This window comes from Lithobates pipiens, unplaced genomic scaffold (genome assembly GCF_037356315.1).
Source record: "Lithobates pipiens isolate NorthernLeopardFrog02 unplaced genomic scaffold, aLitPip1_a1.2 Scaffold_28, whole genome shotgun sequence".
NCBI classification, from domain to species: Eukaryota; Metazoa; Chordata; class Amphibia; order Anura; family Ranidae; genus Lithobates; species Lithobates pipiens.
In genome coordinates, this window is record NW_027507789.1 from 207,795,251 (window position 1) to 207,867,339 (window position 72,089).

Genomic DNA, 72,089 nt, shown 5'->3' on the forward strand with positions numbered 1-72,089 from the left:
GCCAGTCACTGATTGCCCACCACACTATCACAGTCAATAAGTCGCTGATCCCCACCATTACTAGTATAGTGTCTGTCTGGAACAGTATCCTGATCAGTCAGAACTATATTAGTGTCCCCAAAAACACAGTGTTAGCAGGATCAGCCCCCCAGCACTTGCACATGTAGCAGAATACATTTTGGCCTAAATTTAAGAAGAAATTTGATATGTTTTAAAACGGACATCGGAGGTTTTTTTCAAAATTTGTGGTCTTTTTTCGTTTATATAATAAAAATAAATAAAAACCCAGTGGTGATAAAATACCACCAAAAGAAAGCTCTATTAATGTGAAAAAATTATCTAAATGTTATTTGGGTACAGTGCTGCGTGACCGAGCAATTACCAGTTAAAGTAGCGCAGTGCCGAATGGCAAAAAAAAATTGCCTGGTCATGAAGAGGGGTAAAACCTCCCGGAGGTCAAGTGCTTAATTTTGTTTTCGCTGCTGATCTCCTTCAGCCACTACTCAGCCACACACACACTCACTGCAGCGTTGGCGGTACATCATTGCTCTGGACTGGCTCCCCCTTCCCTCAATACTGACCGCAGTGGACCCTGGACTGGCTCCCCCCCCCCCCCCACACGATACTGACCGCAGTGGACCCTATACTGGCTCCCCCCAATACTGACTGCAGTGGACCCTGGACTGGCGCTCCCCCCCCCACGATACTGACTGCAGTGGATCCTGGACAGACCTCCCCCCCCCCCCCCCCCCCGATACTGACCGCAGTGGACCCTGGCCTGGCCCCCCCCCGATACTGACCGCAGTGGACCCTGGACTGGCCCCCCCCACGATACTGACCGCAGTGAACCCTGGACTGCCCGCCCCCCCCCCCCCCACACGATACTGACTGCAATGGACCCTGGACTGGCCCCCCCCCACGATACTGACCGCAGTGGACCCTGGACTGGCCCCCCCCCCACGATACTGACCGCAGTGAACCCTGGACTGCCCCCCCCCCCACAATACTGACTGCAATGGACCCTGGACTGGCCCCCCCCCACGATACTGACCGCAGTGGACCCTGGACTGCCCCCCCCCCCCCCCCCACGATACTGACCGCAGTGGACCCTGGACTGGCTCCCCCCCCCACCACACACTGACCACAGTGGACCATGCCTGTGCAATGTGTGTCACCATAGCTGATTGAATTGATTGGGTGACAACACAGGAGTACAACTGGGAGACAGTTGTCACCCTACAACAGGAAGTACCTGAACAAAGATTTTTGATGGCAGGATCATCAGGTATTCTTCCAATTGAATTTGCAGATTTTGAAAGTTTGGAAACCACTTTTTAAAAAATTACATTAACCTGTTCCCACTTCTATGAGATGTCAGGGGTTGGGTTTAGATCTATTTTATTACAAAACTTTGCAAACAACAAAACTGGTCATAAAATAAATCTCCATTGGCATTCTATAAAAAGCTTCATGGTTTATGGGTTCTTTCCACATACCGAACAGTCACATGTTTTAGAAGTAATGCAGACTACAGAATACCTGCCACTTATGTGATGGAGAGTGGGAGCTGCTCTGTAGTCCAGCAGGGGAGAAAGGTGTCCAATTGGTTGCTGTGATGTCAGTTTGTGCCCTTAGCCACGCCCACTTCATTCCCATGCTCTCCCAAGACTAATGGCTGCTACAGGAAGATGACATTCGTTGCAACCATGGCGCTTGATCTGAAAAGGAATGACAGGACTGCTGAGCTCTTTACTTACTTTTCATGGCTACTTTTTTTTGGACTCGGTGACACCAAATGCCAGCCAAGTACTGGTCACATGATGCAATGGCCTGTGCCAATTGCCTGTATTGCAGCTCCAATCCCAAAGCCTACCTTCTGTGTAGTACTGTTACCTAAAGCAATGCTGGTCACCTAACAGTTTGATTTGGTGTGACCCAACAATATGTACCCTCCCCCAACAAAGACATGACTAGGTGGCATCATGATAGGCTGCTTTGGCATGGAAAATGAAGGTGGGCTTTGCACTTCACTGTCCCTCTCCTCCAATAAGAAGAAGATGTAGAAAAGTGGGGGAAAAAAAAATATTGAGTTTGATTTACTAAAACTGGAGGGTGCCAAGTCTGGTGCAGCTGAGCCAATCAGCTTCTTCGATTAAGTCTTGGCAATAAAACCTGGAAGCTGATTGGTGTCTATGCAGAGCTGCTCCCGATTATGCACTCTCCAGATCTAGTAAATCACCCCCACTGTATTGGGTACACCTGTTTAATGGGTTGGTAACACAAATTGCTAATCAGCCAATCACATGGCAGAAACTCAATGCATTTAGGTATCTAGATGTGGTGAAGACAACTTGCGGAAGTTCAAACTGGGTATCAGAATGGGAAAGAAAGGGGATTTAAGTAACACTGAACATGGCATGGTTGTTGGTGCCAGACGGGCTGGTCTGAGTATTTCAAAAACTGCTGATCTACTGGAGTCTTCACACACAACCATCTTTGAGGTTTACAGAGAATGGTCCAAGAAATATAAAATATCCAGTGAGTGGTTGTGTGGAGGAAAATACCTTGCTGAGGTCAGAGGAGAATGGGCAGACTGGTTCCAGGTGATAGAAAGACAACAGTAACTCAAATAAGCACTTGTTACCTCAAAGGTGTACAGAATACCATCTCTGAACACACTACACATCCAACCTTAAAGCAGATGGGCTACAGCAGCAGAAGACCACACCGGGTGCCACTCCTGTCAGCTAAAAACTGGAAACTGAGGCTACAATTCACACAGGGTCACCAAAATTGGAAAATAGAAGATTGGAAAAACATTGCCTTGTCTGATGAGTCTGGATTTCAGCCGTGACATTCAGATGGTCGGGTCAGAATTTGGTGTAAACAACATGAAAGCATGGATCCATCCTGCCTTGTATCACCGGTTCAGGCTGGTGGTGGTGGTGTAATGGTGCGGAGGATATTTTCTTGGCACACTTTGGGCCCCTTAGTACCAATAAAACATTTTTTAACGTCACGGCCTACCTGAGTATTGTTGCTGACCATGTCCATCCCTTTATGACTAGTGTCCCCATCTTCTGATGGCTCCTTCCAGCAGGATAATGCACCATGTCACAAAGCTCCAATCATCTCACCACTGGACAATGAGGTCCCTGTCCTCCAATGGCCTCCACACTCACCACATCTCATCCAATAGAGAACCTTTGGGATGTGGTGGAAGGGAAGATTCAAAACAATGGATGTGCTGGCGCCAAATCTGAAGCAACTGTGTGATGCTATCATGGAAACATTCCTCAGAGATTTTGCTCCATGGTGACAACACCTTGTTGCGTATATGCCATGAAGCATGAAGGCAAAAGGGGGTCCAACCCGGTACTAGCAAGGTGTGCCTAATAAAGTGTCCTTTGTGTACATTTGCCTGCCCTACACTGCAGGGGGTGCCATTGCTATCCTTTTTGGCGAGATCCTGGGAATCACCAACTACTAAAGACGCTCCAAAAACGTGCAATAGCATCTTTTGGGTGCTGCCCACTCTCTGGGATCTCACTGGAAAAGGATGGCATCGTCACCCTTGCCTAGGCACTATAAACGGGAGTCAGGGGTAAGGAAATTTTTTTTTTCCTATAGCATTATCGCTCAACCCCCCCCCCCCCCCCCCCACAAAAACAGACTTATACTTTGTTGGTGCTTCAAGGTATTTCCAGTGATTTGTGTTACAATTCAAACCTATTTATTAGACTTTAAAATGATGTTGGCTTGTTTTTTGCACCTTGAGGCCATCAGAAGATCCAGAGTTATGACGAAGGGGGGTACCTCAGAGAACTTGCCGGAGACCTGTGTTTGATCACTTGGGGTATTAGCCTCTCTAATTGGTTCAATTTTATTTTTAAAATAAAAGAATGATTTCCAATGCGTTTTGAGAGGATAGTGCAAACTCATGTGACACCAGAGGGCTTATTCCCTTCAGTGACCTCTCTTTTGAATTGCAGTTCCCTTGTATCTCTTTGATAGAACAATAATCATGGTTTAATTGAGATAAGACCATCAGGTAGAGATGAAAGCTCTGACTGATGTACTGGGGACCTAATCCTTTCATTATTATTGGTGAGCACGTTGTAGTTGTTTCATAGGAACAAAATTGATGGTATCCTAGAAAAGATGGAGTGAAGACTATCAGCCTCTTAAAGGAGACCTAACATGATAAAGTAAAATACTAATGTTAAGTAGTTGGGAGTGTTGGCCCTTCCTAGTTTTGAGGGCTGTGGTTTAAATCCTGATAATGGTCTCATGTCTCCTACTGGTTCATGTTTTCATCCTAAGCACATCCAGAGTCTTGGTCTTACCATGAAATGGTTCAGAGAACTAGCGCACTCTGGTGGTTGTATTGGAGAATTGAACTCTGAACTAGTTGGGGGGTATTTTTCCTCACTGGTTCATGCCTTGTATTTCTGAAGTAGATGAACCAGCACCTCAATGTATGAGCTTAGGTGGTAGCCTGGAGGGTTAGAGCTCTGACTGGTCTGCTGGAGACCTGAGTTCAAATCCCTCTGAGGGAAAGCCTTGTGTGCCCCAGGTACTGGGCAGTGTTTGAAACCCTGGATGGTTGGTGGAAATATTTCAGGTTTCCCCCCACTGTATCTAGAGGTCTCAGGTAATAAAAAACCTTACTTTTTGAATGAAATGGGCTGCCCCAGTAAGGGCAGCCCTTTCTAATTATATATGTTGCAGTGATTTTCACAGACTGTGGACCGAAGAGAAGAGGTGTCCACAACCTAATGTGATGCCCACACATGTTACAGGCCTGTGGGGACCTGGGACTGGAGCAGACTGGTGGGTTGTCCATGACCTCCAGACTTTCACTCAGAGATTTGAGTGCAGAGTCCACAGCGCTTTTAGGTATTTGCCCTTGGGGGTCTGCAGCACTGTTATGGATTCGAACTCAGGTCTATAGTACCCTGGGTCAACACTCTTATCTGGTGAGCTATTCGCCTCTGCTCAAGAACTTGTGTGTTCGTTCTTCTATTTCAAGAGTGTAAAGTCATCACAAATGCAAAAAGATTAGCCAAGATTCGAACCCATGACTCTGAAAACACCACTGGGTCAGGAGTTGGCTGCTAAAACCCCTGAGCTACAGCACAGCTCTGGCTGATGGGTCTGGGATAAAAGTGAAACCTAGGATATTTTTTATTTATGGATCTGCTGTGAGAACGTTTAGCACAGGGATATGCGATTAGCGGACCTCCAGCAGCACAGTGGTGTAGTGGGTAGCACTCTCACCTAGCAGTAAAAAGGGTCACTGGTTCAAATCCCACCCACGACACGACCTGCCTGGAGTTTGCATGTTCTCCCTGTGCCTGCGTGGGTTTCCTCCGGGTACTCCGGTTTCTTCCCACACTCCAAAGACATGCAGGTAGGTTAATTGGCTTCTGTCCAAAATTTACTCTAGTATATGAATGGGGACCTTGAATTGTGGGCTTCTTGAGGATAGGGACCAATGTGAGTGTGTAATGTACAGGGATAGAGACAATTGTAGGCACTCACTCACTCCGGATGGACTGGTGTCTTTATTGAACCTTACTAACTATATAACTATGCAAAACTACAAGTCCCATGAGGCATAGCAAGACTCTGACTTTTTCTACCGTCCGGCACGCACACCACCCCAGTGTGAAAACACTCATTCAAATGAATGGGAGGCAGTTTTCAGGCGCTTTTCCTGCACTATTTTTAGCGATAAAACACCCGAGAACTGCCTCGGTGTGAAAGGGATCTTAATAATGAGAGGGAGATTTACTTATTCTTAGAGCCGGCCCAAAGGGTTACTAACCAGGAATGGTAGTAGATGTGGTGTTGTTGTACGTCAATATATCCAACATGGTGAAAATTATTACCACCCTACCCACACACAGGGGGAGATTTACTAAAACTGCAGCTGTGCATGGTAGCCAATCAGCTTCTAACTTCAGATTCTTCAATTAAGCTTGGACAAAAAAAAAAAAAACCTGGAAGCTGATTGGTTACTATGCATGGCTGCACCAGATTTTGCACTCTCCATTTTTAGTTCCCAAGGTGTTCCAGGCGCTGTATAGTAGCTGCACCCTCCGCTCCTGGGAAAAGGAAGTGGGGCTTGAAACCTTTCCAACGGTATTCAACCAACAAGGGGATCAGGCACTGCTCAGCACTGGGGTCACACTCTCCCTCAGAGACATATTAGAACTCAGAAGTTACACATTAACAATAATGAGGAACTCACACCACTTAAAAAAAAAAAGGTAAGGTCAAATTGATGTGCAACTTTGTCTATTGCCCACAAGGTGGCGCAATACAAACAGAGACTTTGAATCAGACCAACACTGCAGGATTCATTCCCAATAAAAGTATAACCTAAAGGCAAAGCTTCTTCCATTTATATAGAGAGATTAGAATACCTGTCAGTTTTTATTGCTGTTAGGAAGACTCACTCTCTTGCTTTGCTCTGATTACTTTTATCATTACAAAAAAAAAAAAAATTCACACATTATGGGCTGACATCAGAACACTTATAAAGGGGAAACCTTCCAATGGGGACACTGGTGACACACAGGGATTCCCCCACTTCAGAGGGATTTCCTCTCACTTTCTGTTTTGGCTATAGGGCAGGAACTAAAGGGAAATTTCCCCTATTGGGGGGGGGGGGGGGGGGGAACCTGACAGGGGTCATAACCCTCCTTTACTCTATCCAGAGAAAAAAAAAAGTCTTGCCTTTAATTACTCTTTAGTACAAGGAAAAGTGGACTGAAGGCTTTTTCATACAGTTGTCTAATGAACCTGCTCATACGGGACCAAGAACGATGTACCAGAAAATATGACCACCAGAACAGAGCTATTTCCACCATACTACTTACCAGTAATGACATAAAGACAACTTTCCTCCTTGCTGTCCTTGGCAGGAGATGCCTAGCAGAGTAAAGGACACATCACACAACCCAAGATTCCTTTCTGTCAGCGTCGCCAACATGACTCCTGGGATCCTGACATCCCTGAAGCCAGTGACTGAGATTAGCCAGCACAAAGCTGGGATTGTTTATGTTAGGGATCAACCGATTATCCCGAAGGATGATTATTGCAGGCTGATATCAGCATTTTCTGCAAAATCTGTATCGGTCACAAAATATACCGATATTACCAATATTAATCTCCGTGAGCCACGGACATCTTTTTGGGGCCTAGAAGACTGCAGACTCAGTGCGTAGGGGCATGCGCAGTCATTATGCCTCCATTGACTGGGCTTAACGTTCTGAGTCCGACAGGCCTCTCTCACCTCGACACTCGGACGGACACGCCAGCCAGCCAGCCACCCAGAGCATAGTGCCAGGCCACTGAGGCCAGCTAGCAGCCACCCACAGCAAGGTACCAGACCACTGAGGCCAGCCAGCAGCCACCCACAGCAAGGTGCCAGGCCAGGTAGCAGCCAGCCACCCAGAGCAAAGTGCCAGGCCACTGAGGCCAGCCAGCCAGCAGCCACCCACAGCAAGGTGCCAGACCACTGAGGCCAGCCAGCAGCCACCCACAGCAAGGTGCCAGACCACTGAGGCCAGCCAGCAGCCACCCACAGCAAGGTGCCAGGCCACTGAGGCCAGCCAGCAGCCACCCACAGCAAGGTGCCAGGCCACTGAGGCCAGCCAGCAGCCACCCACAGCAAGGTGCCAGGCCAGGTAGCAGCCAGCCACCCAGAGCAAAGTGCCAGGCCACTGAGGCCAGCCAGCCAGCAGCCACCCACAGCAAGGTGCCAGACCACTGAGGCCAGCCAGCAGCCACCCACAGCAAGGTGCCAGGCCACTGAGGCCAGCCAGCAGCCACCCACAGCAAGGTGCCAGGCCAGGTAGCAGCCAGCCACCCACCCACAGCAAGGTGCCAGGCCACTGAGGCCAGCCAGCAGTCACCCACCCACAGCAAGGTCATGCAAGTATGGTGTGAAGAACGAGCCCTTAAGGTTTAATTTTAATAAACATTAACATGTTCAGTTTATACCAAATTTGTGCATAAAATTGTTATTTTTGAAAAGTTTAAATGTACAAAATATCGGCACATAATATCAACCATCGGCAAAAGAGGTGGCCGAAATATCCGTATCGTGCTGGCACCGAAAAAAATCGGTATATGAATTACGCATCACTTAAAGAGAAACTTCAAGTGTTTTTTTTTTTAATACTTTAGCTGCTGACTTTTAAAAATCTGATATTTACCAGTGCTTGGGGATCAGTGATGTCGATTCCTATTACTGCTGCCCACATCTTGGGACATGGGAGCCAGTGGTGGCTTCCTGAGGAACCACAACCGAAACCCCACTGCACATGCACAAGCTGTCATGGCTCTTCATGAACGGTATTGCAGCCTCCTCGGACATGTGATGTGCCCCAGGAGGCAGCAAGAGATGAGGGGGTGGAAGTGGGACCGGGTACCATTTAAAACTAAATAATGGATACTAGCCCCCCCCCCAAAAACCCCTGTAACTCTAGGGAAAGGGAGCAAACCAACGGGGCTTTACTATTTTAATGAAGTTCTGCTTTAAAGTTCTTGTTTTCTTGGCAATAAGACTCTTGAAGGTGCGGACACTACAATGATGAAAAAGAATCTCATTGGTTGTTAGGGGCAACAAAAGCACTTTACATGAAAGTCATTTAGTTGCTATGGACTACACCTCCATATGGTACTGTAAGGCAGGCCCTCAGAGCAATCAAATCTAAATAGTACTGGAACCTATAGACATCACCCCACAGCCTTTCAATGCAGCTGAACCAAGCAATGATCTGGCAGTGGTAAGTAGGAAAAAAATTAAAGAGACCCATTAGAGAACACCTTGCCCAATTAATATTATCTCCCCACCGTGTCCTGGAATGTCACGTACATGCAAGTATTTCATAGACTGCTCTGGAAAAGTGTGCCCGCCGATCCGTTTACCTTTAACGCTGAGTACATTGGCTAACTCAAGAACCTGTACAGTTGGAACAGATGAAAACTTATAAATTTACACCAGTCACAAAGTCTACCATCTCTTTTTGGTTAGGGTGGAGTAACCCTTTAATGCAGGACATAAAAGGACTGGCAGCGTGGCAGATCTTTTCATAAAATTCCATTTTTATATTTTAACAATCAAAATCTTCTGACTCTCCTGAGGCACAGTTCACACACATGCAAATCGGATGTGTTTTTAAAGCGGGCGGTCCCCCACTGCTGCAAAAATTAAAGGAGCTGTAAAGGGTATTTAAAAAACAAAACAAAACAAGCTATACTTACCTCCACTGTGCAGCTCGTTTTGCACAGAGCGGCCCCGAACCTGCTCTTCTGGGGTCCCTAGGCGGCTGTCTCTGCTTCCTCCCGCAAGTACTTCTCACGTTAATGCGAGCTTCCTCACATGGTGAGAAGCACTTGCGGGCGCGCTCCCATGATACAGCCGGCGACTATAGCTGCTCACTGTATCACTTGGCCCCGCCCCCCAGCGCGCCGCATCATTGGATGTGATTGACAGCAGCGTGAGCCAATGGCTGCGCTGCTTTCAATCCATCCACTCCAGCCAATCAACGACCAGGCTGAGTGGCGAAGAGGATGTCAGGGACGAGCGCGGGACTTTCGAGGGGGTCAGGTAAAACAGGGGGGGGGGGGGGGGCTGGAGGTGCTGGCAATGTCAGATGTTTTTTCACCTTAATGCATAGAATGCATTAAGGTGAAAAATAGGATTTTTGTACTCACCGTAAAATCCTTTTCTCTGTAATTCACTGACCAACACAGCTCCTCTCTGTAACTAAATGGGTTTGTTAGCCTGCCACTAGGAGAACTAGGCAAAATTGTAACACGATACACAGAACTTTCAGTACCACCCGGGGGGGGGGGGGGGGGGGGGAGGGGAGACCCTGTGCTAACAACCCACCCTGCTACCTCAGCAAACTCAGTACGTCAACAAGCAGTATAACGTAGAGAAAAGGAGGGGTAGGTGCTGTGTCGGTCAGTGAATTACAAAAAAAAAAAAGGATTTAACGGTGAGTACAAAAATCCTATTTTCTCTTCTATTCACCGACCAACACAGCTCCTCTCTAACTAAATGGGACGTCCCCAAGCAGTGCCAAACGAGGGGTGGGGAAAAAACAGCATTAAAACTTCATCCACCATGGGAAGTGGGATCTAGTGAAAATAAACCCAGGAAAAACCACAATGTATGGAAAAACACACCGCCATAACCGGGCATTCTCAACAGGAGTGATCCCCAACACCGCAAACTTTATGCAGAAGTAATGCAACAGAACATTAACAAACAATAGTGCGTTCGAAAAACCAGGAAAAAAAAACTCAATTGCAACTACACGGCCGCCTGTAAAACTTTGTGGCCAAAGCAGACATCAGCCGATGCACTGATGTCTACCTTGTAGAACTTGGTAAACGTATGGGCAGACGACCAGGTCACCGCCTTACACACCTGAGCGACAGACGCTTGGTGTCGGAAGGCCCAAGACATTCCGATTGCCCTTGTAGAGTGGGCCATGACCGGAAAGGGGGGCACCTGCCCCTTCAAGGTGTAGGCTTGTACTACAATCTGTCTGATCCACCTAGAAATGGTGGCAGACGAGACCGCCATACCCTTCTTTGGACCAGCCACAGAGACAAACAGCGAGTCTGACTTTCGAAAGGGAGCTGTGGCAGACAAATACACTTTTAGAGCCCTAACCACATAGAGAGCGTGAAGGACCACCTCTTTGGGGTGCTTCGGCTTAGGACACAATGATGGTAATACAATGTCCTCATTGATATGAAAGGCCAAGACCACCTTTAGGTAGGAAGGACGGTTGCAGATGCAACACCACCTTATCCCTGTGGATGACCAGATAAGGCGACTTGCAGGACAAGGCCGCCAACTCCGAAACCCTCCTGGCCGATGTTATGGCCACTAGGAAAACCACCTTCTGTGAAAGGGTCAACAAGGGAATCTCCCTGATATTCTCAAACGGAGGCTTTTGAAGTGCCGACAACACCAGGTTCAAATCCCATGGAGGTAATGGTGGGCGCACCAGAGGGACTACATGTCGTACCCCCTAATGAATGAGATGCCAGGGGTTGCTGGAAAAAGACAGCCATAGCTGAAATTTGCCCCTTAAATGGTGCTCAACCCCAGCTTCTGGTCTACACCCTGCTGAAGAAACAGCAGCATCCTGGATATAGAAAAGGAGCGCGGATGCCACCCATTATCCTCACACATGGAGATGTAGGCCTTCCAGGTACGATGGTATATCTTCCATGAAGAAGATTTCCGCGCCCTCAACATCGTTGGAATCACTGAGTCCGACAGACTCCGGTTCCTCAGTTCCTCCGTGGACGTCCTGTCGGGCTGGGAACATTTTGTCGAAGCATCGGGCGGACAAAAAAGCCGCCTGTGAGCAGAAAAAGAGGGCCCTTGCGGCGTGGCTCCTTAAGCCCCATACACACTATCAGTTTTTCTGCTGAGTTTTTCCTTCAGGTTTACCAAAACCATGTAGTAGAAGGGCCTACCTGATTGCATACACATTGAAACTCCTAAGGTTTGACCTCATATTATATGGTTTTGGTAAATGTGAAGGAAAAACTCAGCAGAAAAACTGATCGTGTGTATGGGGCTTTAGCCTTCCTGGCCTGTGGGAGTAGCGTACTCTTACCACCAGTGGCATTTTTTAATAATGTCATCTAACGAGGCTCCAAAGAGCCGGTCACCAAGGAAGGGAAGATCCGTCAGGGCTTTCTTGGATGCCTGGTCAGCAGACCAGCATTTCAAACAAATTAGGCGCCTCAGCACCACAGCTGACACTGAAGCCCTGGATAATAGAGGGAGAGTATTCAGGGCTGCGACACCAGTGCGGATGCCAGTACAGGTCGCACGGCTGACCCCGCAACCGTAAACAAGGAACGAGCCACTGCCTCGGCCTTCCTGTCCATGGGATCCTTGAATGCAGGAGTCCCCTCTACCAGGATCGTGGTTACTTTATTTAACCTAGATACTGGGGGGTCCACGACTGGAGGAGCCGACCACTTTTTGAGAAGGCTTTCCTCAAAGGGGTAATGCACCGCCATGTTTTTGGGGGGGTTCCTAGCACCGGACTCACCGCCCTGGGGCGTTCTGTGATGGTTAATGGCCATGCCTGTAGTCCCCAGGAGGTTACCCAGTTGCAGAGTGAAGAAACTGTGTCGGCAGCAGCTGTAGAAAAGAGCGGTGAAACGATCTGCAGAGCTTGCACCAGTGTTAAGGGAATGGCCATCCAGCGTCCTGTACACACAGTGGACACAGGAAACAGCATGTGATAGCAAATGGCATGCTGCCACAAGAGAACTGCAGTGAAAAGAGCGCTCGGGCTTCAAAAAAAATGGCCGCCAGTGCAACTAATAGGAAAATCGCATTGAAAATGGCCGCTGAGGCTCACAAGGGGAACCTGCTCTGCCCTCAGCCAAAATGGCCGCCAGACAGCGCCATGCAGTGACAAGAAAAATCCAGAACACCGCTGCCTTCAACCAGCAAAAATACCTCCACAGCCAACCGTCTCCTTATGATTCTCCCACAAATAATAACCCTGGACCAAGTCGGTTTTGTCCCTGGCAGAGAGGCTAGGGACAATACTATAAAAGCACTACATATCCAACACTGGCTTGCCAATCAGACACAACAAAAAGGTTTTTTTCTATCGTTGGACACGGAGAAGGCGTTCAACAAGGTGGCCTGGGACTATTTATCCGTTACGTTACAAATGTTGGGGTTCCCACAACACTTCCGAGAGATGGTAGCGACATTATATTCCTTCCCCACAGCAAAAGTAAGGTTGCCTGTCGGACGCCTTCTTCGTGTCGAACGGAACTCGTCAGGATTGCCCACTATCGCCGCTAATTTTCATTCTTACCCTCGAACCCCTCCTACGAAAACGTAGAGAGAATGCTAATATAAAAGGCATCAATATAGGACATAAACAATATAAAATAGCGGCATATGCCAATGATATCCTTCTGTTCCTCTCAGACCCGATAATTACATTACCAAACATATTAAAAGATTTCACACTTTTCAACAAACTATCCAACCTGCAAAATTAATTTCTCAAAATCAAAAGCTCTTAACATTTCCCTTCCCTCGTCTACAGTAGATCTATGTAAGCTGAATTTTCCATTTAGCTGGGAACCCAAAGCACTCACATACCTAGGTATCCAATTACCAGCCTCTTTGGATAATCTTTACGACTTAAACTACAAACCGATCGTACAGTCCCTACAAAGTGATCTTAACAACTGGACGAATGGCAAATTCTCCTGGTTTGGTCGTATAGCCATTATAAAAATGAATATTCTACCTCGCATTTTATACCTAATGCAAACTGTGCCGATTAAACTTCCTGCATCATTCTTCATAGCATTTAAAAGGTTATGCAGGAATTTTATTTGGGCCTCGAAATCCCTGAGAATAAGCTGGGACACGTTGGTACTACCTAAAGCTCTAGGGCAGTGATGGCGAACCTTGGCACCCCAGATGTTTTTGAACTACATTTCCCATGATGCTCAACCACACTGAAGAATGCATGAGCATCATGGGAAATGTAGTTCCAAAACATCTGGGGTGCCAAGGTTCGCCATCACTGCTCTAGGGGGTCTTAGTTTACCAGACATTCGTAGATATCACTCAGCATGCCACCTCACAAGAATTATCGACTGGCACGTACACAAAGATTCGAAAGATTGGATACATTTAGAGGGCTCATTCGACTCCATGCCAGTGGCACACTTGCCATGGATCTCAGTAAGAAACGTACCAAAAACGTATTCCACGCACCCGCTGACAGGAGCATCTTTACGAGTGTTTAGAGACATAGCTACACAAATGCAGTGGAATCCATCCCCAGGCCCGATGACTCCATTGACTGACAATCCAGATTTTACACCGGGGCTATCCCTGCGAGATATGTCGGGAGATTCCTCCAGGCAGATCTTGAGAGCCTCACTACTAGTTAAAAATGGCAACATCCTCTCATTTCGAGAGATGTGTGCGTCCCTCCCTGACCATGATATTCCATTCTTTAAATTTTTGCAACTTAGACACTTCTTTCATAGTGCCGTTCACTTATCACATTGGAGTAGAAATCCGAATCCATTCGAAACTTTATGTGCGGGTACACCACCGCTCAGACATCTCATTTCAGAGGTATACTCACTACTGTTTAGAGACCACAACCCCAAAGACCTGCTAGCGGTGCGCAACTGGGAAAGAGACTTAAACATAGATCTCACGAACGGGGAGTGGGAAATAATCTTTCGTAATATCCATAAGAACTCGGTTAATGTATCTGCTCAAGAAAATTTGTATAAAATTTATGCGAGATGGTACCGAACACCGGACATTTTACATAAGTTCTTTCCCTCAGTTTCTCCACTATGTTGGCGATGCGGTTGTGAAGCGGGAACAATTCTACACATTTTGGTGGGAGTGTACGCTAATTAAATCTTTTTGGGAAAAAAATTCACAAAATAATCTCAGAAATCTCTTCTAGAACGCTCGACTTCACGCCGACACAATTTCTACTTAATTATGCTTCCACACCATACACAAGTTTCAAGAACACGATCATACCGCATCTGTTAAATGCAGCTAAACAACGTGTCCCACTTTTCTGGAGATCTACAACACCTCCAACGGTGGCAGACTGGGTTGCACGGGTAGAAAAGATTTCTGAGATGGAACAATTAATTCATCAGGCTCACGATACCCCTTCTAAGTACACCACACTATGGATGTGTTGGATACACTTTAGAACCTCACCGCAAATTCAGTGATCATATCCGAATAAGTTGAGCTTCTCCTACCCTTGGCCTCCTATTGAGGTTGTATTTTTCAGTATTTAGAAAAAAATAAAAAATTATATATTATATATATATATATATACACACACACTGGGAAATGCATTTCTGGTTATCAATCTGGGACTGCATTTTTTAGGGTCTGAATTCATATATTCGAGCATCTAAGGGAACTTCTATATCAGGCGACTGATCTGGGATGAAAATGTGCGTGACATTATCGTATAGGAGCACTTAGGAACTCTTACTATAGCTCAGACTGTAACATGTTACTCGAATGGATATATCCCTTATCCCTCTGTACAGCAAGCTCCCGTAAGGGGTGCAGAGGTCGGGTTGGGAATATCTAACTTTGCACTTTCACAGAGGAAGTCGCGCATAATATAGTTATACAATACTTTCCAAGCAGAATTCGCTCTTGTCCTCCCATATCTAAGCTATATTCAGTCCTCATCGGTAGGAAGGCTGTATTATGGGTTATTAGAACAATGTCATAGGATTTGAACTAGTTTTCTTTTCTCTTGGACTCAAGCTTCTGAACAGTGTATAAGGCTATGATGGCAATATACGGAGTGCTATTGTGATATGTTTAATGTATGTACAAAAACGTATTCTCACAATCTGTTTATTGTACTGCTGTATTGTACTGATTTTTGTTCCTGAAATTATCTATCTAATAAAAATTATATTGGAAAAAGAAATAAAAAATACCTCCACATACACCTTTTGGGACCCCCCACACTGGGACCAGGACCATCACTAGCCGCACAGACACCCTACAGGTGAGAGACCCAGCGATCCCCATACACCGCCCGCAGCACATTCAGCTTGCCCCCCCTCCGGGGGGGATAGGGACGAGAGAAGAGAAGAGAGGTGAGGTGGGTACTGAAAGTTCTGTGTATTGTGTTACAATTTTGCCTAGTTCTCCTAGTGGCAGGCTAACAAACCCATTTAGTTACAGAGAGGAGCTGTGTCGGTCGGTGAATATAAGCGAAAAACTTTTACCTTTACAACCCCTTTAAAAGCCAGCAGCATCTGACTTTTAATAATAGGACACTTACCTGTCCTGGAGTACAGAGATGTCGGCTTCCATTAGCTGTCGGGTGCTGCCGCCTCCCTTGTGGGTAAGGGAAACCAGCAGTGTAGTATTACAGCTTCATGCTGGGTCCCTACTGCGCATGAGCGAGGCACCGCTGCACTCTACTACTGGCCCCACAGTGGGGGAAGGAAGAGGGAGCCAAGCTGCTGACATAATGTGCCATGGCCCAGACTCCCAGAAGTGAGGACAGGGTACCTGTCAAAGACAGGTATCCACTCCTCCCTCTGGAGAGAAATTAGCAGAAGTTCCACTTATGGGTGAACTCCACTTTAACCACATCCGATTTGCATAACATGTGAATCGGACAGGCTTTCAATGGAGCCTGTCCACACGTGCCTGGGGCAGCCGCGGCCAGTTCCTAAAAAGGGTTTTGGGTTCGGTTTAGGTGCAAACTCAAGTAAAAATTTGCACCTGAACCGGTGAACAAAACCGCACCACACTCCAAACCGCACACGAGTGAACCCAGCCTAACTCAAAAGAGAAAAAGGAGGGTTGGTAATGACAGTCCCCCACATGACTCTTGCAAAAGGTTTGCTCCAACTTCAGGCTAGCGTTTTTCGTTTTTAATATTCTTTTTTAACCACTAGATGTCCTCAGTCTTTCACACCCAGTATAACCAAACCCATAAGAGTACAGGCATCATGGTTCCCCCTCTTCCCCAGGGGGCATTACCATTGCACCCCATACAATCATACATAGAGCCGCTCACCATTGAGGACAGCCCAAGCACCATAGAAGACGTGAAGAAGAAGTGGGTCCAGTTTGTCCTGTGAACTACAAGAATAGTAGTGAGGCACAACCATTGTGTGGAGCAGGAAGCAAAGGATTTGTATGTACAGATTAAGACAAGGTCGAGACAAAAATGTCAACTTTACTTTATACAATCAGGTAGTAATTTTACAAAGTGGCAAACCCCAGTTTGCCACAGGTCCTCTTCATGGAATGCAAACAGCAAATCAAGCCCTTCAACATAATCACGTGTTTTCTCCACCAATGGAAAAACAAGTAATAAAAAAATAAAAAGAAAAAAAAAGAAAAAAAGAAGATATATATATAGTTCTATATATAAGTATATATAACAATAATGGCAGGCTTGGTGTGGAATTGGCGTCTTTGCATGCGGCGCAGTGTAGGGAGGAAGAAGATGATGAGACAGGCCACTTGTAGAGTTCTTAACAAAACTGCAAAGGAAGAGGATGCATAAACGTTAATAGCAAAATCAAAACAAATCTATTAAAGAGATCCTGGCACTAGATTAATTATTTCAACAGCAATCTTTCCATAAGCGATATGTGTATTTAAAGGTTTTGTAAAAGCCTCCCTTGTGTAGACATCCAAAAGCCCTGAGACTGCCGCTGGGCACCGCCATCTTGGATGTGATCTCAGCATACTCCGAGCTGTCACTCAAGTCACAATTTATAGTATTCCCCTTCCCTCCTTTCCGAGAAACTACACACAGACGCTTATGTGGAAATGTGAGTGGAGGGGCGAAAGAGCTGGAAAACCAGCAGCCGTTCCGACTCCCGATCAGCGCTTTCAGTCAATGTCAGAGAGCGCTGATCTGAGTGTTCTGGCGGGTAGGCCGTCCCCCTGTCAGAACACAACAGCTCAGCGAGGGAGATTACTGAACTAACCTCACATGGTTAGTACAGCGGCCCTGACAGTTTTTTTTTAAAATTCAACCCGTGGGGTTGAACGAAAAAAAAATAATAATAGCGTGTACCCAGCTTTAGCGAGCTTATGAGTGCCTGAGCCAGCCGCTCCTGCCCCCTCCACAGCCCTCACTCCAGTGAGCCCTGAAGGGGTGGAGAGCCGGGGATTGAAAGACAGAGAAACCATGCAGTGTTTGATCGCTCAGTTCTCGGTCTTCAAGGCAGCAGGGGACAGATGTAGCTGGGATTAGTACTGCAGCAATCAAAGCGAGTAGAACGGGGATTTTTTTTTGTTTTAAAGCCATACTTTGCTTTTCATTTTTCTGTGCTTTTATGTACATTTTCTTCCGGGAGATGTAGGCATATTTTCTAGCAAATTCAGAGGCACATTACAAGCAAAGAAAACAATTTATGGAAAGGAAAAGCGCTGCAAATCAGCAATTTAAAGATTTGTTATCTACCATTTTTTAGCAAGTTAGAAAACCCGTTATGAAAATACCTGGGCACCACTGCTGACCTCCTCTTCATATAATGCTAGTGGTCTGTCTGTCATCCTGATCCTCTGCTCTCAATGCTTTCTGAGACACTTGCTAACTGCTTTTTAAACATAAAAGAGATTATATATATATATATATATATATATATATATATATATATATATAATTTGTACTCCTTGCCTATGATTCCGTCTCTTGTGAAGCCATTCTCTTGCCATCTTTACCATTTTCTTAGCCATGAGTTGCAACCCACAAACTTCAGTTGCTGAGATAATGATCCACGTTTATTTCTTCCATTCTACAGCCGTCGCCAAAAGTTTTGAGAAGGACACAAATATTAATTTTCACAAAGTCTACTGCTTCAGTTTTTAGGATGGCAATTTGCATACACTCCAAAATGTTATGAAGGGTGATCAGATGAATTGCAAAGTCCCCCTTTGCCATGAAAATTAACTTAAAAAGTCTCATTTTTTTTTTTTTTAATAACAAACATGTCATATTTACCTGCTCTGTGTATTGGTTTTGCACAGAGCAGTCCCGATCCTCCTCTTCTCAGGTCCCTCGCCGACTCTCTAGGCCGCTCCCTCCTGTTGAGTACCTCCACAGCAAGTGGCTTGCTATGTGGGCACAGCGTGTTGGGCACCTGAGCATTAGCTGCGGTTCAGCCCGGCCCCCTCTCCTAATTAGCTAACTTTGATTGACAGCAGCAGGGGCCAACGGCACCGTTGCTGTGTCTCAGCCAATCAGGAGGGAGAGTCCCAGGTGGCCGAGGCACTTGCACAACAACGCTAGTTCGAGATGGGGCTCAGGTAAATATTAGGGGGGCTGCTGCCCACAGAGTGTTTTTTTATCTTAATGCATTAAAATAAAAAACCTTCTGCCGTCACTTTAATCCCCAAAAAAAACATTTCCACTGCAGAACAGCCCTGCAAAAAAAAGGACCAGTTGACATCAGGTCAGTGATTCTCTCGTTAACACAGGTGTCAGTGTTGAGGACAAGGCTGGAAATCACTCTGTAATGCTGATTGAGTCAGAACAGACTGGAATCTTTAATAGGAGGGTGGTGCTTGAAATCAGTGTTTTTTTCTCTGTTCACTATGGTTACCTGTAAGGAAACACGTGCAGTCATCATTGCTTTGCACAAAAAGGATTGACAGGCAAGTATATTGCTGCTACTAAGATTGCACCTAAATCAACCATTTATGGGACCTTTAAGAACTTCAAGGAGAGATCCAATTGCTGTGCAGAAGGCTTCAGGGCACCCAAGAAAATCCAGCAAGTGCCAGGACCATCAGACTTTAATCCCATTGAGAACTTGTGGTCAATCCTCAAGAGGTGGGTGAACAAATCCCCCCCCCCCCTCAAATTATGACAAACTCCAAACATTTATTATGCAAGAATGGCATGCCATCAGTCAGGATGTGGTCCATAATTTGATGGACAGCATGGCAGGGAGAATTGCACAGTTCTTGAAAAAAAAAAAAAAGGGGGGGGGGTCAACACTGCAAATATTGACTCTTTGCATCAACTTAATGCAACTGTCAATAAGAGCCTTTGACACTTATGGAATGCGTGTAATTATACTTCAGTATACCATAGTAACGTTAATCTGACAAAAAAAAAAAAAGAAGATCTAAAAACAGAGGCAGCAGACTTTGTGAAAATTTAATATTTGTATCATTCTGAAAACTTCTGGCCACGACCGTACTGTAGAAAAAAATAAAAAATAAAAAAAAGGTGTGCCTTTAAACCAACCATTATCAAGCAGACATTGGAACCCTAAGGTTCTTGTAGAGGTTGCTAGGAGCTCCTTCACCTTCCATTTGATGTCTGCAGTTCTGGGGCCTACAACACTGATAATTTTAGCTGCCTGTAAGTGGCATTCTTGCCACTGGCCTCCAATGTAAGGGGCGTTCTTGCCACTGGCCTCCAATGTAAGGGGCGTTCTTGCCACTGACCCCCAATGTAAGGGGCGTTCTTGCCACTGACCCCCAATGTAAGGGGCGTTCTTGCCACTGACCCCCAATGTAAGGGGCGTTCTTGCCACTGACCCCCAATGTAAGGGGCGTTCTTGCCACTGACCCCCAATGTAAGGGGCGTTCTTGCCACTGACCCCCAATGTAAGGGGCGTTCTTGCCACTGACCCCCAATGTAAGGGGCGTTCTTGCCACTGACCCCCAATGTAAGGGGCGTTCTTGCCACTGACCCCCAATGTAAGGGGCGTTCTTGCCACTGACCCCCAATGTAAGGGGCGTTCTTGCCACTGACCCCCAATGTAAGGGGCGTTCTTGTCACTGACCCCCAATGTAAGGGGCGTTCTTGCCACTGAACCCCAATGTAAGGGGCGTTCTTGCCACTGACCCCCAATGTAGGGGGCGTTCTTGCCACTGACCCCCAATGTAAGGGGCGTTCTTGCCACTGACCCCCAATGTAAGGGGCGTTCTTGCCACTGACCCCCAATGTAAGGGGCGTTCTTGCCACTGACCTCCAATGTAAGGGGCGTTCTTGCCACTGACCTCCAATGTAAGGGGCGTTCTTGCCACTGACCCCCAATGTAAGGGTCATTCTTGCCACTGACCCCCAATGTAAGGGTCATTCTTGCCACTGACCCCCAATGTAAGGGTCATTCTTGCCACTGACCCCCAATGTAAGGGTCATTCTTGCCACTGACCCCCAATGTAAGGGTCATTCTTGCCACTGACCCCCAATGTAAGGGTCATTCTTGCCACTGACCCCCAATGTAAGGGTCATTCTTCCCACTGACCCCCAATGTAAGGGTCATTCTTCCCACTGACCCCCAATAATTTGATTTTAGAAATGGCTCCTTGAGACTGGAATACTATTTCTAGGGTTTCCCTGGGGTAAAATGGTTGAAAAAGGTGTTTTAAAGGATTCACCTTTACCTAAAAATATAACAAAAAATATATATACATAAAAAAAAAAATATATATATATATATACATAAAAATATAACAAATGCACATCTTTTTTGCAGATAAAAAATAAATAAAAAAATTGCATTTTATTCGTTTTTAAAACAGGAGCCTAGAAAGTGTTTCACCTGTGATCAGCAAATTAATTGCAGTGTGTACAGTCAGACTCTTGCACACACTGCCTACAGCTCTTTTGTCCATATGTATAGTCCATGTGTACAGGCCGTCAATGCAGTGTGCTGATCAGCATGACCACAGTTAAAATCAAACTACAAGTATGCTTGCCGCGGTGGATGACGGTATTTGTAGTTTATTTATTCACAAAAACTATGAATGAATGAATGAAATATATATATATATATAAATAAATATATATATATATATATATATATATATATATATATATATATATATATATATATAAATAAATAGGTAAAACAAGTCCAAAAGATATCCTTTAAACCAGTGGTCTCCTAACTGTGGCATTTGTTTGCTTTCATCTGGCCACTATTTCATCCACTGATACCAACAATGGGGCTTAATTCTCCCCACTGACATCAATGAAGGGGGAACACTTTCTCTCAATGACACCAATGACGGGGCCCATTTCCTCCCACTTTCACCGATAGTGAGGTGCAATTACACTCACTGAAACAAACAATGGGGCATTATTTTTTTCCCCACCAATTGGCCACAGTCCTGCCCTCCTAAAGTCTGAAGGATTGTAAACAGACCCTTTGTTCAGAAAGTTTGGACACACCTGCTTTAAACCAATCCAAAAATGAATAATCATGTAAGGCTAGACCTTATTAGAAGTAAATGACATTAAAGAGGTTGTAAAACTCAGAAGAAAAAAAACCTTGTAAGACAAAAAGGCATAATAAGCTAGTATGCATTGCATACTAGCTCATTATAAAATACTTACCTTAGAAGGAAGCTGTTCCGCTAGACGGCTGACATTTTTCCTGGAGTTTCTTCTGGGTTCGAGGGTTCCGGTGCTGTGATTGGCCAGAGTCACGATGACCTCCCTCCAGCGCATATGCACGGGAGCCGCCGTTCACAGCATGGGGGTCGGAAGGAACGGCACCCGCGGCCGTTCCTTCAGAGCAGAGCACAAGCGCCAGTGATGTCACTGACTGCAGATATTTTTACTACCTATAGGCAAGCCTTATTATAGGTAAATGTCTGCAGAGGAAGTTTACTTCCTCTTTAAGCAGCACAGAAAAGATTGCCAACTGTTCAAAGGGAGCCTATGAATATTGGCTGACAGTAGGGATGGATGGCAATCCTTCACTTTACACAAAAGCAAAAATACAAACGATTGTTAGTGCAAACATTCATACTACATTAGTTTGACAATGTTTGGTCCTCTTTAAACTGACATGGTCTATCAAGTAATACATTCCCTCCTGGCATTCTTCTCCACCTAGTTGCCTGCTAATCCTAGTCAGCAATATTCCTACTCAGCTTCCAGTCCCAGTGAAGTGAAAAGAAATCTCCCCAGCAGGGACACAGACAACAACAAAACTTTACGGAGGTTATAACCCCTCATTACTTTAGTCCCAGCTCCCTTGCTCCTAGCATCTACCATAGCTAAAGAGGGGTGGGGGGGTCACCAGTGGGGTACTTATAGTTCAGGAATGCAGAATGGATGGGGGTTTGTGTGTCTAGAGAAGTTGCTGCTATAACCCAGGAGCTGAGTTCCTGAGGCTGTGTCTCTGTAGAGGAGGCAGCCAGAATGCAGAAATGTGCATTCTTGGCGGATCAAGTGGGCGCCATCTAGGAGGAGTGATGCAGTTAGCTCACCCTTCTGAGACAAACTTCAGATAGGAGGAAAAAAAACCTCCAAAACATTCAAACCAAATGTGCCCCAAGAACTAAAATAAATAAAATAAAATAAAAATTATAGCTGGGTTTACCACCATAAAGTGAATAACTCCCAAATTCTCTGCCCACTAAACTGCAGACAGGGGAACTCTTATCCATGCTGCCAGGTATATCAAAAAAGGTCAAAATGATGGGCATATACCCCGAAAGGGTCTTTAGGGTCTCAGGATCATCTAGAATAGTGATGGAGAACCTTGGCACCCCAGATGTTTTGGAACGACATTTCCCATGATGCTCATGCACTCTGCAGTTGAGCATCATAGGAAATGGAGTTTCAAAACATCTGGGGTGCCAAGGTTCGCCATCACTGATCATATACCCTGCAGCCAACCTCACACAACGCATCTTGTGCCAAAGGGAAGGTCTATTGCAGGATCCAGTGCATAAAGCAAACATCACAGGCTGATCCCATACAGAGGGGTGGGGGTATGATCCCCAGGGTACAAAACCAAGCTGTAAACTGCTAGGCAGCATAAGGCAATACGCTGTTGGATGTTGGACGGAAGTTTTAAATGAAAAAAACATTTAAAAATATTTAGAAAAGAAAAATGATTTCTCCAGGAGGAGAACAGGTCCATCATCTAAGGACACTAGCAAAAAGATAAAAAAAAAAAAAAAACACCTTCCCAAATGGGCAGGGTTGTATGGGTACGCTCTAGGGGCATGGGCAGGTTTACATGGGTATGCTCTAGGGGCATAGGTGGGGTTATACGAGTACGTGCTAGGGGCATGGGCAGGGTTACATGGGTCCATTCTAGGGGCAAGGGCGGGGTCATATGGGTAAGCTCTAGGGGCACAGGTGGGGTAATACAGGTACATTCTAGGGGCAGGGTTATATGGGTACACTCTAGGGGCATGGGCAGGTTTACATGGGTATGCTCTAGGGGCATAGGTGGGGTTATACGAGTACGTGCTAGGGGCATGGGCAGGGTTACATGGGTCCATTCTAGGGGCATGGGCGGGGTCATATGGGTAAGCTCTAGGGGCACAGGTGGGGTAGAACAGGTACATTCTAGGGGCAGGGTTATATGGGTACGCTCTAGGGGCATGGGCAGGTTTACATGGGTATGCTCTAGGGGCATAGGTGGGGTTATAAGAGTACGCTCTAGGGGCATGGGCAGGGTTATATGGGTCCATTCTAGGGGCATGGGCGGGGTCAAATGGGTAAGCTCTAGGGGCACGGGTGGGGTTATACAGGTACATTCTAGGGGCAGGGTTATATGGGTACGCTCTAGGGGCATGGGCAGGTTTACATGGGTATGCTCTAGGGGCATAGGTGGGGTTATACGAGTACGCTCTAGGGGCATGGGCAGGGTTATATGGGTCCATTCTAGGGGCATGGGCGGGGTCATATGGGTAAGCTCTAGGGGCACGGGTGGGGTTATACAGGTACATTCTAGGGGCAGGGTTATATGGGTACGCTCTAGGGGCATGGGCAGGTTTACATGGGTATGCTCTAGGGGCATAGGTGGGGTTATACGAGTACGCTCTAGGGGCATGGGCGGGGTCATATGGGTAAGCTCTAGGGGCACGGGTGGGGTTATACAGGTACATTCTAGGAGCAGGGTTATATGGGTACGCTCTAGGGGCAGGGGTGGGGTTATATGGGTACGCTCTAGGGGGTGGCCCTGCCAGTGCCCATTACCTGAAGGTACCAGACTATGACCTGTGGTGTATAAATACAAATCCTGTTTCCTGGACTGTATGACGTGTGGGCTGGAGTCAAATTTAATCATTTGAAAGCAATGTAGAGATTAGCGATGAAGCTTACTTTCCAGCGGTTTCCGCACTCATTGCACAGAACAAATGTAGTCATCGGTTCATCAGCGCTGCGTGTCTGCACCTAAAAGAGAGACAAACATTTTTGAGCACCTAACAAAATGTTTACATTTTTTGTACATATACTAAAAGGTGGCGATTTTTTTAATTTAATTATGTTCCCCCACATTATACTAAACAGCCCCTGGTGCATGTGACTTTATCTCTAAGCACAGTCGGACATTACGACAACAAAATCCGTCGGATTTTGTCCGAAACTGGTGTTGCACACACACGGTCGGACAAAGTTGTCGGAAAATCCGATCGTTCAGAACGTGATGAGGTAATTTAGTTACGACGGGACTACGTTCAGGCTAGTAGCCAATAGCTTTGGTCTCGGAATTTGATCTGAGCATGCGTGGCACTTTGTCTGATCGGAATTCTCTACAAACGATCGGACAAAGTCCGATCGGATCATGTTCTCTGAAAATTTTATAGCCCAGCTCTCAAACTTTGTCCGTTTGTCCTTTCCTTCTACTTAACAAGGTTACAGGTGGAGTCGACCACAAGGTCGTACCGAGGCAGCAGCCCAGGCCCCCCCAGTAGGGCTCACTACTGCCTCCTTTCAAGTTGGCCACAAATCTTTGGAAGAGAATTCTTCCTACCCACCCGTACCATCACCTACCTACAAACAGTGACTGATCGAGTCAGTCCAGGGGGATCTCCATCCCTAAAGAGCCACTAGGTAGGTTGGCAGAAGACAAGAGCATCAGTAAACCAAAATCAAGTACACAATGCTTTTACACCACAGAGCAAAGTGAACCTATTATATTGGCCAATAGAGGAATAAAAATATGACAGATGAAGGTCACAACAAGCTTCCATCCACCAGGCGCTTTGTTTTGAAGTCACATCCAGCAGAGCCCTCTAGTGGTTCTCCAGGCCAGGTGCACCCAGAGCACTTACCTGGGTATAAGTGCAGTTTTTCTTCTTGCATTTGCCGCAGGTGAACAGATCAGTCGCCGTTCCTCCCGTCTTGGCCATCTGATGCTCCTGAATGGCTGCCTTAGTCATGGCTTTCCTCATCTCCTTTAGCTCATTGCTTGCCATTTCCTGAAACAAGAAAAAAAAAAAAAAGACAATGCTACTGGCAAAACCGGTAGGATGCTAGTTGTTGGGGGAACTAAAAACCCCCCATCATGTTCCCCAAAATGTCTCTACACCCCTCCATCACCTTGCAGTAGTCCCTAGATGTAAACCCAATGACTAAAACCCGATGTAAACTTTATGATGATAATATTTCAATTTCAAAAGTCAATCATTTTTAAAGGGGAGCTTCACCTGTATAATCCGGGTATTTGCTCCCACTTCCAGCCAAAGATCTCCGCAGTATCCGTGACTATCTTCGCCATGTCCGGCCCCTCCTCTGTCACCCCCCGCTGTCTTCTGGGAGATACAAAGGGTCCCAGAAGACAGCAGGGACAACTGAGAATGGGCAGTGTGACTCGTACATACACAGTAAGGAAACCAGGCTGTGAAGGCTTCACTTCCCGATTCCCTTACTGAAGATGCCGGCGCCTGCACCCGGAAGCCGAGGGACGAGTCGGCTTCAGGTGAGGACATTGCGGGCACCTTGGGCAGGTAAGTGTCTTAATTTTAAAAGTCAGCAGCTGCAGTATTTGTAGCTGCTGACTTTTATAAAAAAAAAAAAAAAAAATATATATATGTTTTCGGCGGAACTCTGCTCTAAATCTGCAGCTTTTATTAAAGTGTTACTAAAAGCACAGCAGTAAAATCAGTCTGTATATGCAGTAAAGCACGATTGTTATACTCACTAAGGGGCTAATCCTCCACATTGTATAAAAAGGCTGATTGATCTTGTCTTCTCTGATCCTCCCCTTCTTCCGCTGTCCTCAATCCATCTCCTGATAGTACAGAGCTAGGACACAAGCTGCACATGCTCAGATTGGGGTGTACTGCTAGAGAGGTTCCCCCCCCCCTTGGGAGAGTGCATGTGATCAGCACAGGGCCAATCAGCACTGTCCAGACAGAGGGCCAGGGGTCCTGCATCTTTATAGGACAATCAGAGAATTAAAACTCCTCCTACAGGTTTTAACCAGACACTGATAGAAGTCACAAGACTGCTATATACTGCTGATAGGAAAATATATTTAGCAGTTTATATTTACTAAAACTATTGCATTTCCATGTTCTGTGTACTGTGGGAGACCAGATAGTGAATGCAGAGTAATGGGTTTAGTAACACTTTAAAGTAATAGCTGGTATACCTGCTATGAGGGTCCTTCTTCAGATACTTTCTGTTATTGGGTGACATTGCTCCGCCTGGTCTGACAACTGTGCTCCTGCATTCCCACCCTGTTACATGGGCTTGTGATGGAGACTACAAGTGGCCATTTCAAGCATACATTCCACAAGCATGGTCCACTGTTGTCACCTGCACTTAGAAATTGCATGCGACCAAAAGAAGGAATGCACGTAGGACAGGAAGTGGCTGCAAAGAGGCTACAGGAGATCAGCAGTGCTGAAAAACCTACTTTCATCTTAATCCTTGGTTGCAGCCTAACCCTAAAACCTTGCCTTAACCCTAAAACTAAACCAACCCCTTTCAACCCACACTTCCCCTTCAAGTAAACTCGTGGAAAATAAATGTCACAGTACGGTCATTGTTTACCGCCAAGTCAGCACAAACCCACCTCACAGCTCATGTTGGCAATCTGCTCTGGGGTAATAGCGCCACACAGCACGTTCTTTCGTAAATCTGGATTCTTTGAGTCCTTCAAGTTGGCGATTCGGCTTCGGATCCGGTTCTTGTATTTCATGTCGGTGTTTTGCACCTCCCCATATACTAGTGAGGATAGTCAAGGGTCCAAAAACATTGATAACTTATGTAACTAACAGAGAAGTTCGGCTTTTTTTTTTGTTTTCAAAAATCATACTTCCCTAGGTGCATGCTGCATCTGTCCCCCACCAGCTCTAAGACTGAGAACCGAGCGATCAAACACCACAGATCGCTCAGTTCTCAGAGCTCCATGGAGCGAAGAGATGGTAAGTGTCAGTCACCGGCTCTCTGCTCTGCCCCACAGCTGGCACAGGCTCTCAGAGGCTGAGCCAGGTGCCGGTCCAGAGTTGAGGGCGGATCCCCACTTTATTGTCGTGATCTTGCCCCGGCCTGGATTGGCTGTGATGTCAGCCGACAGCGGACTTCAGACCTCTGTCTGCTAAAAACAGGTCACAGGATTGCAAAGTGAACAGCACTCCTGTGATCCACAGGAGAAGTACAGCCAAACGAGCTTTGGTTGTACTACTTCTTATGGCCCTGCCAGTGGCAGGCAAGCTATGAGAAGGCAAAACGCCATTTGTACTTCTTGGCAGCACTGATGCTGCTTACAGCCCTGGTGCCCAACATGGTATATGATGTGTGGCCCCTTTAGCAGTCTGTAGTGGAAACATTGATTAGGGTAAAAGCATTGATTGCGCTTCATGCAACATGTTCCTAGTTTCATATCGTCTTTTGTAGCATATCCCCCGCCAAAAATATATCCTGTCCACACTCTCTGACCCTCATCTCCTCTCTTCGGTCTGCAGTCTCTGACAGTCCTCTCAAGCATTACATATATTATACATTATGTGTGGCCCATTGGTGATGTCAGGGACCATTTTTGAAGCCCCCTTTAGCTCATAATTTAGCAACCACTGGCTTAAAGGGTTCACGTGTTGTCAATCTGCTTGGCTGGCACTCTCAGTGCACCCAACATAGCATGCACCGCCGCACTCAAGGCATGCCAAAACAAAGCTGCATACAGATGCATGAGCCATGCCTGCCTGGGTGCCATTAATACCCACCCTCAGCTAGCCATGTAAGGACCTGTGCATTTTAAACCTCATCTACAGAAAACCAGGTGTACTCCAGTGTATCTAAAACCAAGAAATCTTGTGAGCTACCAAAAATCTGTAAATATGCAACACCACCTATCAGAACCGCTGCTGGCACCGATCACGTCCCATATGACCGTGCAAATGCAATATTTATAGGGGAAATGCTGCACTATCTGGATGTTAGCATGAGTGCCTGGATGCAATGACACTAAAAAAAATAAAAATAAAATGTGTTGACATGCAAACAAAGTATTTTTTTTACTATAGAGAGTTTGATCACAGCATCACAAACCTTATAATCCACATATGTGTTGAAATGTATAAAGTAATATATATATTTGTTTTCCTGCAAACTCCAAAAACCGGAGTTAGATTAAGCCCTTGTACACACGGTCGGACATTCCGACAACCAAGTCCGTTGGATTTTGTCCGAAACTGTTGCATACACACAGTCTGACAAAGTTGTCAGAAAATCCGATCGTACTTAACATGATGACGTTATTTCGTTAGGACAGGACTACATTCAGGCTAGTAGCCAATAGCTTTGGTCTAGGAATTTGACCTGAGTATGCGTGGCTCTTTGTCCAATCGGAATTCTCTACACATGATCGGACAAAGTCTGATCGGATCATGTTGTCGGAAAGTTTTATAGACCAGCTGGAAAACTTGGTCCGTCTGATACTCCGACGGAAACAGTCAGATGGAGCCCACACACTGTCGGATTATCCGACAACACAGTCCTATCGGACATTGTCCATCAGAAATGTCCGGCCGTGTGTACAAGGGCTTACCGGTAACTCCTTTTCCCGTGGTCTTCCAGGACAGCCATTGAGAGATGGAGTCCCTCCCATCACCACAGTTCAAAATGCGGTCCCTCAGGTCCCTGGTCAGTCATTTACCAAGAACCGAAAGATGGAACTGAAAAATATAAACCATAAACAGGTAATAACATTAATACATCAACATAATTCAAGGGTGGGATTGTGCTGTCCTGAAAGACCACTAGAAAAGGAGTTACCTGTAAGTTTTCCCCAGTTGTCTTCCAGGACAGCCCTTGAGAGGTCCCCAAGTACTCACCAGATTAGGGGGGGGGGGGGGGGGGCCACGGCTTGGAGGACTTTCCTCCCAAAAGCCTGATCCTGACTGGACATTAAAGTCTAGTCGATAATGCCTTGTAAAGGTGGAGAAACTTGACCATGAGGCTGCTTTACATATTTGCGCCAGGGTGGCAGCAGCTCTTTCTGCCCAGGATGCTGAGAGTGCCCTTGTGGAGTGGGCCTTAACACCCCCAGGAGGATCTCCATTTATAAATCTATACCCCTCTGTAATAGCTAGCTTGATCCACCTAGCTATGGTGACCTTAGAAGCCGTTTGTCCCTTACGTTGTCCAGAAAAAGAGGATAAAAAGTGAATCTGAAATTCTAACTGGTTTGGTTACCTTTAGGTATTCTAGGATACACCGCATCACATCTAGTAAATTAAGCCATTTCTCTTTCTTGTTTGAGGCGTTTTGGCAGAATTAAGGGAGGACAATATCTTGCGACCTATGAAACCTAGACGTCCCCTTTGGCAAGAACCCAGGGTCCCTCTTTAGGAGAACTCTATCTTAAAGAACTTGAAGGAATGGCTCTCTAATGGGAGAGGGCTTGGATTTCACTAACCCTATGGGCTGAAGTGATTGCCATGAGGAGCATTGTCTTAACTGTGATCAGTCTTAACGAGGCCTCTGAGATAGGTTTAAATGGTGGCCTCAAAAAGGCCCAGAGGACGACCTGAGGGGTCCCAGGTTGGAGCTATGTTAACTCTGACCGGATTGTGTCTGGAAATTGCCTTACAGAACCTTGTGATGAGGGGGATCTTCCTATAACCGTTTCTCTAGGTACACACTTAAGGCTGCTATCTGGTCCTTATTAGTACTAGGAGTTAATCCTTTGTCTATCCCCTCTTGGAGAAACTGTAGGATGTTTGTTGAATCCTTGTTTACCTCACCTTGATTATCCAGCCAGTTGTTAAATTTCCTCCAGACTTTTCTATAAATAGCTCTGGTGACTGGTTTTCGGCTCTGTAGTAAGGTCTGAATCACTCTGTTAGGCCTTTACTCCTCAAAATTTCTTCCTCAGTAACCACGCTGAAAGGTTCAACATGGCTACTCGTGACAGAAGATCTTGTCTGCAGGGAAGCCTCAGAGGAGGCTGGTCTGTCAACTGTAGGAAAGTTGTGAACCATGGCCTCTTGGGCCAAAATTTGTGCTACTAGAATTAAACACGTTTCCTCTGCTATAAACTTTTCTAGAACCCTCGTAATGAGGTGAAGCGGTGAAAACGCATAGGCCAAGTTGAAGGTCCAGGGAGTCTGTAAGGAGTCTACCGCCAAGGGTTGATCTCTTGGGCAGAATGAGCAAAAACTTGGAATTTTTGCATTCTTTTTTTTTGTTTGCAAACAGGTGCACTTCTCCCAGTAAGCTGCTATGTGGTCAAAAACTTCAGGGTGCAGAGACCAGTCTTGATTCAAAACTATTTGTCAACTCAAGAAGTCTGCAGTGCTGTTCTGCACCCCTTTCAGGTGTATTGCCGAGATGGATTCTGCCCACGGCCGTCATATTGTCTGAGCGGACTTGTAGATGGTGACCTTGTATTGTGTCCTGAAAAGCTAGTAGGGCTCCGAGAATAGCTGTTAGCTCCTTCCAATTGGAGGAGAAATGTTTCTCCTCTGGCGTCCACCTGCCTTGAGCCCATCCGGAGTTGATATGGGCTCCCCAAACCCAACTGCTCGCATCCGTAGTCAGTGTGGATGTGATAGGCAAGACCCAGAGCACCCCTTTGTTTAAAGTCTGTGTCCTTCCACCACCAGAGGGCACATTTTACTCAGGTGGGGATCAATACATTCTCTTCCAGATCCTTGTCTTTTAACTGTTCCAACACAAACCTCTGAAGGACTCTCTGGTGAATCCTGGCCCATTGTACGGCCGGAATTGTTGCCGTCATAAATCCTAATACTGACATCACCTCTCTCACTGTACATTTGGAGCTGGTTTGAAGAAAAGACAGTCTGCTTCATATTCAGTATCTTTTCTTCCAGCATGACTATCCTTTGATCTACGGACAGGATTTTGTAGCCCAAATACAGAATATTCTGTGCTGGGGTAGTTTTGGACTTTTCCAAACTGATTTTCCACCCCAATTGACTCAGGCCGAGTTGTGTTAATTCTAAAGCCCTGTACACACGATTGAAAATCCCGCCAGCAAAAGTCCGATGAGAGCTTTTGGTCGGAAATTCCGACCGTGTGTACGCTCGATCGGACTTTTGCTGGCGGAATTCCCGCCAGCAAAGGATTGAGAGCAGGTTCTCTCTTTTTCCGATGGAAAATGTTTCAATACAGAAAATCCCTTCGCATGCTCAGAAACAATTTGACGCCTGCTCGGAAATATTGAACTTCATTTTCTTGGCTCGTCAGGGTTGTACGTCACCGTGTTCTTGACGGTTGAAAGTTCCGAGAACTTTTGTGTGACCGTGTGTATGCAAGCCAAGCTTGAGCGGAATTCTGTCGGAAAAACCATCCAAGATTTTTACGACGAAAACTCAGAGCGTGTGTACGCAGCATAAGTCCTGACAAAGTTGTTTCTCTCAGTGGGACATGAGGAGCAAGGTGTCTAAATACGGAATGATCGAGACTGAAGTCTTAACGGAACTAATGTCTTCCCAAGAACATTGGAAAAAATTCTCAGAGAGGACAACAGTCCGAAGGGAAGTGCTCTGCCCTGAAAGTGATACATTTTGGTGTCTATCTGAAATTGCCAGCTGAAAAAATTTCTAGCATTCCTTCCTTATTGGGATATGCAGATAGGCATCCCTTAAATCCAAGGTAGCCATAAACACCTCTTTTTGGAGAAGATGCCGTATTGAGTAAATACTCCATTCAAAATCTTTTGTATCGGATGGAGAGATTCACGATTAGTCTGAACTTCCCTGATGGTTTTTTCACCACAAAGATGTGCGAGTAAAAACCGTGCCCTTGTTCCTGAATAGGGACTGGTGTCAATATCTTGATCCACCATCTCCCCCTTTAGTAATTGTAAGGCTCTGGCCTTTTCTGAGTGTCTTGGAAGCTTTGTCACAAGAAATTGAAGGTGGATCGCTGTGAAATTCCATAACCTTTTTTTATTATGTTTAAAGACAAACTCGTTTGAGGTTCTCTTTTCCCACTGCAGAAGGAAATTCCTTAATCTTCCTCCCACAGGAACCCTGATGTCACTGGGGTTTAGGGTTTTGACTGTGGTGGTTAGAAAGTATGCCCCTTTTCCTTTCCCTTTTTGCCCTGTCCAGTGCTTTTTGGGTTTGAAGTCCTTCTCTTTTCTTGAGGGTTCTTTTGAGGGACAAAAAAACCTCCTTTGTAAGTGTTTCTTTTTAGCAGGAAAGTTTTTTTTATCCGCCGTCCTTTCTAAGGCAGTATCTAATTCAGGGCCGACGACTGTCTCCAGTAACGGAGACACTGCACAGGCGTGTTTTGGATGCCGTGTCTCCCCCCCCCACCAAGTTTTCATCCAGACTGACCTTCTGGCTGCGACAGAAAACTGCTGCAGCCTAAGCCCTTGTACACATGGTCAGAGATTCCGACAACCAAATCCGTCGGATTTTGTCCGTCGGATTATGTCAGATGGATTTTGTCTGAAACTGTTGCATACACACGGTCGGACAAAGTTGTCGGAAAATCCGATCGTTCAGAACGCGATGACGTCATTTTGTTACAACGGGACTACCATCAGGCTAGTAGCCAATAGCTTTGATGTAGGAATTTGATCTGAGCATGCGTTGCACTTTGTCCGATCGGAATTCTCTACACATGATTGGAGTATGTCCGATCGGAGCATTTTGTCGGAAAATTTTACCAACAAGTTGGAAAACTTGGTCCGTCGGATACTCCGACAGAAACAGTCCGATGGAGACCACACACAGTCGGAATATCCGACAAAATGGTCCGATCGGACACATTCCGTCGGAATTTCCGACAGTGTGTACAAGGGCTTAGACGTAAATTTTACAGAGTCAGTTGAATCGTCAGAATTAAAACTTGTCACCTTAAAAAGTTTAAGAGAAAGTTTTTTAAGAGCTCCCTTCTAGGAGTGCCTGCCTTTAGGCGTTCTTGTTGTGACAACCAAAACTCTAGATTTCTAGCTACACACGAAGTGGCTAGAGCTGGCTTCAGGCCTGCCTTTGAAGCATCCCAGGCCCTTTTTAAGACTACACCTGTTTTCCTGTCCATTTGGGTCTTTTAAATGACCCATTTCCTCAAAAGCAAGATCAGACGGTTTCAGTACTTTGGACAGTGGGGCGTCTAGTTTTGTATTTTTATTCCAGACTGGGCTCTTGTCAAAGGGGAATCTCCTTTTAAGAAAATTTGCAAAGAAATTTTTCTTGTCCGGCTCAGCCCACCCCTTACGGACAAGGTCAGAAAGCACGTTATGTATAGGAAATACTTTTGCCTTCTTTTTTTCCTAGGGCCTCATACATCTTGTCATGTCTGGACAATTGAACTTCTTCCACATCATCTTTCCAGTGTATCACAGATAGCGCTCCACAGTTCGCCCACTTCATCAAGCGACATCTTGTAGTTTGCGGCTTTGTTAGCTGCAGCCTGATCCTCATCCTGGTCCGAGTCTGCGTCAGAGGATTCAGGGCTAACTAACGTGGGGCTATGCTCCCTGACTGTATGGGGCTCCCCGGAGCTGGGTGTTGTAAGGCCTGGTGAAGAGGGAATCACAGCTGCTCTACTGGTGGAAGCAGACGTGTTTACATCTGCAATTAACTCCCTGAGAGATTTAAAAGTTGACGCCATCTCATATTTAAAGGAGCTAAGGAACTTAGCCAAGGGAGAGTCTGCCTATGATTTTAATAAGCCTGCAATACACTGTTTGCATAAGGCTTTGTTAGAGCCTGAGGACAACTTGTTTCCACAATTAGGGCACTTTTTGCGGGCTGACTTGTCTTCCCTTGGAGCCTCCTTAGCCTGAAAATAAAGAATAGATAATTTCAGCATCAAAGAACCTTAATCCTCTTTAAACACCCCTGCTGCAACCACCAAACTGCATAAACTCAGGACTGCGAGGCATCCACCAAAATGGGGTACTACAAGTCCCAGCCTTACAACTACTCCCCTTGCAAAAAACCTCAGTACAGGGCTTGCCCAGCAGCCTACCTGGATTTGGCTGGTGCCTGCATCTACCGGAGTGTCCTGAGGGTTAGCCTCCATGGTCCCCCCTTTCCCGCTGCGGATCCCACCGCTAGACCAGTATTGCTGGATGCTGGTCGGGATTAGTAGGCCCAGCCTGGGCTTTTCCCTTCCTCCTTGCGCCCTGGAGACCCGGAAGTCTCGGCGGGCAGCAATGACGCGGTTCCGCCGGAAGTGACGCTAATGGCGTCTCCGGCCCCCACAGCAATTGCAGCAAGGAGCTAGGATGGATGAGCTGAATACTTCACAATCCTTAAGGGCCCTTTCACACGGAGCGGAGTCCACTATGATCAGTAACAGAATTGGACAGATATCAGTGTTTTGACCCATTCAGTTTGCGCCCAGCTGACACAGGGGACCCGTGATAGCACTATGGGTGTCTGGATGTAAAGAGACTCTCTCCGATTACATCAGGCTACCTCTGACCTGTCACATTTTGGTCCAAAAAAAGCCTTTTCCATTTATTTATCTACGGCGATCAAAAGGTTAACTGTGTACCTAGCTACTGTTTTTGTATACACAGTGTGCTGTTTTTACTAAGGGATTGGTGGATTGTATTCCCTGCTTTACATGGAAACAAAGTCCACTGCATCCCTGCTGTAGACACAGCGCTGTGTGCCATAGGCTGGCACCCGCTGATCGGCTTGTGCGGTGTCTAATCGCACTCCCTCCCCCCCCCCCCCCCCCCCACCCACGAGTGCCATCACAGGAGAGCCGCTCTGCTGTCATACTCCTACGTGAGGTGGTCGGCAAGCGGTGTAAGTGTATTCAGCCTACCTCTGCCCCAGCCAAGAGCTCAGCATTAACAAAAAAAAAAAAAGAAAAAAAAAAAGGATATCCTCCTCAATCTGTGCTGCCAACAGCTCACAATCTGAACCGATCGCAATGTGATCTCCTGGAAGGATGAGATAAAGATGAAGTCAGAAAATGGGGGGCTAGGCACTTCACCCACAATAAACTGTTGACTTTCCTGAGACAAGAGAACATTAGGCCTCCCATACAGAAGTCTGAAAGGTCCAAGGTCCAGCTTGCTTAGGTAGAACTTAATTAGAAACAGGGACAGATCTGACGCTAGGAGAACACCGTAGTCTGAATATGTATTGGCAAATGCAGCAATCTCTAGAAATAATACCCCTTACTATCATGCAGTAGAAAAAAAAATAGGATTAGTTAGGAGATCTCTGCTCTCACTGGTGAATTGTAAATTATGTCTAGAAAGACCTAAATATATAACAATACGGTACATCCACACTAGTTCAAAAGTGTGTGTGTGTGCGCGACAGTCCTGGACTGGGGTTTGGTAACACTGAGGGTGATCTGGGATGCGCCATCCTACGAGAGGGTTTGTAATCAATGAAGATGTAGGTGGGCCCTGTTCGGGTCTTGGCTGCTGCCTCTATGGTGGCAATAAGTACTCCACAATGTAGACTTGGGTGGGTAGAGAGGAGCACTTGGTATAGAAATGTCACACTTGAGGTTAATATTAAAGTTTATTGAAATTGGCAGTTCAAAGGTGGTGAGTAAAGGAAACGTGTTTCGGGAAGGTACCCCCCCACTTTGTCAAGGCTGCGATAGTGCGTATGGTCAGGACTGAACTGGAACTAAAAGCCAACTCCAATAGGGTCATTTAGGTGCTGTCAGATAGCAGAGAACTGGCATGCTCCATCCTGACCACACTCACCATCACAGCCCTGACGAAGAGGGAGGCCCGTCCCTCGTAATGCACTGGCTTTGCTCACCGCCTGTGGACTGACGATTTCAATAAACTTTTTAAATACTAAACTCAAGTGTGACTCAAGTATGTCTATATAAAGAGTGCCTCTACACCCATTTAGACTGTAAAGTAGATCTGGATGGGTGCAGAGCAGGGGTAGGCAACTTGGGGCCCTCCAGCTGTTGCAGAAATATAAGTCCCATCATGCCTCTGGGAGTAATTGTAACTGCCAGACTTGCAATGCCTCATGGGAAATGTAGTTCCGCAAGAGCTCGAAGGCCCCAGGTTGCCTACCCCTGGTGTAGAGGCCCGCTCTGTATAGACTTCTGTCACGCTTGAGGTTAATATTAAAAGTTCACAGGTGGTGAGTAAAGCCAACATGTTTCAGGGGAAATGCCTCCCCCTTCCTCAGGCCGGTGGTGGCAAGTATGGTTGGGACTGACCTGGAACTGATATACAACTCCGATAGGGCCTTTTTGGTGCTCTTAAATAGTGGAGAACCCGGCAAGGATCTCAATGCTGGTTCTCCATCTATCATAATTGACTATACTCACCATCACAGTTCTGATGAAGGAGGAGGCACTTTCCCCGAAACATGTTGGCTTTACTCACCACCTGTGAACTGTCAATTTTAATAAACATTTTAATACTAACCTAAAGTGTGAGAAAAGTCTATAACGAGCATGCCTCTACACCCATCCAACCCATCGCCAACACCTGCTAGCTCGCTATAAATACAAAAACTAAGAAGTAGGTAGACAGTACAGAGCCAATGTAGCATCAGAGAAGGTAGCCACTAAATGCCAGTATGGGAAACTGTGCTTATCACTGATCACTATTTACCTGTATAGAGTGGGAGCGTTTGTGTATCCATTCTGCTGTAATCCTTCTGGAAGGAAATTAGACCTGTATTCCCCCATTAAAGAGGAAGTAAACCCTGATGAGTTTACTTCCTCTTTCATTCCTTGCAAAGGTAAAGCATAATGGACTACTAAGCATCGCATAGTAGTCCATTATGTGTCACTTACCTGACACAGGAGCCAGCGATGTCACCGCTGTCCCCTGTAGTCCGGCGCATCCATCTTCTCGTGGGTCTCGCTGCTCCGCCGCTGTCATTCGGCGAAGCCGTGATGACGTCACTCCTGCGCATGCACACGGGAGCCGGCACGCGCTGCATCTTCCTTGTTGACGATGCCGCGCTCAGTGCGCCTGCGCACCACCGTCTACGGCGCATGCGCCGTAGACAGTGGTGCCTATCTTTCGACAAATATCTCCTAAACCGTGTAGGTTTAGGAGATATTTCTTGGACCTACAGGTAAGCCTTAATCTAGGCTTACCTGTAGGTCAAAGTGTGTTGTAAGGGTTTACAACCACTTTAAAGGGGACGAGGAAGTAGAGCTGGATCCACGTTTAATCTGCTGGGAACACAACATATTAAAGGTGGTTTCAGTTCTACTCCCTGTTGTGTCTCCATGATAGGATGTAAAGGGAAATCTCCCCAACAGGGCATGGACAGAAAAGGAACATTCCCCTCTCTAAAACTAATAATTGTTTTTTACGTATTGCTCTGATGACCTGATTTTCAATAATCAGAGGATTCGTTTAGGGGATTTAGGGAGATCTGTCCAATTTTTTCGCATCGCCTGTCAATTACTTGACCGCACACAGAAGCAAAACACACGGGATGAATACTGGGCATGCGTTACCATCGGTCTGCAGGGCTGCAGTTAACATCTCTCTGCACTTGGTCCGCACCGAGTCAGAGGTGACGGGAAGAGGGGGGAATCGGGTCATCTTTGGAGTGGTCGGTGTTTTTGGAGATTCAGGCTTCTTAGGCAAACTGAAAAATGAGCACAGAAGATCATCAGGCTCTCTCTCTGTCCAACGGCAACGTTCTCAGCACCATCTAAAAACAACTGACAATACACTGCCAAGAATCACAGTAGAAGAGGAACATAGGTACCTGGTATCCTTCGAGGAGGAGGAGGAGGACGAGGACGAGGACGAGGAGGAGGAGGAGCTCTGAATCTTGTCCTTCCCCCGCTGGTCTGAGCCGTCTACAGGACAAAACAGAAAAAGTTGTGGTGGGTTGTGGTTGAGCCTTAGATAAAAAGAAAAAAAAAAAAAAAAAAAGTGGGCATTTCCCCAATTCAGCCACTCTCTGACTGGCAGATATTATGACCCGATTGTTGCCTATGGGCCAATACAGACCGTTCTTATTAACCATAAATTCCGGTCATTGGTTAAACATACTTTAACCACTTCAAAAGCAGGACAGTGCTAACATTTCTCACATACTTGTTAAAATGAAAAAAAAAAAAAAAGACAGAAACTGCCATTTTATTCTTCACTTAAATTTTTTTTAATTGTTTGGGGTTTTGAAGTGAATTTTTTGCTTAAAAAAAAAAAAAAAAAAATTTAAGCAAAATTTTTTTTTATATATATTTGAATGAATTTTAGTGCACACAAACACAACATAATGCCCTTTTTTTTTTTTTTGAATGATGATATGCCAAGTAAATAGATACCCAACATGTCACACTTTAAAATTGTGCAAGCTCGTGGAATGGCGACAAACTACGGTAACTAAAAAAATCTCTACAAGTGACGCTTTAAAAGCTCTTCCAGGTTACCAGGTGAGTTACACAGGAGGTATGGTGGTAGAATTATTGCTCTCACTCCGTTTGCGGCATGTTGTGCGATCACTGCTAACATACAGTATTCATGTGAAAACACTGAAGAAATTACGCTTTGCTATAATGTAAAGTAGTGAGTGTACAGCTTGTATAACAGTGTAAATTTGCTGTCCCCTCAAAATAACTCAACACACAGCCATTAATGTCTAAACTTCTGGCAACAAAAGCGAGTACACCCCTAAGTGAAAATGACCAAATTGGGCCCATTTAGCCATTTTCCCTCCCCAGTGTCATGCGACTTGTTAGTGTTACAAGGTCTCAGGTGTGAATGGGGAGCGGGTGTGTTAAATTTGGTGTTATCGCTCTCACTCTCATAATGTTTACTGGAAGTTCAACATGTGCTTTAAATTTAAAATAAAAAATAAATAAATAAAAAAGGTATTTAAAGGGGTTGTAAAGGTTCGCATTTTTTCACCTTAATGCATCCTATGCATTAAGGTGAAAAGATCCGACAATACCGCCCCCCCCCCCTTGTTTTACTTACCTGAGCCCATTCACCTGCTGCGCTCACCCCCGATGTCCTTTTTGCCGCTCAGCCTAGCCATTAATTGGCTAGAGTGGATTGGCTTGCGCTGCTGTCAATCACATCCAATGATGCAGTACGCCGGGGGGGCGGGGCCGAGTGATACGGTCAACAGCTATAGCCGCTCACTGTATCATGGAAGCGCGTCTGCAAGAACTAACCACCATGCGAGAAAGCTCGTATGAAGGTGGTTAGTTCTTGCGGGGAGGAGCTGAGACAGCCGCCGAGGGACCCCAGAAGACCAGGTTCGGGGCTACTCTGTGCACAACGAGCTGCACAGTGGAGTTAAGTATAACATGTTTGTCATTTTAAAAAAAAAGTCTTTACAACCCCTTTAACAACTATTATTATTATTATTTTTTTTTCACATGGTCATGGATTTTTTGTTTGTTTGTTTTTGATCAACTTTATTGCCATCACAAGGAATGATCAACATTCCTTGTGATAGCATGGACCATGACAGGTACTCTTTACTGAGAAATCTAAGGTCTACTAGACTTGAGATCTCTCCTCTACCGTACAAAGCATCTGATCCAGATCGGTTTGATCAGATGTTTCACATGTTGATGACGTCTTGTAAACCTCAAACCGAAAACCAAGAGGTGACGAAATTCCCATCGCTTCTGGTTTCTTAATTCATGGGGGGAAGGGGGCGGGGGTACAGATGTACCTTCCTCCCCTCTGCGTTCTCCGGGACATCCAAAAGGCAGCAGTCCCTGGTTCCCCAATCACACGCCCTATGGAAAATATTGGGCAGCTGTAGAGCTGCTCGGGTCACTTCTACACTAAAGCCCATTGCCAGCCGAAAATGATGGTACTGGGATCATGGTTGCAGCTGTAGCCACGATCCTGTATATCCACTTCAAACTGAGGATCTACAGGTACGTCCTATGGCAGAAATATGCAATTAGCGGACTTCCAGCTGCTGTAAAACTACAAGTCCCATCATGCTTCTGCCTCTGGGTGTCATGCTTGTGGCTCTCAGAGTCTTGCTATGCCTCATGGGAATTGTAGTTCTACAACAGATGGAGGTTCGCTAATTGCATATCCCTGTCCTACGGGCTTGAAGTGGTTGAACATTTTGGTACAGGGGATCATGGTTGGGTTGCAGCTGCAGGTTGGTAGTCATGATCCGGGTACGTCCTACGGGCTTGAAGTGGTTAAAACACACCAATACAGCCTCCAAAAAAAATAAAAAAATAAAATGTATCTTACTAAATTTGGAGTGGATTCTACATTATAATAATATACACTATCCCATGAGCCTTGAGTGGAGGCAGACCTCTATGCTATGCTGTGAGTAATGAGTGGGAGGGGCCATGCATAACTTCTCCCCTGAGGAATAAATGGGTGGGGCTCCACAAATCCAATCCTTATATGGGTAAAGCCTCATGTAGCCCATACCTAGCATAGTGAGAGTGACTGGAACTAAACCCAAGAACAAAAATGCAATATAAAATAGCGTACCAGTCAGATATGGTGTTTGCATTTGGCTTTTTTTTCAGGCCAAGTACATTTTTTGCAAGTATATAAAGATAACCATTGATCCTGACAGAAATCCTGTGCACTGGATGAAATAAAATAGAAAAACAAAAAAGAAGACTTTTCTTACCCAGCAGCTTCTTCCAGGATTTTATAAGAGTTTTGGACAGAGTGATCACCTCTTCTTCATCGCTTTGTTTCCTCAGAGCGTTCACCGACATGCCGATCCGGGTGGACTGAAACAGAGCGATCACTATGGTCACTCAGGTGTGAAAACAGCAGAACTTGGGTCCTACAGGTCACCATTTCACAAGCTTGGCTCCACCATAACCTCAAAAGTGACCAAATACCCCACCAGCATCCAATCAACAGACCCGGCTCAATTCACGAAGATTTAAACAAGGATAAGGATCTTTATTTTCAGTCAATTTCAAAACTAATATCGAAAAATATATATATTTTTTTTAATAAGGATCCTTATGAATTTTGAATTGAGCCCATTGTCTTCTCCACAATGTCCACAGGAGCACACAGCATGTGCATTGTGCAGTCTATGCCATTGGACTAAAATTCTGAGTTTCTTCTGTCTTCCAACCAACACTGAGAGTGAGCGTCACCCCCCCCCCCCCCCCCAAAAAAAAATAAAAAATCACAGTGGGTGGTGTTCAAATATAGGCAACACCATGACTTGACAATCTGGTCTCGTACCTGCAGCATGTCCAGAGACATGGACATATTCTTCAGCTGATTGAGAAGATCCAACGCCCCATCCTGCAAGAGAAAGAGACTGGTGACACTTTTGTAGAAGCCTGCAGCTAGCTTCACCGTCCAAAGGATCTCAGGCAGTTTTCACTACCCTGAGCAAACAGGAGCTATTATCCACTGCTTATGTCTGGGAGCACAGTTTCTCAACCAGGGTTCCAAGAGACCCCAAAGGGGTGCTAGAAGTTTCTTGGGCAATAAGCAATTTCTGCCTCTCAGATAAGTTTCCACTGACACCATTAATCTTTTTTTAGTGGGGGGATTGGCTAACTGGGCTCAAGCTGTGAATGGTTATGGTTAGATGCTCACATGGTTTGGACAAATCTAAAAAGGAGACTGACCAGTATGACCAGCTTTAGGTGCTCTAAGGCCCTCACATGGCACCTCTTAAAGGACCACCCAAAGTACGACACCTGCAATAAACCAGTACAGGCGAGGATGGAGGTTTGGACTGACCAGTCAACATTAAGCCATATCGAAAAACTTCCTGTCATGGGCCAGCCCTGTGGCTGTAGAGTGTAGACTCAAAACATCTTACCAGTGTCAACCAAGACATTCTTATCTCCTCCTGGAAGGGCAGCGCAAGGAGTATGGAGGACACTACATTAACTACTGTGTCCTCAGACGTGGCTTCACCTATCAGTATACTCCCCAAGGATTGGGGCGGACACTACATAGAGTATTGTATCCTCAGATTTGGAGCCCACCTGTGTCTCCTCAGACATGGAGCCACCTATCCATATACTCTTCAAGGGGGTATGGAAGACACTACAAATAGCAATGTGTCCTCAGACATGGATCCACCTATCGCTATACTCCGCAAGGAGGATACTACATATAGTATTGTATCCTCAGACGTGGAGCCACCTATCCATATACTCTTCAAGGGGGTATGGAAGACACTACAAATAGTAATGTGTCCTCAGACGTGGCTCCACCTATCGCTATACTCCCCAAGGAGGATACTACATATAGTATTGTATCCTCAGACGTGGAGCCACCTATCCATATACTCTTCAAGGGGGTATGGAAGACACTACAAATAGTAATGTGTCCTCAGACATGGCTCCACCTATCGCTATACTCCCCAAGGAGGACACTACATATAGTATTGTATCCTCAGACGTGGAGCCACCTATCCATATACTCTTCAAGGGGGTATGGAAGACACTACAAATAGTAATGTGTCCTCAGACGTGGCTCCACCTATCGGTATACTCCCCAAGGAGGATACTACATATAGTATTGTATCCTCAGACGTGGAGCCACCTGTGTCTCCTCAGACGTGGAGCCACCTATCCATATACTCTTCAAGGGGGTATAGAAGACACTACAAATAGTAATGTGTCCTCAGACGTGGCTCCACCTATCGCTATACTCCCCAAGGAGGATACTACATATAGTATTGTATCCTCAGACATGGAGGCACCTGTGTCTCCTCAGACATGGAGCCATATATCCGAATACTCTTCAAGGAGTATGGCAGACACTACAAATAGTAATGTGTCCTCAGACATGGTGCCACCTGTGTCCTCAGACGTGGCGCCATCCATCAATATACTCTCCAAGGATTATGGAAGACACTACATATAGTATTATGTCCTCAGACGGGATCTTCAAGAAATGCTGGCTCTTGTAGTTCCTATGGGAATGACCCTCTTCTAGGTCGATACCCAATCACATCAAAATGCTGGCAGACCAGAAGAACTACAAGATCCAGCAAAGCCAACCAGATCCCGAAGCTGTGTGAGAAAAAGCTTGATCAGACTCTTCTCCTTGCAGATCCCCTGCAGAGCATGTCACTATACCTTGCAGAGTATTGCAGCATCTCGGTATTCTCTGCAGAGCAAGATAACATCACAATATTCCCTACAGAGTATTTCAGCGTCACAATTTCCCCCGCAGAGCATCGCAGCATTGTGCTGTACTTAAAGCAAGGTTCCCTAACAATAGGGGCGCCTCGCCTCCCCATGATATGAATCTAAAACTTTACACCCTCATCATGTATCTGGGCACAGCAACCTGAAACTATACTCTGCAGAAGATTTCACCTTTACTGCACCTGCAGAACCTTGCACCTTCACAATATTCCCTGAAGAACACTACCCCCTCACAGAATATCTGCAGAGCATTTCTCTATCAAATTCTAAATCAGTAAAATATTAAACCCAACATTATAGCTGTGGTTCCCACGGTGTGGGGTGCACCCGGAGGAACACTGCCCTTCCCAATTTTCTACAGTCACTGTGTTCTGCAGAACATCGCACCTTCACTATGTCCCAGTAAGAAGTCCCCCCCCCCCCATACACTTTACCTCAAAGAACATTGCATCCTCACTCTGCCCTGAAGAACACCATACCCCCATTTTGTTCTGTAGATCCCTGTACCCTGCAGAACATTGCACCGTCACTATGCCCCAGAGAACAGCCCCCCCCACCCACCCACACACACACACACACACACACAGTACCCTACAGAAGATTGTGCCCTCACTGTGCCCTGCAGAACACCCCTTTCACACACACTGTATCCTACAGAACATTGTGCCCTCACTATGCCCTACAGAACATTGCACCCTCACTATGCTCCAAGGAACACCTGTCCCACACACACTACCCTACAGAACATTGCTCCCTCAATATGCCCTGCAGAACATCGCACCTTCACTATGCCCCAGAGAACAACTCTCCTACACACACACTGTACCCTACAGAACATTGCGCCCTCATTGTGCCCTGCAGAACACCCCTCTCACAAATGCGCTGTACCCTCACTATGCCATACAGAACATCGCACCTTCACTGTGTCCCAGTGAGACGACCTCCCAACACACACTTTACCCCAAAGAACATTGCACCATACCTCCATTTTGCCCTGTAGATCACAGTACCCTGCAGAACATCGCACCTTCACTATCCCCCAGAGAACACCCCTCCCACACACACACACTGTACCCTACACAACATTGCACCCTCACTGTGCCCTGCAGAACATTGCACCCTCACTGTGCCCTGCAGAACATTGCACCCTCACTGAGTTCTGCAGAACATTGCACCCACACTGAGTTCTGCAGAACATTGCACCTTCGTTGTGTCCTGCAGAACATCACACCCTCATTATGCTCCAGAGAACACCCCTCCCACACATACTGTACCCTACAGATTATTGCAGTTCCACTGTGCTCTGTAGATTATTGCACCCTCACTGTGCCCTGCAATACACCATACCCCACTCTATCCTGTAGATCTTTGCACCCAGCAGAAGCATTGTACGCTCATTGCGCCATGCAGGAACACTACAGCCATGCTTTGCTCTGCAGGTTTATGTACCTTTAATCTGCCTTGCAGAACATTGCACTCCCTACTTTACCCGGGAGGAACAGCGCACCCATACTTTGCGTTATAGGTCATCGCGCCCTCCGTGTGCGCTGCAGGACGTTGCGCCCTCGCCTGTGCCCTGCAGGAACTCGCGCCCTCGCCTGTGCGATGCAGGACCTCGCGCCCTCGCCTGTGCGATGCAGGACCTCGCGCCCTCGCCTGTGCGATGCAGAATGCCCCTTCACCTGTGCGCTGTAGGACCCCGCGCCCTCGCCTGTGCCCTGCAGGACCTCGCGCCCGCCCTATGAGATGCAGAATGCCCCCTCACCTGTGCGCTGCAGGACCTCACCTGTGCGCTGCAGGACCTCGCGCCCTAACCTGTGCGCTGTAGGACCTCGCGCCTTCACCTGTGCGCTGTAGGACCTCGCGCCTTCACCTGTGCGCTGTAGGACCTCGCGCCCTCACCTGTGCGCTGTAGGACCTCGCGCCCTCACCTGTGCGCTGTAGGACCTCGCGCCCTCACCTGTGCGCTGTAGGACCTCGCGCCCTCACCTGTGCGCTGTAGGACCTCGCGCCCTCACCTGTGCGCTGTAGGACCTCGCGCCCTCACCTGTGCGCTGTAGGACCTCGCGCCCTCACCTGTGCGCTGTAGGACCTCGCGCCCTCACCTGTGCGCTGTAGGACCTCGCGCCCTCACCTGTGCGCTGTAGGACCTCGCGCCCTCACATGTGCCCTGCAGGAACTCGTGCCCTCGCCTGTGCCCTGCAGGAACTCGTGCCCTCGCCTGTGCCCTGCAGGAACTCGTGCCCTCGCCTGTGCCCTGCAGGAACTCGTGCCCTCGCCTGTGCCCTGCAGGACCTCGCGCCCTCACCTGTGCAATGCAGGACCTCGCGCCCGCCCTGTGAGATGCAGCATGCCCCCTCACCTGTGCGCTGCAGGACCTCGCGCCCTCACCTGTGCGCTGCAGGACCTCGCGCCCTCACCTGTGCGCTGCAGGACCTCGCGCCCTCACCTGTGCGCTGCAGGACCTCGCGCCCTCACCTGTGCGCTGCAGGACCTCGCGCCCTCACCTGTGCGCTGTAGGACCTCGCGCCCTCACCTGTGCGCTGCAGAACGTTGCGCCCTCACCTGTGCGATGCAGGACCTCGCGCCCTCGCCTGTGCGATGCAGAATGCCCCTTCACCTGTGCGCTGTAGGACCCCGCGCCCTCGCCTGTGCCCTGCAGGACCTCGCGCCCGCCCTATGAGATGCAGAATGCCCCCTCACCTGTGCGCTGCAGGACCTCACCTGTGCGCTGCAGGACCTCGCGCCCTAACCTGTGCGCTGTAGGACCTCGCGCCTTCACCTGTGCGCTGTAGGACCTCGCGCCCTCACCTGTGCGCTGCAGGACCTCGCGCCCTCACCTGTGCGCTGCAGGACCTCGCGCCCTCACCTGTGCGCTGCAGGACCTCGCGCCCTCACCTGTGCGCTGCAGGACCTCGCGCCCTCACCTGTGCGCTGTAGGACCTCGCGCCCTCACCTGTGCGCTGCAGAACGTTGCGCCCTCACCTGTGCGCTGCAGAACGTCGCGCCTTCACCTGTGCGCTGCAGAACGTCGCGCCTTCACCTGTGCGCTGCAGAATGTCGCGCCTTCACCTGTGCGCTGCAGAACGTCGCGCCTTCACCTGTGCGCTGCAGAACGTTGCGCTCTCATCTGTGCATTGCAGGACATCGCACCCTACCTGTGTGCTGAAGGACATCACACCTTCGCTGTGCACTGTATAACGCTACCACCCACTTTGTCCTGCAGAATATCGCACCTTCAACAAAACCATGCAACATAGTTCTGGTATTTGCAGTCCTATAATCCCTGATATGACGTCATGAGTCCCTGCTCCCCCAGACAGACCCCTCCCCCCGTGTATAATCTCGGGGACTCGCCGTGCTCTTCTTGGTCACCATCTTGTCCAGTTTTCTGGCGATACGGAGCACCTCCTCCACCTCCGGGGCCGCCATGTCTCCTCACCCGCCGGGCTGTCAGTACCGAGCCCTGATACCCCCCTGCACCGACCCGCCGGACCCCGCCCCCCACGGGTTTGTAGTTCCCCATCACCCGCTCTTCGCTGTCTTCTTATGGAAGCGCCGCCGAGCGGAACTACAAATCCCAGAATGCACCGGGCTCGGCCGGCTGCTCCCCAGCGCAAGGGGTGCCGGGAGGTGAGGTCTGTACAGGAGGGCAGAGGACAGCGGGGAGCGGACAACGGACTACAAATCCCAGAGTGCATCGCGGCCCCATTCACCGCTATAAAAGCGGAGATTTGGAGGGGGAGCGTCGCTGCCGCCATGGCAACACTGCAGATCATTCCACACGCTGCAGAGCATTCCATCTTTCACATAGAAATACAACACCAACCAATCCATCCATGTAAGGAAACCTGAACAGCATTTCACCATCCTGCAGAGCATTCCACCCGTCTCATGGTACTCTGCAGAGCATTCCACCGTCTCATGATACGCTGCAGAGTATTCCACCCATCTTATGATACACTGCAGAGCATTCACCCGTCTCACAATACACTGCAGAGTATTCCACCCATCTCATGATATACTGCAGAGCATTCCGCCCATCTCATGATACACTGCAGAGTATTCCACCCATTATATGATACACTGCAGAGCATTCACCCGTCTCATGATACACTGCCGAGCATTCCACCCGTCTCATGATACACCGCAGAGTATTCCACCCATCTCATGATACACCGCAGAGCATTCACCCATCTTATGATACACTGCAGAGCATTCCACCCGTCTCATGATACACTGCAGAGCATTTCACCCATCTTATGATACACTGCAGAGCATTCACCCATCTCATGATACGCTGCAGAGTATTCCACCCATCTTATGATACACTGCAGAGCATTCACCCGTCTCATGATACACCGCAGAGCATTCACCCATCTTATGATACACTGCAGAGTATTCCACCCATCTCATGATACACCGCAGAGCATTCCACCCATCTTATGATACACCGCAGAGCATTCCACCCATCTTATGATACACTGCAGAGTATTCCACCCGTCTCATGATACACTGCAGAGCATTCCACCAGTCACATGATATACTGCAGAGTATTCCACACATACACTGCATCACGGTCTGGCTGTCACACTGATATTCTGCCTCCAATACTTTCTGACTGACTGACCCAGAACAGGTATAGAGATGAGGAAAGTCCCCACCCCCCTCATCTGCTGGTTCTGGTCAGTGACTCCGGGGAGGGCCGACACGCCATGACTCAGAGTTATGACGGGTTTTTGGCATTCGCAAGCCGGAGCCGGAACTTGTTTAATAGTAATAGGACAATAGCACACTGGCCACGGACACAAGGGAAAGCTGATATGTGTGGTCCAGAACAATGACACACTGACACTTGGGGGGGTCCAGAACAATGACACACTGACACTTGGGGGTCCAGAACAATGACACACTGACACTTGGGGGTCCAGAACAATGACACACTGACACTTGGGGGTCCAGAACAATGACACACTGACACTTGGGGGTCCAGAACAATGACACACTGACACTTGGGGGTCCAGAACAATGACACACTGACACTTGGGGGTCCAGAACAATGACACACTGACACTTGGGGTCCCAGAACAATGACACACTGACACTTGGGGGTCCTAGAACAATGACACACTGACACGTGAGGGTCCAGAACAATGACACACTGACACGTGAGGGTCCAGAACAATGACACACTGACACTTGGGGGGCCAGAACAATGACACACTGACACTTGGGGGTCCAGAACAATGACACACTGACACTTGGGGGTCCAGAACAATGACACACTGACACTTGGGGGTCCAGAACAATGACACACTGACACTTGGGGGTCCAGAACAATGACACACTGACACTTGGGAGGTCCAGAACAATGACACACTGACACTTGGGGGTCCAGAACAATGACACGCTGACACTTGGGAGGTCCAGAACAATGACACACTGACACGTGAGGGTCCAGAACAATGACACACTGACACGTGAGGGTCCAGAACAATGACACACTGACACTTGGGAGGTCCAGAACAATGACACACTGACACGTGAGGGTCCAGAACAATGACACACTGACACGTGAGGGTCCAGAACAATGACACACTGACACTTGGGGGGCCAGAACAATGACACACTGACACTTGGGGGTCCAGAACAATGACACACTGACACTTGGGGGTCCAGAACAATGACACACTGACACTTGGGGGTCCAGAACAATGACACACTGACACTTGGGGGTCCAGAACAATGACACACTGACACTTGGGGGTCCAGAACAATGACACACTGACACTTGGGGTCCTAGAACAATGACACACTGATACTTGAGGGTCCCAGAACAATGACACACTGACACTTGGGGGGGTCCAGAACAATGACACACTGACACTTGGGGGTCCAGAATAATGACACACTGACACTTGGGGTCCCAGAACAATGACACACTGACACGTGAGGGTCCAGAACAATGACACACTGACACGTGAGGGTCCAGAACAATGACACACTGACACTTGGGGGTCCAGAACAATGACACACTGACACTTGGGGGTCCAGAATAATGACACACTGACACTTGGGGTCCCAGAATAATGACACACTGACACTTGGGGGTTCCAGAACAATGACACACTGACACTTGGGGGGTCCAGAACAATGACACACTGACACTTGGGGGTCCAGAACAATGACACACTGACACTTGGGGGTCCAGAACAATGACACACTGACACGTGAGGGTCCAGAACAATGACACACTGACACTTGGGGGTCCAGAACAATGACACACTGACACTTGGGGGTCCAGAACAATGACACACTGACACTTGGGGTCCTAGAACAATGACACACTGATACTTGAGGGTCCCAGAACAATGACACACTGACACTTGGGGGGGTCCAGAACAATGACACACTGACACTTGGGGGTCCAGAATAATGACACACTGACACTTGGGGTCCCAGAACAATGACACACTGACACGTGAGGGTCCAGAACAATGACACACTGACACGTGAGGGTCCAGAACAATGACACACTGACACTTGGGGGTCCAGAACAATGACACACTGACACTTGGGGGTCCAGAATAATGACACACTGACACTTGGGGTCCCAGAATAATGACACACTGACACTTGGGGGGTCCAGAACAATGACACACTGACACTTGGGGTCCTAGAACAATGACACACTGACACGTGAGGGTCCAGAACAATGACACACTGACACTTGGGGGTCCAGAACAATGACACACTGACACTTGGGGGTCCAGAACAATGACACACTGACACTTGGGGGGCCAGAATAATGACACACTGACACGTGAGGGTCCAGAACAATGACACACTGACACTTGGGGGTCCAGAACAATGACACACTGACATGTGAGGGTCCAGAACAATGACACACTAATACTTGAGGGTCCCAGAACAATGACACACTGACACGTGAGGGTCCAGAACAATGACACACTGACACTTGGGGGTCCAGAACAATGACACACTGACATGTGAGGGTCCAGAACAATGACACACTAATACTTGAGGGTCCCAGAACAATGACACACTGACACTTGGGGGGGTCCAGAACACTGACACACTGACACTTGGGGGTCAAGAATAATGACACACTGACACTTGGGGTCCCAGAACAATGACACACTGACACTTGGGGGGTCCAGAAAAATGACACACTGACACTTGGGGGTCCAGAACAATGACACACTGACACTTGGGGGGTCCAGAACAATGACACACTGACACTTGGGGAGTCCAGAACAATGACACACTGACACTTGTCTGGCACACGTTTAGGAGATATTTCCACTACCTATAGGTAAGTCTTATTCTAGGCTTAGCTATAGTTAAAAGTCACTAGGGGGGTTTACAACCACTTTAAACATGGCAAAGTATTTAATAGAACATAATGGTGCTGGCTCAACAGTGCCCCCTGGTGTTCAGTAAGGCTTTCTTACTTTGTGGGTAAGGGCTATATTCATATTTCCAATGTGGTGGACAATGTATTCATTCCTTATACGTTAATATCTACAGTCCTTATGGACTAATTTTACTTTGGAGAATGTACGTCTTTTATTTTGAGTTTAATAAAAACCTTTTTGTTTGAGAAAAAAAAAAGTATTTAATGGAAGCCGATTTTTCTTTTAATCAAACTACTGTATGTTTTTCATGCTTTTCCATCCAGTGTCTCTATGTGCTGCCATCACAGCTTGTATTCATTTCACATGTTCCTATGCCCAACATAAGACTGTACCACATCCCATCAATACAGAAGTATAGGAATGGCGGGGATAACAGGGGATACAGAACTTAATTGTGGAGGGTGCCTTTAGATTGTCTATGAGTCTAAAGGGTGCATTGACTGAAAAAAGGTTGGGAAACGCTTTAGGGTACCAAGTAACAGAAGGGATTAACAAGAAATATAAAAAAATACAATATTTTATTTGATAATCTAACAGTAAAAAGCTATTGAAGCTATATAACCTGTACAACCATTAGAGATTATTCATAAAAACATATAAGGATAGTCCACTATACAATGATGGAACCATGTAGGGTTTTTGTTCCCACACCAGAGATAAACGAGAGAACACCAACGCGTTTCAACTTGTAAGTACCGCATGTCTTCCTCAGGGGGAGTTTTTTTGTTCTTTATGGTGACCTCTGCAACATATTCACATTTCAGTATACATCATAACAATGATCCTAAGCAAACAATAAAGGATCCCTCAAAGGGTACATAATTAAACATATACAAACTCACATCCAATATTGAACATCAAACAAACAAGACAGCGAAGAGGCTGAGTGTCACCAGGGGGTGCTCTTCAAAAGGGTCCACACCTAGCACAAGGGGTGAAGCAGGGCTTTCGGGAAGTATTGGTCTGTCAAAACGAATATACAAAAAGCTGATAGCAACACAATCCTAAGATATCATCCCTCCCCACTTACGGGTTTACACACGGCTTTTAGAATAGATAAGTGGGGACACCTGTTTGGCATCTTAGTCTTCCTGGGTATTGGTTTATATTGGCATGTGATCTGGATCTGTGCACATTTAAATTGGCCCTAAATTTGCCTCCATCTTTGTTGGCCCATAGGGCTAGTGCCCGCCCTTCTACGAGACTTAGGCAAATTCACTGGTCTATACTTGTTGGTAGGATTTTGCTGCTTATGTGGCTGTTCTTTCTGAGGTATAAAATGTATTTATCCTGTCCTGGCTGTTTATGTTTACCCCCCCCCCCCCCCATTTTTTTTTCTCTTTTTTATTTCTGTGTTTGGGCTTGGGATAGCTTCAGGGTGATGATACTGATCCGTTTTGAATAACTGACCTGAGAAAACTGGAGAGTTCCATCATTTTCGTCATTTTTCCATTCTTAGGGCCACAGTACCTGTAATTATGTAAGTATGTAATTTTCCTACTTTTTAAGTCTAGTTTGGTTTATCATATTTTAGGATTGTATTGCTATCAGTTCCTTGTATATTAATGTAGCACCCTGGAGTTTAGGCAGTTTTTTTTCTCTCACAGATTTACTTGCCAGGGGTAGTTATCCTGGTTGATTGTTAGTGATCCATTGATTTCTCCCTAAGTTTGGCCTTGTTGCACTTTTCTCTTCTACCACTGGGTGGCAGGGTACTTGGTGGTACTAGATATGAGGAGGGCAAACAAGGTCAGGTATGGATATATGGGGTATCTGAGCCAATAGGCAGGGGTTTTCTTGAATTCCTTGGCCTGCTGGGAGAGCTTATATATTCGGGTGGAGTCAGGTGATTGGGGTTCTGTACCACCTGGATGGCTGTCTGGGTGGACGCGTGTCATGCTTCCCAGGCTGCTAGGTCGGAGATTGAGCCTATCCCGGGCACATCTGGCATCTGGGTTGTGTGAGGGCCTATCCAGAAGCAGGAGAGCAGAGCAGGGTTGGGTTTGCAGCTGGCAATCCAACCAGAAGTGACGATTCTGCCAGCCAGAGAACCTGTCGTGGTCGGAGGTAGAAGGGAAGCTGTCGCCACTAAGGGACCATCCGCCTTATTACCAGGGACCACAGTGAGTAACTGAAGCAAGTACCGGAGCAGTATTCTCACCAGCCAGGGACGGTGAAGAATCGGGAGACTTCAATGGGTATCAACCCAGGGGACCCAGCCAGTGGAGGTGACGTTTGCATAGCAGTCTTGTGTGTCAAGCAAGGGAACGAGGCAGGCCAGTGGGGTGAAGCTTGAGAGGTATCTTGAGTGCCAAGCTAGGGACCCAGCAGAGAAGTGGGGGTGACGCTTGAGGGGGATCTAGTGGCAGTGAATCAGTGGGTCTAGTCAACTACAATAAGCAGGGCAGGACTTAAGGTGGTGGGGGCCCCTGGGCTCGAGTCACTTTCAGGCCCTACCTTTTATACATTACCGTATTTATGGACGTATAACACGCGCCGGCATAGAACGCACACCCCAAGTTTAGGAGGGAATAGAAGTTTAAAAATGGTGCAGAGATACAGATTCCCGTGTATCTTGGCAGCTCTCGGGTCCTCTCGTGGCTCTTGGGTCCTCTCACAGTCCTGAGCGGAGCCGAGAGTAGCCGAGTGTACTTGGCTCGGCTCACAGTCATGGCCAGTCACTGTGTTATGTCCATCATAGGGCGGGACTGTGAGCGGAGCCAAGCTGAGTACACTCGGCCAAGTTTCTCGGCGGGGGCTACGGGGCCCCCTATTGGGCGGGGCCCATGGGCTTGAGCCCAGACAAGCCCAATGGTAAGTCCAGCCCTGACAATAAGTGATTGTGGTGAAAGTGAAGGAACTGTTAAGCTTCATGTTTGGAACTGTTATAGACTGTTGCCAAAGGAGACAGCGACCCTACACATGCAGATGTGGCGTGCCGCTGGATGCCTTACCCTGCATGGCTGTCCTTCTATAGAGGTCTCTGAGTCTGCCAATTAATCTTGTAACCACCTAAGGGTGTCTTTTGCATTCAAGAAGTGTCTGTCGCCCAATAACTTTAACTATTCTACACCATGCCTCACAATCCACCACATATAGAAGGATGTCAGCTGTCCCTGGTCCTGGAGGTTCTCATTAGATCAAAGGAGGCCTGGGACCTTGGTACATAAATTTTGACAGACCAATACTCTCTGAAAGCCCTGCATCACTCCCTGTGCTAATTGTTGACCCTTTTGAAGAGTGCCCCCTGGATACACTCAGCCTCTGTCTTTTGTTTGTTTGATGTTCAACATTGGATGTGAGTTTATATACTGTATGTTTTATTATGTACCCTTTGACAGATCTTTTATTGTTTGCTTATGATCATTGTTATGATGTATACTGATATGTGAATATGTTGCATAGGTCATCATAGAGAATAAAAAAAAAACCTTGAGGAAGGCACGCGTTACTTACAAGTTGAAACGCGTTGGTGTTCTCACATGTATCTCTGGTGTGAGAACAAAAATCCTGCATAGTTTCATCATTGTATAGTGGACTATCCTTATATGTTTTAATGAAAAATCCATAATGGTTGTACAAGTTATATACAGGTAGCTTTCATAGCTTTTTACTGTTAGATTATCAAATGAACAAATGTTGGCACCCTAAAGCAGTGTTTCTAAACCTTTTTTTCAGTCAAGGCACCCTTTAAAATTATAGACAATCTAAAGGCACCCTCGAAAACTATGGACTGTCTCAAGGCACCCTCCAAAATTATGGACAGTCTCAAGGCACCCTCTAAAATTATAGTCAGTCTCAAGGCACCCTCTAAAATTATGGACAATCTCAAAGCCTCCTGTAATATTATGGACAGTCTCAAGGCACCCTCCAAAATTATGGACCGTCTCAAGGCACCCTCCAAAATTATGGACAGTCTCAAGGCACCATCTAAAATTATGGACAGTCTCAAGGCACCCTCCAAAATTATCGACAGTCTCAAGGCACCCTCTAAAAATTATGGACAGCCTCAAAGCCCCCTCTAAAATTATGGACAGTCTCAAGGCACCCTCCAAAATGATCGACAGTCTCAAAGCACCCTCTAAAATTATGGACAGTATCAAGGCACCTTCTAAAATTATGGACAGTCTCAAGGCACCCTCCAAAAATATGGACGGTCTCAAGGCACCATCTAAAATTATGGACAGTCTCAAGGCACCCTCTAAAATTATGGACAGTCTCAAGGCACCCTCCAAAATTATGGACACTCTCAAGGCACCATCTAAAATTATGGACAGTCTCAAGGCACCCTCCAAAATTATGGACACTCTCAAAGTACCTTCTTTTACTTGGTACCCTAAAGCAGTGTTTCTAAACCTTTTTTCAGTCAAGGCACCCTTTAAAATTATAGACAATCTAAAGGCACCCTCGAAAACTATGGACAGTCTCAAGGCACCCTCCAAAATTATGGACAGTCTCAAGGCACCCTCTAAAATTATAGTCAGTCTCAAGGCACCCTCTAAAATTATGGACAATCTCAAAGCCTCCTGTAATATTATGGACAGTATCAAGGCACCTTCTAAAATTATGGACAGTCTCAAGGCACCCTCCAAAAATATGGGCGGTCTCAAGGCACCATCTAAAATTATGGACAGTCTCAAGGCACCCTCTAAAATTATGGACAGTCTCAAGGCACCCTCCAAAATTATGGACACTCTCAAGGCACCATCTAAAATTATGAACAGTCTCAAGGCACCCTCCAAAATTATGGACACTCTCAAAGTACCTTCTTTTACTTGGTACCCTAAAGCAGTGTTTCTAAACCTTTTTTCAGTCAAGGCACCCTTTAAAATTATAGACAATCTAAAGGCACCCTCGAAAACTATGGACAGTCTCAAGGCACCCTCCAAAATTATGGACAGTCTCAAGGCACCCTCTAAAATTATAGTCAGTCTCAAGGCACCCTCTAAAATTATGGACAATCTCAAAGCCTCCTGTAATATTATGGACAGTCTCAAGGCACCCTCCAAAATTATGGACAGTCTCAAGGCACCATCTAAAATTATGGACAGTCTCAAGGCACCCTCTAAAAATTATGGACAGCCTCAAAGCCCCCTCTAAAATTATGGACAGTCTCAAGGCACCCTCCAAAATGATCGACAGTCTCAAAGCACCCTCTAAAATTATGGACAGTATCAAGGCACCTTCTAAAATTATGGACAGTCTCAAGGCACCCTCCAAAAATATGGGCGGTCTCAAGGCACCATCTAAAATTATGGACAGTCTCAAGGCACCCTCTAAAATTATGGACAGTCTCAAGGCACCCTCCAAAATTATGGACACTCTCAAGGCACCATCTAAAATTATGGACAGTCTCAAGGCACCCTCCAAAATTATGGACACTCTCAAAGTACCTTCTTTTACTTGGTACCCTAAAGCAGTGTTTCTAAACCTTTTTTCAGTCAAGGCACCCTTTAAAATTATAGACAATCTAAAGGCACCCTCGAAAACTATGGACAGTCTCAAGGCACCCTCCAAAATTATGGACAGTCTCAAGGCACCCTCTAAAATTATAGTCAGTCTCAAGGCACCCTCTAAAATTATGGACAATCTCAAAGCCTCCTGTAATATTATGGACAGTCTCAAGGCACCCTCCAAAATTATGGACAGTCTCAAGGCACCATCTAAAATTATGGACAGTCTCAAGGCACCCTCTAAAAATTATGGACAGCCTCAAAGCCCCCTCTAAAATTATGGACAGTCTCAAGGCACCCTCCAAAATGATCGACAGTCTCAAAGCACCCTCTAAAATTATGGACAGTATCAAGGCACCTTCTAAAATTATGGACAGTCTCAAGGCACCCTCCAAAAATATGGGCGGTCTCAAGGCACCATCTAAAATTATGGACAGTCTCAAGGCACCCTCTAAAATTATGGACAGTCTCAAGGCACCCTCCAAAATTATGGACACTCTCAAGGCACCATCTAAAATTATGAACAGTCTCAAGGCACCCTCCAAAATTATGGACACTCTCAAAGTACCTTCTTTTACTTGGTACCCTAAAGCAGTGTTTCTAAACCTTTTTTCAGTCAAGGCACCCTTTAAAATTATAGACAATCTAAAGGCACCCTCGAAAACTATGGACAGTCTCAAGGCACCCTCCAAAATTATGGACAGTCTCAAGGCACCCTCTAAAATTATAGTCAGTCTCAAGGCACCCTCTAAAATTATGGACAATCTCAAAGCCTCCTGTAATATTATGGACAGTCTCAAGGCACCCTCCAAAATTATGGACAGTCTCAAGGCACCATCTAAAATTATGGACAGTCTCAAGGCACCCTCTAAAAATTATGGACAGCCTCAAAGCCCCCTCTAAAATTATGGACAGTCTCAAGGCACCCTCCAAAATGATCGACAGTCTCAAAGCACCCTCTAAAATTATGGACAGTATCAAGGCACCTTCTAAAATTATGGACAGTCTCAAGGCACCCTCCAAAAATATGGGCGGTCTCAAGGCACCATCTAAAATTATGGACAGTCTCAAGGCACCCTCTAAAATTATGGACAGTCTCAAGGCACCCTCCAAAATTATGGACACTCTCAAGGCACCATCTAAAATTATGGACAGTCTCAAGGCACCCTCCAAAATTATGGACACTCTCAAAGTACCTTCTTTTACTTGGTACCCTAAAGCAGTGTTTCTAAACCTTTTTTCAGTCAAGGCACCCTTTAAAATTATAGACAATCTAAAGGCACCCTCGAAAACTATGGACAGTCTCAAGGCACCCTCCAAAATTATGGACAGTCTCAAGGCACCCTCTAAAATTATAGTCAGTCTCAAGGCACCCTCTAAAATTATGGACAATCTCAAAGCCTCCTGTAATATTATGGACAGTCTCAAGGCACCCTCCAAAATTATGGACAGTCTCAAGGCACCATCTAAAATTATGGACAGTCTCAAGGCACCCTCTAAAAATTATGGACAGCCTCAAAGCCCCCTCTAAAATTATGGACAGTCTCAAGGCACCCTCCAAAATGATCGACAGTCTCAAAGCACCCTCTAAAATTATGGACAGTATCAAGGCACCTTCTAAAATTATGGACAGTCTCAAGGCACCCTCCAAAAATATGGGCGGTCTCAAGGCACCATCTAAAATTATGGACAGTCTCAAGGCACCCTCTAAAATTATGGACAGTCTCAAGGCACCCTCCAAAATTATGGACACTCTCAAGGCACCATCTAAAATTATGGACAGTCTCAAGGCACCCTCCAAAATTATGGACACTCTCAAAGTACCTTCTTTTACTTGGTACCCTAAAGCAGTGTTTCTAAACCTTTTTTCAGTCAAGGCACCCTTTAAAATTATAGACAATCTAAAGGCACCCTCGAAAACTATGGACAGTCTCAAGGCACCCTCCAAAATTATGGACAGTCTCAAGGCACCCTCTAAAATTATAGTCAGTCTCAAGGCACCCTCTAAAATTATGGACAATCTCAAAGCCTCCTGTAATATTATGGACAGTCTCAAGGCACCCTCCAAAATTATGGACAGTCTCAAGGCACCATCTAAAATTATGGACAGTCTCAAGGCACCCTCTAAAAATTATGGACAGCCTCAAAGCCCCCTCTAAAATTATGGACAGTCTCAAGGCACCCTCCAAAATGATCGACAGTCTCAAAGCACCCTCTAAAATTATGGACAGTATCAAGGCACCTTCTAAAATTATGGACAGTCTCAAGGCACCCTCCAAAAATATGGGCGGTCTCAAGGCACCATCTAAAATTATGGACAGTCTCAAGGCACCCTCTAAAATTATGGACAGTCTCAAGGCACCCTCCAAAATTATGGACACTCTCAAGGCACCATCTAAAATTATGGACAGTCTCAAGGCACCCTCCAAAATTATGGACACTCTCAAAGTACCTTCTTTTACTTGGTACCCTAAAGCAGTGTTTCTAAACCTTTTTTCAGTCAAGGCACCCTTTAAAATTATAGACAATCTAAAGGCACCCTCGAAAACTATGGACAGTCTCAAGGCACCCTCCAAAATTATGGACAGTCTCAAGGCACCCTCTAAAATTATAGTCAGTCTCAAGGCACCCTCTAAAATTATGGACAATCTCAAAGCCTCCTGTAATATTATGGACAGTCTCAAGGCACCCTCCAAAATTATGGACAGTCTCAAGGCACCATCTAAAATTATGGACAGTCTCAAGGCACCCTCTAAAATTATGGACAGCCTCAAAGCCCCCTCTAAAATTATGGACAGTCTCAAGGCACCCTCCAAAATGATCGACAGTCTCAAAGCACCCTCTAAAATTATGGACAGTATCAAGGCACCTTCTAAAATTATGGACAGTCTCAAGGCACCCTCCAAAAATATGGGCGGTCTCAAGGCACCATCTAAAATTATGGACAGTCTCAAGGCACCCTCTAAAATTATGGACAGTCTCAAGGCACCCTCCAAAATTATGGACACTCTCAAGGCACCATCTAAAATTATGGACAGTCTCAAGGCACCCTCCAAAATTATGGACACTCTCAAAGTACCTTCTTTTACTTGGTACCCTAAAGCAGTGTTTCTAAACCTTTTTTCAGTCAAGGCACCCTTTAAAATTATAGACAATCTAAAGGCACCCTCAAAAACTATGGACAGTCTCAAAGCACCCTCTAAAATTATGGACAATCCCAAAGTACCCTCCAAAATAATGGACAGTCTCAAGGCACCCTCCACACTTATGGACAATCTCAAGGCACCCTCCATTCTAAAAATGTAAAAAAAACTATTCTAATAACTTTACATAATGCAACAACACTCACACGTAGGACACCCAACGTTAGAGGTGATTTATTCTTCCAAAGCAAATACACTTTTGCACACTGGTACCGACTAGTATTCCAATAAAATGCTGTGCGAGATTAATATTACCAATGTGATCTGACACATATAAAATGCATGAATATCTTAATGCAAACCGTGCATGATATTAAACATAATAACATAAATGTATATAAAATGTGCAGTGTGCTGGCAAATTAAATATCAGATGAAGAATGCCACACTGTATTGAAGTAACCAATGTGATATGACATATATAAATAAAGCGCATGAATGACTTAGCGCAAAACGTGCCTAATATCAAAAACATATTTAATAATAAAATATAAAACGTCCATTGTGCTGGCAAAGAAAAATCCTGTGAATGGTGCTCCAAAGTTGACAAGGTGACAACAAACTTGTGATCCACCCCTGGGTTCTATGTGAATGGAGCTCTTTGGGATCCTGAGATGTCCAGCAGTAAGCTCTTCCGTCTGTATAAAAAAATAAAGTCTAAATAGTGTTTTATCGTTTAAAAATGTATTTTATTTATAAAACATCAATCTGGGCACTCACATCTTCCAGGAGCTGAAACGCACCACTCTATAGCAGATAGCAGATTGTCTCCCCCTGAGGAAGACACATGACTGATCCCTGTGTCGAACACGCGTAGGGGAGGGGACAGGAAGGTGGCAGTAGGTTTGAATGCTGCAAATGGACAAGCTATCTCATTGTTTTTTCTTTTATCTGCTATATAGAGTGGTGCGCATCAGCACCTGGAAGATGTGAGCACCCAGATTGATGTTTTATAAATAAAATAAGTTATTAAAGGATAAAACACTATTTAGACTTTTTTATACGGACGGAGGAGCTTACTGCTGGATATCTCAGGATCCCAAGGAGCTCCATTCACATAGAACCCAGGGGTGGATCACAGGCATTTTTCGATCAAACTTAGGTGTGCGGTCAAACGCCCTGAGGTGGGCAGATTCACACGGGGAGGGGGGAGGGGGCACAAGTTTGTTGTCACCTTGTCAACTTTGCAGCACCATCACAGGAATTCAGGAATTTGCTTTGCCAACAATGGATATTTTATATTTTATTATCTAATATGTTTGATATTATGCACGCTTTGCACTAAGTCATTCATGCGCTTTTTTTTATATGTGTCATATCACATTGGTTACTTCAATACAGTGCGGCACTCTTCATCTGATATTGTTTTCATTTGCCAACACAGTGGAAATGTTATATAATATATCTTATTATGTTTAATATCATGCACGGTTTGCACTAAGATATTCATGCATTTTATATGTGTCATATTACATTGGTAATCTTAATATAGCGCGGCATTTTGTTTGTTTTTATACATTTATGCACTTATGAGATTGTGATCAGTGCCAGCGGCTGTATCAATTAAGAAGGTCCCGAGTCATTATTTTGGTTTGCCCGCAAGCTTATTGCCTCACCCACTAATGCGTGCATAGAGAAGCTCCGCAATACCTAATGGAGAAAATAAATCATTACACACCAAACCGCAGTCTTCGATCAGCCAACAAAAACCTCCTCCTCGTGCCCAAAGCCCGGTATAAATCCAAGGGTGATCGGAGATTCGCTGTCCAAGGGCCTCGGCTATGGAATGCTCTACCAATCAACATCCGCCTGGAAGAAAATCACCTTGCTTTTAGGAAAAAACTCAAGACCTTCCTCTTTTAGCAGATGATCAAAGCTCGCCACAGCGCCTAGAGGCGATTCAGTTCGCATTGTGCGCTATACAAATATTTCATTCATTCAGTTTATCGACTAGTATTCCAATGTTTCTCTTCCCCCCTCAATTTCTTTTCATCAGTCAGCTAATGTGACCACCGGTACGGAGGGAGAGGGGGCGCAGGGGGGTCAAACAAGGATGCTGTGGAGGCGACAGACATCCTCCTTATTAACAGATGATGTCATTCAGGGGCGGACTGACAACTCGTGGGGCCCCCGGGCAATAGGAGATTATGGGGCCCCCAGGCAATCCGAGATTATGGGGCCACACAGTATACACACACACGGTATACAATCACACAATATACACAGACATGTTTCTATTGGCTGAGAAGGTACTGCAGAGGTGGGGCAGCTATAGTCTTGGATTTTTAGACCAAAAGGATGTCGGTAAGGGACATTTCAGAGACAGATGTAAAAAAAACACAGATTTTTACATGGTTTTACTGAGGCTGGCAACCCTGATGGGGCCCCCTAGTGGCTCGGGGGCCCAAAGGTCAGTCCGCCCCTGGTGTCATTGGTTGTTAGGATGTCAGTGTCCAGAAAGTCATAACGGTGCACAATGAAAAACCTGTGGCTTTGTGCTGCTAAAAGGCAGACTTCATTCTCATTGCCGGTGTCCTATCATATTGTGTCCCCCATCGGATAGTGTCTGCCGTGTACTGCACATGCGCAGTACACAGCACACACAGATTCCGAAAATAGCCGAAGATGAACGGTGCCTGTGATGTCCAGTCCAGGTTCTAGCCCCACCACCCGAAGCCCGGTTGAGCGAAGCGAGCCCACGAGGGGCCTTCTAATATCGGCAGCCCTATGTCCACTTGGATGGTGGGGCTATCACCTCCACTCATGGCGCAGGCGCCGTTCAACTTCTGAGATTTTCCGAAGAACCTTCTGCTCCGTACTGCACAAGCGCTGCGCCTGCGCAGTACAGGGCGGACAGTATCTGATGGCCGGACACTATATGCCAGAACAGCGGCTTGTATACAACTTTCGATCAATTTTTTTTAGCAATTTTGCCAAGGCACTCCTGAAGAAACCTCAAGGCACCCTGGTTGAAAAAGGATGCCCTAGAGTCCTGTATCCCTTTTTATCCCCCGTGAGCCGTAACACTACAGAGAAGCTTGTAGTTTTGAGGACATAATTACTCTGCACATCCTGCAGAGGGCGATATTCAGTTTACTAAACCACCGCAGAGAATAATGCTGGGCAGCAGCCAGGGACAGATGATCAGCCTTGGTAAGAAGAGTAGGGTGCTTTGTGTTATTACATTACATTTTTGCTTTTGAACCTTGCTGCTAAAGTAGCCGTATTTTTTTTATTTTTTATTAGCGGACTGAATCAATATGCATGATGTATAACATTTCCGAGGCGAAGTGACCTTCTTGGGTCCTACGTGCTTCAGAATGCCCCTCTAGTACAGCGCAGTGTGCAGGTGGTAGCATGAATCCCCATGGAGGACACGGGATATATCTGAACACAAAGAAATAGGAGAGAACTCCACCAATCTCTCACAAATCTCCATGGACCCTTTAAAGGACAACTCTATCATTAAACACAGTAAAAGGTGGATAACCCATCATTTTTTCTCTCCCGGTGACAATGTTCACCAGGACAGATAGGGTCCATCTCAGTGGGGGCACAGATTGCAATAAAAACTTGACAGAGGTTCTAGCTTCTCAACAGCTAAAAGTAAGCTGTGGCTTTAGATCAGGCTTTCTCAACCTTTTTAACCCTAGAGGAACCCCAAAAATAATTGTTATGTCTCAGAGAACCCTTACTAAAACCAAATCATCGGGGCTCAATAGGAACAATGCCCCTTATATTAGTGGTCTGTAGGAAGAATGTCCCCCTTAAAGTGGCCTTCAGAATGCCACCCTTAAAGCGGGAGTCCGCCGGGACTCCGCGTTTTTTTTTTTTTTTTTTTTATTTTTTTTTTTAAAGCCAGCAGCTACAAATACTGCAGCTGCTGACTTTTAAAATAGTGACACTTACCTGTCCAGCGCAGCCGCGATGTCGGCACCCGAAGCCGATCTCTCGATCGTCTCTCGGGTGCTGCTGCCGCCATCTTGGGTATGGGAATCAGGAAGTGGAGCCTTTCGGCTTCACTTCCTGGTTCCCTACTGCGCATGCGCGAGTCGCGCTGCGCAATAAGGATGGACCCGCTGCCTCTGGGATCTGTGTGTTTCCCAGCAGGCAGCGGGGGGACTTTCGGAAAGGGGCGTAATCTACGCCCCTTTCCGCAGAGAGCTATCCCGGAAGTGGGTGCAGATACCTGTACTGTACAGGTACCTGCACCCCCCTCCCCCCTGAAAGGTGCCAATTGTGGCGCCGGAGGGGGGGGAGGGTTCCGATGAGCGGAAGGTCCACTTTAGGGTGGACCTCCGCTTTAAAGAGGAAGTAATCCCTGATGAGTTTACTTCCTCTTTAATTCCCTGCAATGGTAAAGCATAATGGGCTACTGTGCATCGCATAGTAGTCCATTATGTGTCACTTACCTGACACAGGAGCCAGCGAAGTCACCGCTGTCCCCTTGTGTACCGAGCCTCCATCTTCTTGGTGGGGTCTCGCTGCTCCGGCGCTGTCATTCGACGAAGCAGCGATGACGTCACCCCCGCGCATGCGCACAGGAGCCGCCACTCGCAGCATGTCGCCGTTGACAGCGGTGCCTGTGTTTTGGTAAATATCTCCTAAACCGTGTAGGTTTAGAAGATATTTCTTGGACCTACAGGTAAGCCTTAATCTAGGCTTACCTGTAGGTCAAAGTGGTTTGTAAGGGTTTACAACCACTTTAAAGACAGCTAAAAAGATATTTGGTGCCATACTGCTGGCTTTGCCAAGTGGTGCTGAATCTTGAACTCTGTAGGCACCATCCAATAGGTGGTTCATCAGCCACAGCTCAAGGAACCCCTAGCAACCCCCGGAGGAACCCCAGGGAACCCTGGTTGAGAATGGCTGCTTTAGATATACTATATTTTTAAAAGTATTGGGACGCCTGCCTTTACACGCACATGAACTTTAATGGCACCCCAGTCCTAGCCCTTGTACACACGGTCGGAGATTCCAACAACCAAATCCGTCAGATTTTGTCCGTCGGATTTTGTCCGTCGGATCTTGTCCGAAACTGTTGCATACACACGGTCGGACAAAGTTGTCGAAAAATCCGATCGTTCAGAACGTGATGACGTAATTTCGTTACGACGGGACTACGTTCAGGCTAGTAGCCAATAGCTTTGATGTAGGAATTTGATCTGAGCATGCGTGGCACTTTGTCCGATCGGAATTCTCTACACATGATCTGAGTATGTCCGATCGGCCCAGTTTGTCAGAAAATATTTCCAGCAAGTTTGAAAATTTGGTCCGACGGATATTCAGACGGAAACAGTCCGATGCAGACCACACACAGTCGGATTATCCGACAACACGGTCCGATAGGACACATTCCGACGGATTCTCCGACCATGTGTACAAGGGCTTAAGCTGGCCATACACCTATAGATTATCTGCAGATTTTCTATGGTTAGATGGAAAAAGTGCAACAGATTTCTCCATGTATGCCAAGCTGTGTGGATGGAGGAATCTCCCACTGGACCAAGCTTCAGTATCTTGCTAGTCGGCCCCACTGGCTCTTAACCTCAACAATGCCCGCTCCCAATCAGAATGTTCCGGTATTGTGAGCGCGGGGCCGACTAGCAAGATATGGAAGCTTGGGCCAGTGGGAGATTCTTCCATCCACACAGTTCTGCATAGATGGAGGAATCTGTTCCACTTTTTCCATCTGACCATAAAAAATCTGCAGATAATCTATAGGTGTATGGCCAGTCTTATGCCCCATACACACGGTCGGATTTCCCAACGGAAAATGTGCGATCGGATCGTGTTGTCGGAAAATCCGACCGCGTGTGCGCTCCATCTGACTTTTTCCGTCGGATTTTCCGACACACAAAGTTTGAGAGCTGGATCTTAAAATTGTTCCGACAACAAAATCCGATCGCATAAATTCCGATCGTGTGTAGACAATTTCCGACGGAAAAAGTGCCACACATGCTCAGAATAAACTAAGAGACGAAAGCTATTGGCTACTGGCCCATTTATAGTCCCGACGTACGTGTTTGGCGTCACCTCGTTCCGAACGATCGGATTTTGCGACAACTTTGTGTGACCGTGTGTATGCAACACAAGTTTCGGCCAAAAACCTTCTGAAAAAATCTGACGGATTTTGTGGTCGGAATGTCCGACTGTGTGTACGGGGCATAAGTCTGTAGGGTTCAATATTGAGTTGGCCCACCCTCTGCAGATATAACAACTTCAACTCTTCTGGGAAGGCCGTCCACAAGGTTTAGGAGTGTGTCTATGGGAATGTTTGACCCTTCTTCCAAAAGTGCATTTGTGATGTCAGGCACTGATGTTGGACGAGAAGGCCTGGCTCACAGTCTGCACTCTAATACCTCCCAAAGGTGTTCTATCGGGTTGAGGTCAGGACTCTGTGCAGGCCAGTCAGGTTCCTCCACCCCAAACTCGCTCATCCATGTCTTTATGGACCTTGCTTTGTGCACTGGTGTGCAGTGATTTTGGAACAGGAAGGGGCCATCCCCAAACTGTTCCCACAAAGTTGGGAGCATGAAATTGTCAAAAATGTCTTGGTTTGCTGACACCTTAAGAGTTCCCTTCACTGGAAGTAAGGGGCCAAGCCCAACCCGTAGGGTTGCCACCTGTACAGGATTCACCCAGACAGTCTGGGTTTTGAATCTTGTGTACAGGTTTCAGGCGGACTGAAACCCGGATACACTATTCAGACTAGGCTGTTGCCGCCAGGCAGCTGCAGAAAACTGTCTGGGGGCAGGTTCGGCATCACTGGTGGGGCAGGGTGATGATGTAAGCAAGAGCAATTTGGCCACACCCACTGTTCGCTATCGCACCACTGCTTGGGGCACCCATAGGTGTCCCAGGCAGCTAAAGTGGTTCGGGCTTGGCTTAAAGAAAAGGTGGCAACCCTACCAACCCCTGAAAAACAACCCCACACCATAATCCCCCCTCCACCAAATGATTTGGACCAGTGCACAAAGCAAGGTCCATTAACCATTTTGGACAATTTCATGCTCCCAACTTTGTGGGAACAGTTTGTGGATAGCCCCTTCCTGTTCCAACATGACTGCGCACTAGTGCACAAAACAAGGTCCATAAAGACATGGATGAGTGAGTTTGGGGTGGAGGAACTTGACTGGCCTGCACAGAGTCCTGAACTCAACCTGATAGAACACCTTTGGGATGAATTAGAGCAGAGACTGTGAGCCAGGCCTTCTCGTCCAACATCAGCGCCTGACCTCATCAATGCGCTTTTGAAAGAATGGTCAAACATTTCCATAGACACGCTCCTAAACCTTGTGGACGGCCTTCCCAGAAGAGTTGAAGCTGTTATAGCTGCATAGGGTGGGCCAACTCCAATATTGAACCCTACGGACTAAGACTGGGATGCCATTAAAATTTATGTGCGTGTAAAGGCAGGCGTCCCAATACTTTTGACAATATAGTGTACATCCTAAGGTACTGAAAATAGAAAGCGGTCCCTAAGGCCCTTTTGATACCAATGTGCTGTATTATGTACGTGACACTGAAATAGCTTCCTAACATGCCTATGTTGCAGCGCACCATAATCCCCGGTGACGCGCAATCCTGTTACAGCAAAGAAAACGGTGCATGATGTTTTTTGGTTGGTTGTGGTACGTTAGGCAGCCCATTCAAATAATTGGCTTGCCTTAAAGCGGGAGTCCGCCGGGACTCCGCGTTTTTTTTTTTTTTTTTTAAAGCCAGCAGCTACAAATACAGCAGCTGCTGACTTTTAAAATAAGGACACTTACCCGCCCAGCGTGCCCGCGATGTCGGCACCCGAAGCCGATCTCTCGATCGTCTCTCGGGTGCTGCCGCCGCCATCTTGGGTATGGGAATCAGGAAGTGGAGCCTTTCGGCTTCATTTCCCGGTTCCCTACTGCGCATGCGCGAGTCGCGCTGCGCAATAAGGATGGACCCGCTGCCTCTGGGATCTGTGTGTTTCCCAGCAGGCAGCGGGGGACTTTCGGAAAGGGGCGTAATCTACGCCCCTTTCCGCAGAGAGCTATCCCGGAAGTGGGTGCAGATACCTGTACTGTACAGGTACCTGCACCCCCCTCCCCCCTGAAAGGTGCCAATTGTGGCGCCGGAGGGGGGGAGGATTCCAATGAGCGGAAGGTCCACTTTAGGGTGGACCTCCGCTTTAATGTAAAACACACGTTAACACGAGTCCTAATGAAACATGTTTTATTTCTAGGTCCGTCTGACTTTTGGGGAAAAAAAGTCAGCTGGATCCCACACACGATCGAATTGTCCGATGGATTCTGGTCCGCCGGACCAAGTCTGCCGGAAAAGTCCGATCGTGTGTACGCGGCATTAGGTTTACAAACACAGCAGAGCTTTACCAATAACAACTTAATGGGGAAAAAAATGTTCTTTAGCAAGAAACACATTCCGCAATAGTAATTATGCTACCAAAATGAGTGTGTGCCGTCAATTGCCTCCAGCATTGCTCCTATTTCTTCTTGCTGGAGGCTGCCATTTTGCTGAAGCCAGAGCCCCTGAGCAGCAGTAAATCTTTAGGCCATCAGCAGATCGGAGTCTTTGGCGGAACGGATTTTTTGGCACAGTGTTGAAAAATAAAGAGCAACTGAGCATGTGCAGAGCAGGGTGAGGCGGTGCGTTACTGGATTTTACACAGTATAAGCACTTATTGTTAATGTTTTACATAGCTATACCTGCAAAAAGGGGCCAGCCTGAAGTGATCTAGCAGGACTAACAGTTCCACTTTAATAAAACGCACATTAATGTGCAAAAAGAATTTTAAAAAATGCACCAGGACGGCAAGGTCTAAATGGCCCCTAAGGCTAAGCAGCCATTTTCATGTCGGAGACACAACCAACTGACATTTTTTTTTTTTAATCCCATTCTGTGAAAAGCAAACATAGGGGCTGCCAACGATCTGCAGGCGAAAGGGACAGCAAGGGTGCATTTTCCAGCAAAGGACAGGACTCTGCAGCGACTCGGAGAAAGAGTTAAACGCAGAGAGGGGAAAAGCCGCCACCCTCCTCTCTTCTGCCGTCTCTGGCTTGGGTGGGGTTCATATTAAGGAAACCGCACCTCCAGCAGAGTCAGGCGGCTCCCAGACTGATCCCGGAGAGACTCTTTCAGTGTCTGTCCCCCCCTCTTCCCACCACCACCACCAAGGAGAAGCCCCTGGGGAAGTAGAGGAGGGGGGGGACCCTTATGTCTCTATAATTATGTACAGAAAGGGCTTATTAAAACAAGGAATCACTATGTTTAGTTTTGTTAGTTAACAAGAGAGTAATCCACATCTGTCCCCTAATAATACAGATAGAGATTAATGGTTCAATGCAAATCCAGAGCATCTTCCTTCATCCACCCCTACTACGCTGTGACATGTTCAGTATGTGCCCCCCAAGGAGCTTACAATCTACAGTCCTCCTCGCCACCTATGTACAGACACACACACAGGCCAATACCAGAGAAATATTCTACCGGCATGCATCTGGATTGCGGGAGGAAACCCACCTAAAGGCATTGGGATTGATTTACTAATACCGGAGAGTGTAATATCTGGTGCAACTGTGCATGGTAGCCAATCAGCTTCTAACTTCAGCTTGTTCCATTAAGATTTGACAACAAAACCTGGAAGCTGATTGGCTACCAATGCACAGCTGCACCAGATTTTGCACTCTCCAGTTTTAGTAAATGACTCCCGTAGTCAGTGGCGGCTGGTGGTATTTTTTTTTGGTGGGGGGCAGCAAAGACAACCCCCCCACGGTTGGTTGGGTCACAGACACCCCACCACCCCCCCCAGTCTGTCAGACGGCCCCCACACTTACCCCATCTAGGTCTCGGACAGTGCTTTTTCCGGGTGGCGGCTTCCCCTACTGGTGCTTTGCGGTGGCGCTTCCCCTGCATTTCCTCCCTCCTCTGCCTCGGTGGCCACTAGGATTGCTTCTCCTCTCAGCCAATCGGGTGACGGGTCTCAGAACCCACTTCTTTATTTGTCCGGGAGGAGAATCAGGAAGACAATAGCGAATGTTAATTCGCTATTGTCACACAACTGGGTGGGCTTAGGGCGCAGTCAGGGGCGACCCGTCCAATAAGGGCTGCCCCCCGCCCCCACTCAGGCGTCCGACCCCTTTTCGGACACTGGGCATCTGAATTACAGGGGTGTTTTTTTGAAGCACCTGATTAGAGCCATAGGCTCTAATAGGCTTCAAAAAAGGTGGGGTCGGAGCGCAAAGCATTGCTCTCGGAGTCCACCCAGATGTGTTAGAAAAGCAAATTAATATTTGCTTTTCTAACACTGAACCGCCTCTCCGCTAATCAGGAAGCACGGGTCTGATACCCGTCACCTGACTGGCTGAAGGCACAGGGGTCCCTATTGGATGCCTAGTAGAATGGAAGAAGAGAGAAGGGGGAAGCATGGAGGACACAGGAGCCGTCCCACAGCTCGCTGCCTTCACTTGCTGCCTGATCCACCACCAAGATGGGGTAAGTGCTGGGAAGACAGTGGGCGGGCAGGGGTCACAGTGGCTGCCTTTGATGGGCACAAGTGGCTGCGTTTAAAGGAGCACAGTGGCTGCATTTGATGGGGGACAGTGGCTGCATTTGTTAGGGCACAGTGGCTGCATTTGATAGGGCACAGTGGATGCATTTGATGGAACACAGTGGCTGCATTTGATGGGCATAGTGGCTGCATTTGATGTTGGGTTGTTTTTCAATATTTTTCAGTTTGTTTGCGCCCCCCCAAAATTTTTTAGCAGAGTGCTCTGCGCCCGAGCCCACCCTTTTTTGAAGCCTATTAGATCCTCTGGCTCTAATCACGTGCGTCTAAAAAAAACAAAAAAAAAACATTGGAATCCATGCGTCCGGTGCCCTGCATGTAGATTAGGGGGCCAGAGGCATGGTTAGGGGGTGTAGCACCCGTGTGCCCCGTGTGCACTGCCTTTAGTCCTTTCAAAAAATGCACCAACAATGAATTATTAAAGAAACCTTTAATGTTGCCATGCACAGCGCAGAGCTTTGCATGGCAACATTAAAGTTTTTTTTTTTAATAAGACACATCCCCATAGACACACTCCTAAACCTTGTGGACAGTCTTCCCAGAAGAGTTGAAGCTGTTATAGCTGCAAAGGGCGGGCCAACTCAATGTTAAACCCTACAGACTAAGACTGGGATGGCCTTAAAGTTCATGTGCGTGTAAAGGCAGACGTTCCAATACTTTTGGTAATATAGTGTATGTGAGTCCCTCTGTCGCGGTGGAAGATGGGACTTGTAGTCTTCCCCTTCACAGATCCGTGTGTGGTTTGGAATTGCGACCGTGTTGCATGTTACACCCTAAATATGGTTATAACACAAAACCAGGGGTGGACTGCCAACTCATGGGGCCCCTGGGCAATAGGAGATTATGGGGCACCCAGACAATCTGAGATTATGGGGCCACACAGTTTACACACACACAGTACACAATCACACAGTATACACATACATGTACACACAGTATACACAGACATGTTTCTATTGGCTGAGAAGGTACTGCAGAGGTGGGGCAGCTATAATCTTGGGATTGTTAGACCAAAAGGATGTCGGTAAGGGACATTTCAGAGACAGATGTAAAAAAAACACAGATTTTTACATACTGTCCCTGGTTTTACTGAGGCTGGCAACCCTGATGGGACCCCCTAGTGGCTCAGGGCCCTCGGGCAGTGCCCGAGTGGCCCAATGGTCAGTCCGCCCCTGCACAAAACCTAGGGGTTGATTTACTAAAACTGGAGAATGCAAAATGTGGCACAGCTGTGCATGGTAGCCAATCATTCTTTTTTGGCTCCTCTGTAGTCAGTGGAGCAGCTGTTGATTGCTTTTGGCTGTTCTGGTTCTCATTGGCTACAGGTTTGATTGCTCTCCCCTGCCTTCCAGAGGCTTCTGGAAAGACAAGGAGAGGGGCGCCTCTGAGTATGTATCATAAACACTTTAATATAAAAACAATATCCACTCACATGGAAGATAGTAAAGTTGAGTGCATCTCTGGGTTGAGCAGATGGGACTACAAGTCACAGAAAGTCTGCTTCTTGCTGGCAAAGTGCAGCAGATCAGGTCCCGGGGAGGATAAGGGTGGTGGGTCGTCAAAGCCTGTGGCGCTGCAGCTTGATAATCCTGTTT

General features: G+C 46.7%; 1 protein-coding gene across 2 annotated transcripts; it reads right to left on the reverse strand.

Moving 5' to 3' along the window:
• Positions 1-16,785: 16,785 nt before the first annotated feature.
• Positions 16,786-47,355, reverse strand: TCEA2 (transcription elongation factor A2). 2 transcript variants are annotated; one of them, XM_077460385.1, is made up of 10 exons: positions 47,199-47,355; positions 41,908-41,970; positions 41,330-41,435; positions 38,462-38,555; positions 38,205-38,338; positions 35,623-35,679; positions 27,376-27,530; positions 25,628-25,774; positions 24,675-24,746; positions 16,786-17,115 (listed from the first exon to the last, which is right to left on the reverse strand). In XM_077460385.1, exons 1-10 carry the CDS (start codon positions 47,271-47,273, stop codon positions 17,107-17,109), a joined length of 912 nt encoding a protein of 303 aa, XP_077316511.1. In that variant the 5' UTR covers positions 47,274-47,355; the 3' UTR covers positions 16,786-17,106. The 2 variants fall into 2 exon arrangements, with proteins under 2 accessions (XP_077316511.1, XP_077316512.1); XM_077460386.1 differs by lacking the exon at positions 47,199-47,355 and adding an exon at positions 47,000-47,107.
• Positions 47,356-72,089: the final 24,734 nt, after the last annotated feature.

Excerpts from the sequence above, each read along its gene's own strand:
- TCEA2 (XM_077460385.1), bottom strand. The coding sequence starts at position 47,273 with ATGGCGGCCCCGGAGGTGGAGGAGGTGCTCCGTATCGCCAGAAAACTG. Across the intron at positions 35,680-38,204 it reads TGCAGCCCTGCAGACCGATG|GAGATCACATTGCGATCGGT; the intron begins GTAACGCATGCC and ends TCATCCTTCCAG. Across the intron at positions 25,775-27,375 it reads TTGCCAACATGAGCTGTGAG|GAAATGGCAAGCAATGAGCT; the intron begins GTGGGTTTGTGC and ends TTCTTGTTTCAG.